The 72,089-nt window shown below is 46.8% G+C and overlaps 2 protein-coding genes and 1 non-coding gene across 3 annotated transcripts in view; 1 reads left to right on the top strand and 2 right to left on the bottom strand.

The window, feature by feature from the left end:
• Window positions 1-2,495, top strand: part of EEF1D (eukaryotic translation elongation factor 1 delta) — a 4,049-nt gene extending 1,554 nt beyond the window's left edge. The window contains exons 4-6 of the mRNA XM_044295353.1: window positions 548-769; window positions 853-1,047; window positions 2,416-2,495. Coding sequence (XP_044151288.1) covers window positions 548-769; window positions 853-1,047; window positions 2,416-2,454 — 456 coding nt within the window. The 3' untranslated portion in view covers window positions 2,455-2,495. The remainder of the gene's footprint in view (window positions 1-547; window positions 770-852; window positions 1,048-2,415) is intronic.
• A 13,003-nt stretch (window positions 2,496-15,498) lies between these two features.
• LOC122939714 lies at window positions 15,499-15,584 on the bottom strand. Its single transcript, XR_006390152.1, has one exon. It is a non-coding gene; the product is annotated as a small nucleolar RNA SNORD71 (small nucleolar RNA).
• An 11,600-nt stretch (window positions 15,585-27,184) lies between these two features.
• On the bottom strand, window positions 27,185-42,278 carry NAPRT (nicotinate phosphoribosyltransferase). Its single transcript, XM_044293981.1, has 13 exons — window positions 42,012-42,278; window positions 39,433-39,560; window positions 39,206-39,288; window positions 38,714-38,844; window positions 38,529-38,644; window positions 38,250-38,446; window positions 38,006-38,146; window positions 35,866-35,950; window positions 30,558-30,638; window positions 30,368-30,470; window positions 28,361-28,518; window positions 28,157-28,264; window positions 27,185-28,054 (listed from the first exon to the last, which is right to left on the bottom strand). Exons 1-13 carry the CDS (start codon window positions 42,235-42,237, stop codon window positions 27,986-27,988), a joined length of 1,626 nt encoding a protein of 541 aa, XP_044149916.1. The 5' UTR covers window positions 42,238-42,278; the 3' UTR covers window positions 27,185-27,985.
• Window positions 42,279-72,089: the final 29,811 nt, after the last annotated feature.

The raw sequence follows: 72,089 nt of genomic DNA, 5'->3' as shown, positions 1-72,089 counted from the left end.
CCTCATGATTGACAGGTTAGATAAAAGTTTTTTTAATCAAAACGAGCCTGCGGATTTTGCATATAACACCATTGTAATCACAGGGGCTCCATGGACAGAACTATAGTTTTAAAAGTGGGGGTTAGAAAGTGGTGACAGAGTCCCTTTAAAGGGAACCTGTCACCTGGATTTTGTGTATAGAGCTGAGGACATGGGTTGCTAGATGGCCGCTAGCACATCCGCAATACCCAGTCCCCATAGCTCTGTGTGCTTTTATTGTTTAAAAAAAACAATTTGATACATATGCAAATTAACCTGAGATGAGTCCTGCCCCCGACTCATCTCACATACAGGACTCATCTCAGGTTAATTTGCATATGTATCAAATAGTTTTTTTTTTTTTACACAATAAAAGCACACAGAGCTATTGGGACTGGGTATTGTATATGTGCTAGCCGCCATCTAGCAACCCATGTCCCCAGCTCTATACACAAAATACCGGTGACAGGTTCCCTTTAAAAGGAAGTCTGTCATATCCCAGGCTCCTCACGTTTCTGTTATCTTTCAGCTTCCGGCCCCTACCCCTGCACCTGCCTGCCCACCTGCTGCAGCCCCACAGCTAAAAGCAGAGGAGGATGACGACGACGACATTGACCTGTTCGGTAGCGATGAAGAGGAAGATGCAGAGGCCGCCAGGGTCAAAGAGGAGAGATTGCGTCAGTATGCAGAGAAGAAATCCAAGAAGCCTGGACTGATCGCCAAGTCCTCCATTTTGTTGGATGTGAAACCGGTAGGCGGTGTTTAATATTAAAGCCCTGGTTGGCACTTGGGGGGTTCTCTCAGATCACACTAACCCAGTTGTGTCCTCCGTAGTGGGATGACGAGACGGACATGGCAAAGCTGGAAGAATGCGTGCGCTCTGTGCAGATTGACGGGCTGCTGTGGGGCTCCTCCAAGCTGGTGCCCGTGGGCTACGGCATCAAGAAGCTGCAGATCCAGTGCGTGGTGGAGGACGACAAGGTTGGCACAGACATGCTGGAGGAGGAGATCACCAAATTCGAGGACTATGTAAGTGCAGCCTGGCAGGGGGGTCTTATCCTGAATTGTATAGAGGACATGGCTGCTGCAGAGGGATTCATCTTAGGCTCACGTATAAGCATTAAGGCTAGGGCAACATGACGACATTTGTCGCAGTAATGTTGTGCAACGTGAGTCGTGGCGTCGCGCTGTGATATGCTGTGCTGCGACACAAAGTTGGATTTTTGTGTGACTGTGGCGTTGCAGTGCGACACCATTGACTAGCATTACAAACAATGCTGCGTGACATGACGTCGCAGTGTGTTGTACCAGTCATGTAGCTGTACACCCTAAAGGGGTTGTGGAGTAACGCCTCGGGATAGGTCCTCAATATCGGATCCCCACCAATCCAATCCTGAGTCTAGGTCATCACTTTACTCCACTGCACAACCTTTCTTGTAAATGCTGGGATCCAATGTTAATCCCATCCAGAGCTGCATTCATACTTCTGCTGGTGTAACGGTGCATTGTGGGAGAGGTGACCTTTCACTGGACGGTTTCTGCATTGTACACTGGGCACCACAGTATAGAACACGCGTTTTATTTTGCTGCAATGAGTTGTGAAGCTTGAGTGACAATAGCATGCAGCTCTGGATGTGACTGGAGTATAAGATGTCCAATATCTGTGTTTGTCACAATGACGCAGCCGTCTGGATTACAAGTTCATTTATCTTGTGATGTATCTGTAAAGAATAAATCAAGGCAACTGGACGTCCTGTAGATTTCTTGAAAACGTTTCACTCGTTCTTCCAACGAGCTTTCTCAAGTCTGAGTGACTGTACAAGAATTCTGGGAATAAATGTGTAACTGAATCCACATCTGGTCATTATACCCAGCATTGGGTCAAAGGTGTTGATGCCATTATCCTAATTGGAGTCAGTAGGTGATAAAGACTTCCCAGAAAGAGGTGTCAAGACAGCATTGTATGTGGCAGACAATAGATGTCTAACCCCCCCCCCCCCCCCCCCCTCACCACCTCTATTCAAGCTTGGCTTCTCCATTTTTACGTAGATGGCCTCCGTCTATTGTCTGCCACATACAATGCTGTCTTGACACCTTTTTCTGGGAAGTCTTTATCACCTACGGACTCCAATCAGGATAATGGCATCAACACCTTTGACCCAATGCTGGGTATAATTACCAGATGTGGATTCGGTTACATATTTATTACCAGAATTTTTGTACAGTCACTCAGAATTGAGAAAGCTCGTTGGAAGAACGAGTGAAACGTTTTCAAGAAATCTACAGGACGTCCAGTTGCCTTGATTTATTCTTTACAGATATTTACCATGACCTGGATAAATGAGAACCTTCACAGACAGCTTGTGATGTATTTTTTTCCCCCTTTCTAATTCGCAGGTGCAGAGCGTGGACATTGCAGCTTTCAACAAGATCTAGTCCAAACCAGAGTGTGAATAAAGAGCAGCGTGTAACCGCCATGTCCAGTGTCTGCCTCCTTCTTGCATCATTTTATTTTTATTATGGGGTTGTCAGGCAGTTTAAAGAGCACCTGTCGGCACCCTTAAAGGGGTTGTCTCGCCTCCTGATTTCAGTGTTCCCTCGCTCCCAGCACACTCCCTATACTGGGGGCGGCACCTCTTGCTGTGTGCGCTCCCAAGGCTGCTAGTGATCAGAATCGCTAGCAGCTTCTGCTGAGCAGGCGCTGTACAGATCATGATAAATGGTTGCCACGATCTGTTTCCTAGTTCTCCATCTTCCCATAGATGTATAGAACATCTGGATTTGTTCATTACAAGTGGCCGGGGACCGGAGCTAATACACACGGAGGGCCTATGCGCACTTGTACCTGTAATTTGCAGTCACCAGAAAGGCTGGCTTACTCACTGGTTGTGCGCCTGCGCAGTCACTGCTGCTACATTGCTGAGCCGTTATTGACAATAAACATCTATTAGTAAGTTACCCACGGCGGCTTATACACAGGATAAATGCTACTGGCTGAGGTGAGACAACCCCTTCAAACCAGGCGTAGTGCCTGCTAGGGTTGATGCTGCTGAGATCTAGCTTTTCGAAATCTGTTGTAGCAATTTTTATTAATTATTCAAATGGGGGCTTCAGTGCACTGGGTGGGGGGGGGGGGGGGGGGCAGCGCTGTGCACAGGGGGGTTGCGGCCCGGCGCGCTGTGCTGTGCATCTCGGTGCACCTCAGCTTTCCATTTCTGGCCATAGTGCTTTGATGCCCTTGTTTATGTAAGGGAGAAGTACAGCTGGTTTCCACAAGATGGGTTTTATATTAATTGCTGGGATCGACCCTACCAGGTACCATATGGCTAAATGGAAAAAAAATGACATTTTTTTTTTTGGGTCACTTCACCTCCCAAATCTAATAAAAAGTTGTACACACCCCAAAATATAGAGAAGTACAAATCACCCCCCAAAAATTTAGAGGGGGTCAGAATATGGCAATATAGATTGTATTTTTCGCCCTATAAGACGCACCTAGGTTTTAGAGGGTGAAAATAGGGGAATTTTTTTTTGAACAAAGCTGTTAATGGTCAACATGGGGTTAAAGCATGAGGTGCATGAACAGTCCCTGGCTATTAATGTTATCGGCACAGTCTTCTGACTTCCATCGGTCCATGTGCCTCACATTAATGAGTGGCCTGTATTCTGTAACTCACGTTTAGGGAGCATTCACACGGCCGTGTTCTTCTTCCCTGTCCGTTCTGCAATTTTTGCGGACATTGCACGGGCCCATTTATTTCTATGGGTCCTCAAAAATTGCAGAATGCCTTTCATTGTCATCCGTGTGCGGTCCGTTCCGTGTGTCCGTTTCTTTTTAGAACATGTCCTATACTTGGCTGCAAATTGCGGTCTGTGGCCCCATAGACAGTCATTGGGTCTGTAAAAAACGGATAGCACACGGAAGCACCACGTCTGTATTATACAGACTTATGGAACGGTAACTGAAGACATACGGAACACACGGATCCGTGCTTTGTGGACTGCAAAACCAACACGGTCATGTGAATGCTCCCTAACCCCATGGTGCACACAATATAGAATAGAAGAGCCCTGCATCACACAGAGGATCGTGTTTGTGCCATTGCAAAACCTCAGATCGGACACTACATTCTAGCAATAGAGCTTTCCCATAGAGATGGGTGCAGTCTGTACGCGGCTCCTGGAGGCTGGGACAGGCCCTAGGAGGGTTGTGGTTGATGTCCTGCCATAGAAGGGCCAGGCCCTTCCTCAGTAGGTGCTGTACGTGCCAGGATCAATGTCCGGTACATTGCAGGCTGATGTCCTTATGCAGTACAGCCTGCGATGTATCCGCAACATGCAAAGCGCTGACCATTTATCCGCACCCCCCCCCCTTTCCCCACTGTATTTGTGCTAGAAGATGCATTATAATTTTCACCCCACTTTGGGGAGGGAGGGAGCCTCTTTAGGGCGAAAAATACTGTATATATTTTTTCGGTCTATTACATATATATTTTTTCAGTATTAAGATAAAAAAAACGGTGACCTTATACGGCTATGTGAATGAGAGAATAATAAAGTTATGGCTTTGGGAGGGCTGGGTTTAACCACCTCCCGTCCGCACGTTGACTATAAACGTCCGGGAGGTGGTTCTCCATTTCTGAATAGACGTTCCAGAGCGTCCGTTCAGAACCTGCAGCTGCTGATCGGGTTGTCAGTGCCAGCAGGGCAACCCTTAGAGAAGGCAGGGACAGTGCCCAGGTGTCCCTGCCTTCTGGATCGCTGCATACACAGCGCAGGAAGCGCTATGCTCGTCGGACCGGAGAGTGCAGGAGCTGTGAGGTCTTTCAGAGACCTCCATCTGCCCTGCACTGAGGCTGTACGGCCTCTCTGGGGGCTGCATGTCTCCTGTAACTGGGGTTACTATGTCAGCCCCAGTTACAGGAGAAATCAACAGAGAAAAAGTGAAGTAAATGTCCCCCAGACGTCTTGTATGACCTTATGGGGGATGACAGTGTAAAATAAAGTGTTAAAAAAATTAATAAAAAAGGTTTCACATGTAAAAGAAAAAAAATTCCCCAAGTAAAGAATGAATTATTTATTTTTTTAAATAGACATATTTGGTATTGCTGCGTCTGTGACGGTCGGCTCTATAAATATATCACATAATTGACCCAGTCCAATAAACACCATAAAAAAATTAAATAACTGTCAAAAAAAGCAATTTTTGTCACCTTACATCACAAAGTGCAATACTAAGTGATCAAAAAGGCGTATGTCACACAAAATGGTACCAATAAAACCATCACCTCATCCTGCAAAAAATGAGCCCCTACATAAGAAAATCTCTTAAAAAAAACTATAGCTCTTAGAACATGGAGACACTAAAACATCATTTTTGGGGTTTCAAAAAAATGCTATTACTGTGTTTAAAGTGAAAAAAAAAAAAAAGTATACATATTGGGTAAAAAACAGCTCTATAAAGGTATCACATGACTTAACCCCTCGGGTGTACACCGTAAAAAAAACAAAAACGGTCAAAACAAGAAATTTTTGTCACCTTAGGGCTCTTTCACACTTGTGTTGTCTGGATCCGGCATAGAGTTCCGTCGTCGGGGCTCTATGCCGGAAGAATCCTGATCAGTTTTATCCCCATGCATTCTGAATGGAGTGAAATCTGTTCAGGATGCATCAGGATGTCTTCAGTTCCGGACCGGAACTGAAGACATGCGCTTTTTGCTCCGGCCAAAAATCCTGAAGACTTGCCGCAAGGCCGGATCTGGAATTAATGCCCATTGAAAGGCATTGATCCGGATCCGGCCTTAAGCTAAACGTCGTTTCGGCGCATTGCCGGATCCGACGTTTAGCTTTTTCTGAATGGTTACCATGGCTGCCGGGACGCTAAAGTCCTTGCAGCCATGGTAAAGTGTAGTGGGGAGCAGTATACTTACCGTCCGTGCGGCTCCTGGGGCGCTCCAGAGTGACGTCAGGGCGCCCCAAGCGCATGGCACGTCATCCATGTGCATGGGGCGCTCTGACGTCACTCTGGAGCGCCCCGGGAGCCGCACGGACTAAGTATACCGCTCCCACTATGGCAACCAGGACTTTAATAGCGTCCTGGCTGCCATAGTAACACTGAAAGCATTTTGAAGACGGATCCGTCTTCAAATGCTTTCAGTACACTTGCGTTTTCACTTGGCGTGTAATTCCGGCAAGTGGAGTACATGCTGGATCCGGACAACGCAAGTGTGAAAGAGGCCTAACCTCACAAAAAGTGCAACACCAAGTGATCAAAAAGGCGTATGTCCCACAAAATGGTAATAAAACTGTCACCTCATCCCACAAAAAATGAGCCCCTACATAAGAAAATCTCTCAAAAAATAAAAAAACTATAGCTCAGAACATGGACACATAAAACAATTTTTTTGTTTCAAAAATCCTATTATTGTGTAAAACTTTAATAAATAAGAAAAAGTATTCATATTGGGTATTTACATGTCCGTAACAATCTGCTCTATAAAAATGTCACTTGACCTAATCCCTCAGGTGAACGCTGTAAAAAAAAAAACTGCTAAAACAACCAACCCATAAAGTGTTATAATAAATTATCAAAAAATCATATGTACCCAAAAATAGTACCAATAAAACTGGCACCTTATCCTCTGGTTTCCAAAATGGGGTCACTTCTTGCGAGTTTCTACTGTAAGGGTGCATCAGGGGGCTTCAAATGGGACATGGTATATAAAAACCATGTGGAGTTCCTTCTGCGCCCTGCCGTGTGCCCATACAGCGGTTTATGACCACATGTGGGGTGTTTCTGTAAACCGCAGAATCTGGGTAATAAATATTGAGTTTTGTTTGGCTGTTAACCATCGATGTGTTAAAGAAAAAATTGGATTAAAATGGAAAATCTGCCCAAAAAGTGAAATTAAAAAATTTGATCGCCATTTTCCTTTAATTCTTGTGGAACGCCTAAAGGGTTAACAAAGTTTGTAAAATCGGTTTTAAGTAACTTGAGGTTTGTAGTTTCTACAATGGGGTCATTTATGGGGGTATCCACTATGTAGGCCCCACAAAGTGACTTCAGACCTGAACTGGTCTTTAAAAAGTGTGTTGTGGCAATTTTCCTAAAAATTAGAAGAATTGCTTCTAAACTTCTAACGTCCTAATAAAATGACATTTCCAAAATGATGCCAACATAAAGTAGACATATGGGGAATGTTAAGTAATAAATATTTTATGAGGTATCACTTTCTGTTTAAAAAGCAGAGAAATTGAAATTGAGAAAATTGCGATTATTTATTTTTCTACATTTTTGGTAAATTTGGGATTTTTTTCATAAATAAAGGTGGAATATCGTAAATCGAATACAGCGGCTCACCCCTATCACGTATGGGTAGCTGCTCACCCTCTGGTCCTACCCTCAGGACCCCAAAAGATTCAAAAGGTAATAGGTGAAATGAGGGGGCACACACACCAGGGAAACAATTGATGGATGAATAATTACTATTTATTACTCTAAAAACACTCCCCTAAAAAGATATATATAAAACATACATAAAAGGTATTGATAGCAACCTATAATTCATGTGCAACTAAATCCACTGGTATAGATGATAATGTCCACTGTTCAGCTGCAGTGCTCTGGATACTGCTGTAGGTGCAATAAAATATAGTTCATCCAAATAATATCCCAGTTCGTACGGTGCTATAAAGATGTATAGTAGCACAAAATAGTACGGAGTATCCAGAAGATGGCACCAACGGGTGTATTCAATTCAAATGCGATGGAACAATACTGCTGACTAAATGGCAATGTCCAGTATTAAGAATAGCATATGTGAATATTTGCACAGATCCACAGATTACTCACAGTGTCCAGCCGCTTGCAGTCTCCCGGTCTCACCCCTCCTTGTTGCACGGCTGTAGCGCTGATTTTCCAGGTAGCCGAACACGGCCGTCTGTGGCGTCCCACGTGACCTGATGCTCTGGGGTTCCGGGCGGACGCTTAGATGACGTCACTGCTATGCGGCGGTAATTTCAAATCTGATAGCGGATCTCATGTGCTGGCGACTTGATATTCTGTTTCTTTATTCTTTTGCTTTCCTTGAATCCACGCTCACTCCACAATGCCAGATGCGTTTCGGGGTCTTACGCCCCTTCCTCAGTGGCCACCGAGTGAGTGGATTCTCACTCCTTATATATGGTGTATACCCTCCCACAATAGCACTTTCTTCTGCTTGTTTCAATATGTGGGATGGATTTAATTACTGCTGCTTTTCAATATTGAATTCAAGTTTAAAACATGGTTAAAAAAATACATATTTACTCCCCATTCATTAATTCATTATAAAACATATTTATAAACATATATATGAAATATGAGAATATAATTGTAAACATATATATATATAAAAGATTTTTATATAAAAATATAAAAAAATATAGAAATATTCTTGGTGTAGGACTGCAAGGTCAAAACTGTGTTTTTTAGAAAAACCGCATTGAAAACGCAGCAATGTAAATTGCGCTCTCCCTGCGGTTTCTGCATTCCTATGTTATATAAAGTCAGGCAATCTCCCCCAAACAAATTGGACCCGGATTCAGTCACTATAATCTAAATCCTATACATGGCTTCAACATTTACTGATTACATTTCATGTTACTAGGGTAGTTGATAGTCGTATATAAGAGGCGTCAGGCTGGGGACGGATCTGGTGCTGTGGCGGCGCTACATTGATGATATTTTGTTTATTTGGCGCGATACAGCGGAATCTCTTGATTTATTTCTCAGTAACATCAACAAAAATGATAAGAACCTTATATTTAGTCCAACTGTGAGCCAAGAAAAAGTGGAGTTCTTGGATCTGGAGATATGGATTAGGGGAGACCAGCTACAATGCAGCACGTTTTTCAAGCCTGTAGCCAAGAATAGCTTCATCAGATTTGCTAGCTGCCACCTTCCTCGGTGGCTGATCAACATACCAACCAGTCAGTTTCGCAGGCTCAAGCGAAACTGTACGGTTGATAGCAAGTTTGATGAAGAGGCTGCAGACTTGAAACAGCAATTGTTGGAGAGAGATTACCCCGCCCAGATAATAGATGAATCTTTGGAGAAAGTGAAAAAGATGGAACGAAAAGGCTTCTTCCAGATAGGCCCACCACAACCGTGAGACGAAACGCTGAGAATTATTCTCCCATTTAGCTCACAATACAAAATAGTGGAAAGAAGCATCCGAAAACATTGGGCACATTTGCTAAATGATAAACTAATTGGCCCGCTTCTGAGTGATGTACCAAAAATAACGTACACGAGGGCAAACAATTTGGCAGGCAAAATAGCCCCAACTATAAAAAGTAGGAAAGACAGTCAACAGCAACAAAAAAAGAACTGGCTGACAACTAATGGATTTTTTAAATGTGGTAGATGCACAAATTGTAAGATCACTAGTTTCCCCAAAAAAACAACAAGGGTGAAGTCCACAACAAATTCATTTAGCGTAGAAATACAGGAGTGCCTAACCTGTGATTCTACCGATGTGATATACCTATTGGAATGTGGATGTAGGAAACAATACATAGGCAGAACTAAAAGGACACTCAAAAAGAGGGTAGCCGAACATGTGGCGAATATTAAAAAAGGGTTAGAAACGCATACCCTATCAAGACACTTCAAAATTCAACACAACTGCGACCCAACTGGTTTAAAATTCACTGCCATAGAAAGAGTCAAAAAAATGTGGAGAGGAGGGAACCACATTGCCCACATGTCACGACAGGAGTCCCGCAGAATTTTTGAGTATGACACCATCATTCCGAAGGGTCTCAATGCTGAGATGGAGGTGTTCGGGTTCCTGTGAGTGCTGGGGGGGTTGTCCGGTGGAGATGAGATATCGCAGGAGGGTCAGTAATTGACACTGTGATTCTCCTCCCCACCGGATGACATATACGACTATCAACTACCCTAGTAACATGAAATGTAATCAGTAAATGTTGAAGCCATGTATAGGATTTAGATTATAGTGACTGAATCCGGGTCCAATTTGTTTGGGGGAGATCGCCTGACTTTATATAACATAGGAATGCAGAAACCGCAGGGAAAGCGCAATTTACATTGCTGCGTTTTCAATGCGGTTTTTCTAAAAAACGCAGTTTTGACCTTGCAGTCCTACACCAAGAATATTTCTATATTTTTTTATATTTTTATATAAAAATCTTTTATATATATATATATATATATATGTTTACAATTATATTCTCATATTTCATATATATGTTTATAAATATGTTTTATAATGAATTAATGAATGGGGAGTAAATATGTATTTTTTAACCATGTTTTAAACTTGAATTCAATATTGAAAAGCAGCAGTAATTAAATCCATCCCACATATTGAAACAAGCAGAAGAAAGTGCTATTGTGGGAGGGTACACACCATATATAAGGAGTGAGAATCCACTCACTCGGTGGCCACTGAGGAAGGGGCGTAAGACCCCGAAACGCGTCTGGCATTGTGGAGTGAGCGTGGATTCAAGGAAAGCAAAAGAATAAAGAAACAGAATATCAAGTCGCCAGCACATGAGATCCGCTATCAGATTTGAAATTACCGCCGCATAGCAGTGACGTCATCTAAGCGTCCGCCCGGAACCCCAGAGCATCAGGTCACGTGGGACGCCACAGACGGCCGTGTTCGGCTACCTGGAAAATCAGCGCTACAGCCGTGCAACAAGGAGGGGTGAGACCGGGTGAGACCGGGAGACTGCAAGCGGCTGGACACTGTGAGTAATCTGAGGATCTGTGCAAATATTCACATATGCTATTCTTAATACTGGACATTGCCTATTTAGTCAGCAGTATTGTTCCATCGCATTTGAATTGAATACACCCGTTGGTGCCATCTTCTGGATACTCCGTACTATTTTGTGCTATCTATACATCTTATAGCACCGTACGAACTGGGATATTATTTGGATGAACTTTATTTTATTGCACCCACAGCAGTATCCAGAGCACTGCAGCTGAACAGTGGACATTATCATCTATACCAGTGGATTTAGTTGCACATGAATTATAGGTTGCTATCAATACCTTTTATGTATGTTTTATATATATCTTTTTAGGGGAGTGTTTTTAGAGTAATAAATAGTAATTATTCATCCATCAATTGTTTCCCTGGTGTGTGTGCCCCCTCATTTCACCTATTACCTTTTAAAGGTGGAATATATTGACTCAAATTTATGACTATCGTGAAGTACAATGTGTCGCGAGAAAACAGTCTCTGAATGACTTGGATAAGTAAAGGCGTTCCAAAGTTATTACCACATAAAGTGAGGTATGTCAGATTTGCAAAATTAGGCCTGGCCAGGAAGGGGGCAAGTGGCCCAGATGGGAAGTGGTTAAAAAAGAAAATTATAATTTGGTCATTAAAGGGTTAAACTGTGTGAAAGCATCTTTAGAAATAAGGCAGGAATAATAATTTAAAAAAAGTAGTGCGTCCCCTTTAAAGGGTTCCTGTCTTTGGCTGCGGTGGTCATGTATGACGAATCACTGCAGGGACACCATCGCTGGGCGCAGCAGCCAGGTGTCATACATGCAACCATTACCTCTTATCTCTAGCTGTTCCCTTCTGGACCACCCCTCTAAATGATCATCTAGAAAGCCAAAGAAATCCAGTACTTCCTTCAACTACTTCAAGATTACAGATGTAACATAGGAACACCTCAAGGAAGCATGTACTGGCCGTTGCCCAACTTTCCCACATTAAATGGAGCCTGTCCGCTGTCTTATCCCTTCAGAACGTCTTACGGAGGTGGATCAGTCAGGTTCATGTTTCTATCATGACTGAGAAGTTTTATTGTCACAAGGGCTTTCTTCACTGAAGGCTTTTCATCCCTGACCCTGTAATGGTGGTGTCTGAGCAGGAGATGGCGATCCTAAGCCGCCACATAATGTGACCGCCTCCACGATACCAGAGCTTGTGGAGCCACGGGCAATAAAACGTCCTCTGCTGAAGCCGGAGAACCCTCTGATGACTAATAATACTTGGCCTTTGCCTGTCTACCTCTGTCAGCTGTTTGAGGGGTCAGAATAGTTTATAAGGGGTGTATGACACTGCCTGTGGCCCAGAGTTAGGGGACTGGGAATATTGACTGTCACTGGTGAGAGGTAGATGAGTGTCATGGGGCGGGAGCAGTCAGCAGCAGATGATACCAGAGAGCAAGCACCTGTGAAATTTGCCTGCAGTGGCGTTTAAAAGTTGCACAACCTGGTTTTCCAGTTCTTCGTCATGACAGCACCACAGGAGGCTGACCACTCCGCCTTCTTGGGACAGACCAGTCCTTATGGAGGACAGTGTAACGGATCTCCTGGCACCCTGGTCGATAGATGCTGCTAGTGCTTCCCGAGGACTCCACTTGACACCGTAAGCACTGCAGACCCCACGAACCGCCGAAGCTTGGTTGAGGTTTTGCCGTCTCCTACCCACCCTGGACCTACGACAAGGCTCCAGTGGGTGAACCTCTCCTAAATCCAGAGAGCAGGAACAATGAACAAGCACTTACAAGAGCTTATACTCAGGGGAGTATTGTGATATAGCAATCCCCAAGAATGTAGTTATCGCATTCCCCAAACATGAGCCAAAACTTCATTAAGGGGTAAAGCAGGAACTCTTTATTTGAACACACACCATTGATTTATACACATCTTCCAACGAGGTTACCACCCACAGGGTTTTGTAAAAAAACAGCCAATAACCACGTACAATACAATCCCACACAAAATCCTCCCCTCGGCCTGTGATACAATTACCTCACACTGGGTTGATGCAATCATCACAGGCAGGAGAATACACAATATCCTCTGTCCTGGAGACAACCGAGACGTAATTCAATTATCTCTCAGGACAAAGGGACATCACCACACCCTTTACAATACACAAACATTTAACATCCCAAAATGGCCCGAATTAGACCAGGGGTTCAAGTTAGTAAAAGTCCTTCGTAAACAAAGGAGGCCTGGCTGATGAGAGGGCCCATAATCCTGGGGCAAGAGGCTAGCAAACAGGCCCCTCCAAAACACTGGCGAAGTGGCTTTCGCCACAGACAGACCCAGAGAGGATCCCAGCTCCGAGGAGGAAGATTTTCTACAAGAGTCTTCTGCCTCTCCTTCCGGTTCATGAGTAGCAAGCACATGTCGAGGTGGAGGTCCCTTAGCTGCCCCCAGAACCCACCTGCTTCACACAGCTCCGTAGAATGAAAAATAAGGTTCTGGGTCTTGGGAGGTAGCGATGCAAAAACATCTTCATTTATTTAACCCCATAAGGACCTATGACGTACCGGTACGGCATGGTTCCTGAGTCCTTAACCCTTTCATGACCAAAGGTCATTGATGCCCCAGTGTCCAGGTCAAAATTTACAAATCTGACATGCGTCACTTTATGTGGTAATAGCTTTGGAACGCTTTCATTTATCCAAGCCATTCTGAGATTTTTTTTCTCGTGACACATTGTGCTTCATGACAGTCATAAATTTGAGTCAATATATATCACCTTTATTTATGAAAAAATCCCAAATTTACCCAAAAAAAAATAATTTGCTATTTCAATTTCTCTGCTTCTAAAACAGAAAGGGATACCTCATAAAATATTTAGTACTTAACATTCCCCATACGTTTACTTCATGTTGGCATCATTTTGGAAATGTCATTTTATTTTTTTAGGACGTTAGAAGTTTAGAAGCAATTCTTAAAATTTTTAAGACAATTTCCAAAACCCACTTTTTAAGGACCAGTTCAGGTCTGAAGTCACTTTGTGGGGCCTACATAGTGGATACCCCCCATAAATGTCCCCATTGTAGAAACTACACCCCTCAAGTTACTCAAAACTGATTTTACAAACTTTGTTAACCCTTTAGGTGTTCCACAATTAAAGGAAAATAGAGATGAAATTTCAAGATTTCACTTTATGGGTAGATTTTCAATTTTATAAAAAAAAAATTCTTTAACACATTGAGGATTAACAGCCAAACAAAGCTCAATATTTATTACCCAGATTCTGCGGTTTACAGAAACACCCCATATGTGGTTGTAAACTGCTGTACGGGCACACGGCAGGGCGCAGAAGGAAAGGAACTCCACATGGTTTTTGGAAGGCAGATTTTGCTGGACTGGTTTTTAGACACCATGTCCCATTTAAAGCCCCCCTGATGCACCCCTACAGTAGAAACTCCCAAAAAGTGACCCTATTTTGGAAACTAGGGGATAAGGTGACAGTTTTATTGGTACTATTTGGGGGTACATGATTTTTAATTGCTCTATATTATGTTTTTGTGAGGCAAGGTAACCAAAAAATTGCTGTTTTGGCACTGTTTTGTCATCTTTAATTTATTACAAGGTTCATCTGACAGGTTAGATCATGTGCTATTTTTATAGAGCAGGTTGTTACGGACGCAATGATATCAAATATGTCTACTTTTTTTGTTTGTTTGTTTCAGTTTTACATAATAAGGCATTTTTGAAAAAGTAATTATGTTCTTGTGTGTCCATTTTCTGAACGCCATATGTTTTTTATTTTTCTACCGATCGTCTTGTACAGGGGATCGTTTTTTTGCAGAAAGAGTAGAGGTTTTTATTGGTACCATTTTTGGGTACATATGATTTTTTGATCATTCATTATTACACTTCATAGGGCAAGGTGACCCAAAAATTGGCTGTTTTGGAACAGTTTTTTTTTTTTTACAGCGTTCATCTGAGGGGTTAGGTCATGTGACAGTTTTATAGAGCAGATCGTTACGGACGTGGCAATACCCAATATGTATACTTTTTCTTATTTATTTAAGTTTTACACAATAATAGCATTTCTGAAACCCCAAAAATTATGTTTTAGTGTCTCCATAGTCTGAGAGCCATAGCTTTTTTTTTTTTTGGCCGATTGTCTTAAATATGGGCTCATTTTTTGCGGGATGAGGTAACGGTTTGGTACTATTTTGGGGCTTATATGCCTTTTTGATCGCTTGGTGTTGCACTTTTTGTGATGTAAGGTGACAAAAATGGCTTTTTTTTTTACACAGTTTATATTTTTTACGGTGTTTATTGGACGGGGTTGATCATGTGATATATTTATAGAGATAGTCGTTACGGACGCGGTGATACCTAATATGTGTGGTTTTTGTTTTTTACATTTTTTATAGGAAAAGGCAATTTTTTTTTATTTACATTTTTATTTATTTATTTATTTTTACTTTTATTATTTTCACTTTTTTTTTTATCAGTTCCCTCTTGGATCTTGAAGATTCAGTGGGGCTGATGGTTTTACTATACTTTGCAATGCTCTTGCATTCCAAAGTATAATACTACCAGATGTCTTGTAGGTGGCAGCACCAGATGCCTTTGCAAAGCGTCTGGTTGCCATGGCAACCATCGGGCGCACCAATCCAGCGCAGCAGCCCCGATGGTTGAGAGAGGGAGCCCCCTCCCTCTATTAACCCCATGGATGCCGCTGCATCTATGGGGTTACAGCAGAGTGTCAGCATAGAGCTGACACTCTCAGCTGATGGCGGCAGCTCAGGAATGGAGCCGCCACCATCACACACAGCAGGGGGACTGCATCGGGGGCAGCATTCAGAAATTACAGATCGGGCAGGATAAATGTATTGGGCGGGGAGGGGGTGGACCGCATCAGGGGCAGGATACATGGATGGGGGCGGGGACCAATGGCAGAGGCAGGGCTCACGGTGGTGGTGGGGGGGTTGGAGGCACACAAGAAGGGGGCACAGATCGGGGGGCTTCATTATCTGCAGAGCGCAGATCAGAGCCTGAAACCTGCATTTTAACACTGCCGCGATCCGATTGGTTAGTCTGCACAGACTAACCAATCGGATCGATTGCCGGCAAGGGACCACTCTGATTGGTCCCTTGCCGGCATTACTGCACTGTATGCTGTCCGTGACAGCAGCAGTGCAGGGGCAGAAGCTTTAATCCAAGCGCTTTGCAGCGCTTGGATTAAAGAACTGCCAGAACGTTTATATACGTGGTAACTGCACGGGGTATGTGCAGCTATCACGTATATAAACGGATTGCAGTTGGGAAGGGGTTAAGGACCCATGACGTACCGGTACGTCATGTGTATTTCCGATCACCGGCGGCGGTCAATTCAGACCTGCGGTTTGCAGCTTTACCTTCGGTTTGCGGCAGCGTGTGGCGATACCATCGGGTCCCCATGCGGCTGTAGGGGGTACCCGATGGCATGGAAGGCAGCGCGATGTCTAAGGAAGGCATCGCGCTGCCTTCCAGTGACGAGCCTGTGAGACTGGCTCTATAAACATATCAGATGAACACCGTAAAAAATAAAAAAACTGTGCTAAATAAACAATTTTTTTGTCACCTTACATCACAAAAAGTACAACAGCAAGCGATCAAAAAGGCGTTTGCCCACCAAAATAGTACCAATCTAACCAGCACCTCATCCCGCAAAAAATGAGCCCCTACCTGAGACAATCGCCCAAAAAATAAAAAAAAACTATGGCTCAGAATATGGAGACACTAAAACATGATTTTTTTTTGTTTGTTTCAAAATGATATTATTGTGTAAAACTTACATAAATAAAAATAAAGTATACATATTATTAGGTATCGCCGCGTTCATATCGACCTGCTAAATAAACCATTTTTTGTCACCTTACATAACAAAAAGTGTAATAGCAAGCGATCAAAAAGTCATGTGCACCCCAAAATAGTGCCAATCAAACCGTCACCTCATCCCGCAAAAAATTAGACCCTACCTAAGATAATCGCCCAAAAACTGAAAAAACTATGGCTCGCAGACGGAAACACTAAAACATGATTTTTTTTTGTTTCAAAAATGATATTATTGTGTAAAACTTACATAAATAAAAAAAAGTATACATATTAGGTATCGCCGCGTCCGTATCGACCGGCTCTATAAAAATATCACATGATCTAACCCCTCAGATGAACACCGTAAAAAATTTAAAATAAAAACTGTGCTAAATAAACCATTTTTTGTCACCTTACATCACAAAAAGTGTAATAGCAAGCGATCAAAAAGTCACACGCACCCCAAAATAGTGCTAATAAAACAGTCATCTCATCCCACAAAAATCATACCCTACCCAAAGTAATCGCCCAAAAACTGAAAAAATTATGGCTCTCAGACTATGGAAACACTAAAACATGATTTTTTTTGCTTCAAAAAAGAAATCATTGTGTAAAACTTACATAAATAAAAGTATACATATTAGGTATCGCCGCGTCCGTGACAACCTGGTCTATAAAAATACCACATTATATAACCTGTCAGATGAATGTTGTAAATAACAAAATAAAAACGGTGCCAAAACAGCTATTTCTTGTTATCTTGCCTCACAAAAAGTGTAATAGAGAGCAACCAAAAATCATATGTACCCTAAACTAGTACCAACAAAACTGCCACTCTATTCCGTAGTTTCTAAAATGGGGTCACTTTTTTGGAGTTTCTACTCTAGGGGTGCATCAGGGGGGCTTCAAATGGGACATGTTGTCAAAAAAACCTGTCCAGCAAAAACTGCCTTCCAAAAACCGTATGGCGTTTCTTTCCTTCTGCGCCCTGGCGTGTGCCCGTACAGCGGTCTACGACCACATATGGGGTGTTTCTGTAAACTACAGAATTAGGGCCATAAATAATGAGTTTTGTTTGGCTGTTAACCCTTGCTTTGTAAAAGTAAAAAAAATATAAAAAAATTGAAAATCTGCCCAAAAAGTTAAATTTTGAAATTGTATCTCTATTTTCCATTAATTCTTGTGCAACACCTAAACGGTTAACGACGTTTGTAAAATCTGTTTTGAATACCTTGAGGGGTGTAGTTTCTTGGATGGGGTCACTTTTATGGAGTTTCTACTCTAGGGGTGCATCAGGGGGCTTCAAATGGGACATGGTGTAAAAAAAACAGTCCAGCAAAATCTGCCTTCCAAAAAACGTATGGCATTCCTTTCCTTCTGCGCCCTGCCGTGTGCCCGTACAGCAGTTTACGACCACATATGGGGTGTTTCTGTAAATGACAGAATTTGGGCCATAAATATTGAGTTTGGGTTGGCTGTTAACCCTTGCTTTGTAACTGGAAAAGAATTATTAAAATGGAAAATCTGCCAAAAAAGGCCTCATTGAAAGTCAATGGGTCCGCAGAAAATCACGAAAAACTGAACAACGGACACGGAATGAAACAACGGTCGTGTGCATGAGGCCTAAGTGAAATTTAGAAATTGTATCTCTATTTTCCATGAATTCTTCTGGAACATCTAAAGGGTTAACAAAGTTTGTAAAATCAGTTTTGAATACCTTGAGGGGTGTAGTTTATAGAATGGGGTCATTTTTGGGTGGTTTCTATTATGTAAGCCTCGCAAAGTGACTTCAGACCTGAACTGGTCCCTAAAAATTGGGTTTTTGAAAATTTCGGAAAAATTTCAAGATTTGCTTCTAAACCTTGTAACATCCCCAAAAAATAAAATATCTTTCCCAAAATGATCCAAACATGAAGTAGACGTATGGGGAATGTAAAGTAATAACTATTTTTGGAGGTATTACTATGTATTATAGAAGTAGAGAAATTGAAACTTGAAAATTTGCAATTTTTTTTTTACAAATTTTTGGTAAATTTGGTATTTTTTTATAAATAAAAATGAATTGTTTTTACTTTATTTTATCAGTGTCATGAAGTACAATATGTGACCAAAAAAAAAAACAATCTCAGAACGGCCTGGATAAGTCAATTTTTTTTAAAGTTATCACCGGGCAGATTTGCAAAAAATGCCCCGACCAAGGAAGTCATCGCGCAGGCGCGGGATCTCGCTGAGGGGGAGAGAAAACAGATGGGCGGGCAGAGGAAGAGGCTGGGCGGGGATAAGAGCCGAAGAGGCAGAGCTGCCTGGGCTCCAACGCGGTGGACGCCGCCCTGGGCACTTGCGAGCCCTCATTTACATATGCATCAAAGTTCGTTTTTGGGAGTTTTAAAAGTCCACAAAAGCATATAAAAGGTACCGTTTTAATCATCTGTGTTGCGGCTACAGCGCTATGGGAACTGTTAAAAAGGGGCAAATGTGCTGACAGACTCCCTTTAAGGTGAAATAGGGCTGAGTCCTTAACCACGCCAGGACCGCCGTATGCAGGATTGCGTCCTGGCGGCAGCCCTCTCGCGAGAGGCGAGATTTTCTGTGAACGCGCGCACACAGGATCGGAAGGTAAGTGAGTGGATCGTTCGCTGGCAGGCTGTAGATGCGATTTTTTTAACCCCTAACAGGTATATTAGACGCTGTTTTGATAACACCGTCTAATATACCTGCTACCTGGTCCCCTGGTGGTCCCTTTTGCTTGGATCGACCACCAGAGGACACAGGCAGCTCTGTAATAAGTAGCACCAAGCACTACACTACACCCCGCCCTGGTCACTTATTAACCCCTGATCACCCCATATAGACTCCCTGATCACCCCCCTGTCATTGATCACCCCCCTGTCATTGATCACCTCCCTGTAAGGCTCCATTCAGACGTTTTTTTGGCACAAGTTAGCGGAAATTATATATATATTTTTTTCTTATAAAGTCTCATATTTCACTAACTTGTGTCAAAAAATAAAATCTCACATGAACTCGCCATACCACTCACGGAATCCAAATGCGTGAAATTTTTTAGACATTTATATTCCAGACTTCTTACGCTTTAGTGCCCCTAAAATGCCAGGGCAGTATAAATACCCCACATGTGACCCCATTTCGGAAAGAAGACACCCCAAGGTATTCCGTGAGGGGCAATATTGAGTCCATGAAAGATTGAAATTTTTATCCAAAGTTAGCGGAAAGGGAGACTTTGTGAGGAAAAAAAAAAATATCTTGGTCAAATGCCAACTTTGTATAAAAAAATGGGAAAAGTTGTCTTTTGCCAATATATTTATCTCACCCAGCATGGGTATATGTAAAATGACACCCCAAAACACAGTCCCCAACTTCTCCTGAGTACGGCAATACCACATGTGTGACACTTTTTTGCAGCCTAGGTGGGCAAAGGGGCCCAAATTCCAAAGAGCACCTTTCGGATTTCGCAGGCCATTTTTTACAGATTTTGATTTCAAACTACTTTGCACGCATTTGGGCCCCTAAAATGCCAGGGCAGTATAACTACCCCACAAGTGACCCCATTTTGGAAAGAAGACACCCCAAGGTATTTCGTGATGGGCATAGTGAGTTCATGGAAGTTTTTATTTTTTGTCACAAGTTAATGGAATATGAGACTTTGTAAGAAAAAAAAAAAGAAAAATCATTTTCCGCTAACTTGTGACAAAAAATAAAAAATTCTAGGAACTCGCCATGCCCCTCAGGGAATACCTTGGGGTGTCTTCTTTCCAAAATGGGGTCACTTGTGGGGTAGTTATACTGCCCTGGCATTTTAGGGGCCCAAATGCATGCAAAGTAGTTTGAAATCAAAATGTGTAAAAAATGCCCTGTGAAATCCGAAAGGTGCTCTTTGGAATGTGGGCCCCTTTGCCCACCTAGGCGGCAAAAAAGTGTCACACATCTGGTATCGCCGTACTCAGGAGAAGTTGGGGAATGTGTTTTGGGGTGTCATTTTACATATACCCATGCTGGATGAGAGAAATATCTCAGCAAAAGACAACTTTTCCAATTTTTTTTTATACAAAGTTGGCATTTGACCGAGATATTTATCTCACCCAGCATGGGTATATGTAAAATGACACCCCAAAACACATTCCCCAACTTCTCCTGAGTACGGCGATACCACATGTGTGACACTTTTTTGCAGCCTAGGTGGGCAAAGGGGCCCAAATTCCAAAGAGCACCTTTCGGATTTTACCGGTCATTTTTTTACAGATTTTGATTTCAAACTACTTTGCACACATTAGGGCCCCTAAAATGCCAGGGCAGTATAACTACCCCACAAGTGACCCCATTTTGGAAAGAAGACACTTCAAGGTATTTCGTGATGGGCATAGTGAGTTCATGGAAGTTTTTATTTTTTGTCTCAAGTTAGTAGAATATGAGACTTTGTAAGGAAAAAAAAAATCATCATTTTCCGCTAACTTGTGACAAAAAATAAAAAGTTCTATGAACTCACTATGCCCATCAGTGAATACCTTAGGGCAGGGATGGCCAATCTGAGGCTCTCCAGCTGTTGCAAAACTACAACTCCCAGCATGCCCAGACTGCCTACAGGTATCAGCCTACAGCAAAGCATGGTGGGAGTTGTAGTTTTACAACAGCTGGAGAGCCACAGGTTGGCCAGCCCTGCCTTAGGGTGTCTACTTTCCGAAATGGGGTCATTTGTGGGGGTTTTCTACTGTCTGGGCATTGTAGAACCTCAGGAAACATGACAGGTGCTCAGAAAGTCAGAGCTGCTTCAAAAAGCGGAAATTCACATTTCTGTACCATAGTTTGTAAACGCTATAACTTTTACCCATTTTTTTTTTACCCAAACATTTTTTTTTATCAAAGACATGTAGAACAATAAATTTAGAGAAAAATTTATATATAGATGTCGTTTTAAAAAAAAAAGTAATTAACAACTGAAAGTGAAAAATTACATTTTTTTGCAAAAATTTCGGTAAATTTCGATTAATAACAAAAAAAGTAAAAATGTCAGCAGCAATGAAATACCACCAAATGAAAGCTCTATTAGTGAGAAGAAAAGGAGGTAAAATTCATTTGGGTGGTAAGTTGCATGACCGAGCAATAAACGGTGAAAGTAGTGTAGTGCAGAAGTGTAAAAAGTGGCCTGGTCATTAAGGGTGTTTAAGCTAGGGGAGCTGAGGTGGTTAAGGGGTTAAAAAAAAGTTTATGTCCACAGCCCCATGATTTCACCTCGCTTGCGGCTGGGTGCCTGCTGTGTATGGAGCGGGCTTATTACTTACAATTCCCTGCGCCTGATGCTGTACAGCATTATGTGTTAAGGGGTTAAAGAAGACCTGTCGCCACTAAACACAGCCTGAAAGCACCTCTGCTGAGCAGACTGATGTAGGGAAATATTCAGTATAACCTGTGAAGAGCCATCGGCACAGGAGGAGCATTGTGTGTGAATAAGAGACGGCTGTCGTCAGGGCTGTGGAGTCCGAGTCCAGGAGTCGGAGGCAACGTTGGGCACCTGGAGTCGGAGTCGGCAAAAATGATCCGACTCCGACTAAATTTAAATTGGAATAAAAAATAAAAAAAAGCAAGTTTAAATGTCCCAATTCACAAAAAGTTATAATTAAAGGGAATCTGTCACCTGCTTTTAGCATTCTAAGCTGTCTCCATCGCCATGTTCAGTAAAGTACCTTATTTCCTGCAGTCTTCTTCTTACTTTATTTCATTTTGTCATTTTGATAAAAAAATCTCTTTTTCTGATACGCTAATGAAGCTCCAAGGTGCCCAGAGGGGTGTTTTTTCCCCTCTCTGGAGCCCAGTGACGCCCCCCTGCAGTGCCCAGCCCTCACTGATAACCCCTCCCTCCTGTACCGATAGCTGTCAGGCACTGATAACCCCTCCCTCCTGTACCGATAGCGGTCAGTCACTGATAACCCCTCCCTCCTGTACCGATAGCTGGCAGTCACTGATAACCCCTCCCTCCTGTACCGATAGCTGTCAGTCACTGATAACCCCTCCCTCCTGTACCGATAGCTGTCAGTCACTGATAACCCCTCCCTCCTGTACCCATAGCTGTCAGTCACTGATAACCCCTCCCTCCTGTACCGATAGCTGTCAGTCACTGATAACCCCTCCCTCCTGTACCGATAGCGGTCAGTCACTGATAACCCCTCCCTCCTGTACCGATAGCGGTCAGTCACTGATAACCCCTCCCTCCTGAACCGATAGCGGTCAGTCACTGATAACTCCTCCCTCCTGTACCGATAGCGGTCAGTCACTGATAACCCCTCCCTCCTGTACCGATAGCTGTCAGTCACTGATAACCCCTCCCTCCTGTACCGATAGCTGTCAGTCACTGATAACCCCTCCTCCTGTACCGATAGCTGTCAGTCACTGATAACCCCTCCCTCCTGTACCGATAGCGGTCAGTCACTGATAACCCCTCCCTCCTGTACCGATAGCGGTCAGTCACTGATAACCCCTCCCTCCTGTACCGATAGCTGTCAGTCACTGATAACCCCTCCCTCCTGTACCGATAGCGGTCAGTCACTGATAACCCCTCCCTCCTGTACCCGATAGCTGTCAGTCACTGATAACCCCTCCCTCCTGTACCGATAGCTGTCAGTCACTGATAACCCCTCCCTCCTGTACCGATAGCGGTCAGTCACTGATAACCCCTCCCTCCTGTACCGATAGCGGTCAGTCACTGATAACCCCTCCCTCCTGTACCGATAGCGGTCAGTCACTGATAACCCCTCCCTCCTGTACCGATAGCGGTCAGTCACTGATAACCCCTCCCTCCTGTACCGATAGCTGGCAGTCACTGATAACCCCTCCCTCCTGTACCGATAGCTGTCAGTCACTGATAACCCCTCCCTCCTGTACCGATAGCTGTCAGTCACTGATAACCCCTCCCTCCTGTACCGATAGCTGTCAGTCACTGATAACTCCAACTTCCTGTACCGATAGCGGTCAGTCACTGATAACCCCTCCCTCCTGTACCGATAGCGGTCAGTCACTGATAACCCCTCCCTCCTGTACCGATAGCGGTCAGTCACTGATAACCCCTCCCTCCTGTACCGATAGCGGTCAGTCACTGATAACCCCTCCCTCCTGTACCGATAGCTGTCAGTCACTGATAACCCCTCCCTCCTGTACCGATAGCGGTCAGTCACTGATAACCCCTCCCTCCTGTACCGATAGCGGTCAGTCACTGATAACCTCTCCCTCCTGTACCGATAGCCGTCAGTCACTGATAACCCCTCCCTCCTGTACCGATAGCCGTCAGTCACTGATAACCCCTCCCTCCTGTACCGATAGCCGTCAGTCACTGATAACCCCTCCCTCCTGTACCCTTAGCTGTCAGTCACTGATAACTCCTCCCTCCTGTACCCATAGCTGTCAGTTACTGATAACCCCTCCCTCCTGTACCCATAGCTGTCAGTCACTGATAACCCCTCCCTCCTGTTCCCAAAGCTGTCAGTCACTGATAACCCCTCCCTCCTGTACCGATAGCTGTCATTCACTGAAAACCCCTCCCTCCTGTACCGATAGCTGTCATTCACTGATAACCCCTCCCTCCTGTACCGATAGCTGTCATTCACTGATAACCCCTCCCTCCTGTACCGATAGCGGTCAGTCACTGATAACCCCTCCCTCCTGTACCCATAGCTGTCAGTCACTGATAACCCCTCCCTCCTGTACCGACAGCTGTCAGTCACTGATAACCCCTCCCTCCTGTACCGACAGCTGTCATTCACTGATAACCCCTCCCTCCTGTACCCATAGCTGTCAGTCACTGATAACCCCTCCCTCCTGTACCGATAGCCGTCAGTCACTGATAACCCCTCCCTCCTGTACCCTTAGCTGTCAGTCACTGATAACTCCTCCCTCCTGTACCGATAGCGGTCAGTCACTGATAACCCCTCCCTCCTGTACCGATAGCGGTCAGTCACTGATAACCCCTCCCTCCTGTACCCATAGCTGTCAGTTACTGATAACCCCTCCCTCCTGTACCCATAGCTGTCAGTTACTGATAACCCCTCCCTCCTGTACCCATAGCTGTCAGTCACTGATAACCCCTCCCTCCTGTACCCATAGCTGTCAGTCACTGATAACCCCTCCCTCCTGTACCCATAGCTGTCAGTCACTGATAACCCCTCCTCCTGTACCGATAGGTGTTCACAGGAAGTGAAAAAGCAGAGAAATAAATGTGTTTTTACTGCATCTTTCCCCACAACCTGTATACTAATCCGCTCCTCCTGCTCTAGAACACGGGGCTGTCAGGTTGCATTGCGTTTTGTGGTCCTCTTTACGATTCTTACACCTCAGATTATCCAGACAGATACAGATGTAGTTTCAGGGTTCGGTGTCGCTCCTCTGCTGCTGTCATGAGAGAGGTGCTGGAAAAAGGTTATTGGACCTCCTGGTAATTCGGTTTCCAGGAATCCTGTGGATTTAGCGTACGAAGAATTCTCATGGTTACTATAAATCGGTGCAGTAATCCTGCACAGAGCCAGGGGGAGACAGTAGAGCCTCTAGGTGTAACGGCACCGCCCCTGTTGCTCTTAGATGCTCATTTGCATATATGAAGCCTTCATTTTTCTGAGTGATGCGGGCACATATGATCCTGGCACCAACACTGATGGCACAGGTCAGCCAGCGTCATAGGTACAAGTCACCTGACAGATGCCCTTCCATCAGTCGTGCGGACTCCTGGACATCCAATTGCTTTTTTGCAACTTTTCAAATGTCATTCTGTGCCAGCGCCTGCGCCATCTTCTGAAAGGGCCTGGCCTGGCACACAGTATGTACTAAACTGGCATAAATGACTGAAATCTACACCAAACTGGCACAGGCCCTACATAGGGCAAAATCCTTAATTTTAGGTGTTTAGGTGAAGTATTTTAACACTTTAATGACCAAAGACTTTGTGATTTAGCACAGCCCTTAGGTGTTTTTATTTTTTATATCTAGAACACAATAATAATGTTTGCAACATCTTTTTCTGTGACTCTCTGGGATTGTGATTCATTTAGATTTATTTTCTATCTGTTTTGATGTGTATATATATATATATATATATATATATAGTGTCACATGAACGGGGCGGCAATGGGTTTTTATTTTGTCTTATTTGTGTGTTAATTTTTTTTAAACCTATCTTTGGCGCGTGCCCCTCACAAGCTTTTAAATAAGTGTGGATGCTCCATGGACAGACGCCCTGACTGAGGCCCCCGCCGATAACGGCCACGTTTTATACAGAAGGAAGGAGTCGTCGTGTTATAATCAGAAAATGCCATTTATTTTATTCAGGTCTTAATCCTTTTTTGTCGCTGCACACATAGCCTTGCAAAAGTATTCACCCCCTTGACTTTTTTCGTATTTTGTTACATTACAGCCTCAAGTTCAATGTTTTGTTAATCTGACTTGTAAGTGATGATCAGAACACAATCGTCTAAGTTGTTGAAGTGAAATGAGAAAAATATATAAATAAAACTATTGTTTAGAAATAGAAAACAGAAAATTGTCCTGTGCGTATGTATTCACCCCCTTTGTTAGGAAGCCCATATAAAGCTCTGGTGCAACCAATTACCTTCAGAAGTCACATGATGTCACCTGAGTGCAATCTAAGTGTCACATGATCTGTCATTGCATATACACCCCAGAGGCTGCAACACCTAAGCAAGAGGCATCACTAACCAAACACTGCTATGAAGACCGAGGAGCTCTCCAAACAATTAAGGGACAATGTTGTGGAGAAGTACAAGTCAGGGACGGGTTATAAAAATATCCAAATCTGTGATGATCCCCCGGAGCACCATCAAATCTATCATAACCAAATGGAAAGAACATGGCACAACAGCAAACCTGCCAAAAGACGGCCGCCCACCAAAACTGACGGGCCGGGCAAGGAGGGCATTAATCAGAGAGGCAGCACAGAGACCTAAGGTAACCCTGGAAGAGCTGCAGAGTTCCACAGCAGAGACTGGAGGATCTGCACATAGGACGACAATCAGCCGTACGCTCCATAGAGTTGGGCTTTATGGCGGAGTGGCCAGAAGAAGCCATTACTGTCAGCTAAAAACAATAAGGCGTGTAGTGGGTTTGGGAGAAGGCCTGTGGGAGACTCCGAAAATGTATGGAGGACGGTGCTCTGGTCTGAGGAGACTCCCAAAATGTATGGAGGACGGGGCTCTGGTCTGAGGAGACTCCCAAAATGTATGGAGGAAGGGGCTCTGGTCTGAGGAGACTCCCAAAATGTATGGAGGAAGGGGCTCTGGTCTGAGGAGACTCCCAAAATGTATGGAGGAAGGGGCTCTGGTCTGAGGAGACTCCCAAAATGTATGGAGGAAGGGGCTCTGGTCTGAGGAGACTCCCAAAATGTATGGAGGAAGGGGCTCTGGTCTGAGGAGACTCCCAAAATGTATGGAGGAAGGGGCTCTGGTCTGAGGAGACTCCCAAAATGTATGGAGGAAGGGGCTCTGGTCTGAGGAGACTAAAATGTATGGAGGAAGGGGCTCTGGTTTGAGGAGACTAAAATTGAACTTTTCGGCCATCAAAACGCTATGTCTGGCGCAAACCCAACACATCACATCACCCAAAGACCACCATCCCCACAGTGAGACATGGTGGTGGCTCCATCATGCTGGGGGATGGGACTGGGAAACTGGTCAGAGCTGAGGGAAAGATGTATGGTGCCAAATACAGGGATATTTCTGAGCAGAACCTGCCCCACTGTGCGAGATCTGAGGCCAGGACGGAGGTTCACCTTCCAGCAGGACAATGACCCCAAACACACGGCTAAAGCAACACTTGAGGGGTTTAAGGGGAAACAAAAAAATAAAATAAAAATCACAGTATTGCCATTATCACACTGACCACGAGGTCACTAGACTATGTCCTGTTTGCTGGTCACCTGGGGTGAACCGACGCTGTAGCAGTAGGCAAAATGTGACCATTGTCCAAGGCAAGACCCGTCGACCCGGTCTCTGCCGCCGCCCATGGGGGTCACCTATAAAAGTCACTGTGCGTACGGTTCACTGCTCCGATGAAGGGGGTTTTATCAGCATCGCAGAATACGTCCACAGCACGAAGGTCTGCAGTATCTGTCTGTTCAGATGGGGGGGGGGGAATTCTACTTCCAGCAAGAGGTTTTCTTGGTGCCAAGGCCTCACTGAGGCATGTAACAGCAGAATGGGAGTAGTAGTCATCCAGCTTTTTTTTTTAAGTAGACAATGAAGGTGAAAGTATAAAGCCCTTCTCTGCACATCGGGCGCAGGTCCCGTTCTGTAGGGATCACAGATGGTTCATTATTGCTCAGCCGTCTAACGTTTCATCACCTGAAGGACCCCGAGGCTTCTATAGTCACTGCAAATGGCGGCTGCTCCCCCGCAGGCTAGAGAAGAGGCCGTGCAGCTGCTCGGTGACTGCAACCTAAATACAAGAAGAGAAGAAGCATTGTATGAGATCCGAAGCACCGCGGGGGCCGTCTACAGCGCCTGTACAGCGGGGAGGAGGCCTTGTGTTACTCCTTACCCGGTACGGCTGAGGGTCGTCCAGCTGCCGATGGTCGGGGCTGAGGCTGGTGAGGGACCTCTGGGCATAAGACCTGATTTCAGAGATTGTTGGAAGAGGCTGCGTCACCTAAAATCACAAAACATGGCTGACTGCAGGAAGAATGAGAAGAATCACAGCCCGGACAGGTGACCGAGTATAGAGATAATCTCCCCCATATCTCACCTGTCCTCGCTGGAAGTAGGTGCGATGCAGGGATTCCACTCTGGTCAGAGTCACACTCTCATGGTCTGCGTTTCTGCCCAATTTGTATACTTTCACCTGCTTTCCCAGCTCTGGTGGAGCCTCATCCTCCAGTGTCATGAGGTCCAGTAGTGGGTGGTCTGTCCACGAAACAGGTTTCAGAATGGTGCAGTGCAAAACGCAGTACATTACTGATCCCGAGTTACATCCTGCATTATACTCCAGAGCTGCACTCACTATTCTGCTGGTGCAGTCACTGTGTACACACATTACTGATCCTGTACTGATCCCGAGTTACATCCTGCATTATACTCCAGAGCTGCACTCACTATTCTGCTAGTGCAGTCACTGTGTACATACATTACTTATCCTGTACTGATCCTCAGTCACATCCTGTATTATACTCCAGAGCTGCACTCACTATTCTGCTGGTGGAGTCACTGTGTACATACATTACTTATCCTGTACTGATCCTGAGTTACATCCTGTATTATACTCCAGAGCTGCACTCACTATTCTGCTGGTGGAGTCACTGTGTATATACATTACTTATCCTGTACAGATCCTGAGTTGCATCCTGTATTATACTCCAGAGCTGCACTCACTATTCTGCCGGTGCAGTCACTGTGTACATACATTACTTATCCTGATCTGATCCTGAGTTACATCCTGTATTATACTGCAGAGCTGCACTCACTATTCTGCTGGTGCAGTCACTGTGTAGATACATTACTTATCCTGTACTGATCCTCAGTTACATTTTGTATTATACTCCAGAGCTGCACTCACTATTCTGCTGGTGCAGTCACTGTGCACATACATTACTTATCCTGTACTGATCCTGAGTTACATCCTGTATTATACTCCAGAGCTGCACTCACTATTCTGCTGGTGCAGTCACTGTGTACATACATTACTTATCCTGATCCTCAGTTACATCTTGTATTATACTCCAGAGCTGCACTCACTATTCTGCTGGTGCAGTCACTGTGTACATACATTACTTATCCTGTACTGATCCTGAGTTACATCCTGTATTATCCTCCAGAGCTGCACTCACTATTCTGCTGGTGCAGTCACTGTGTACATACATTACTTATCCTGTACTGATCCTCAGTCACATCCTGTATTATACTCCAGAGCTGCACTCACTATTCTGCTGGTGCAGTCACTGTGCACATACATTACTTATCCTGTACTGATCCTGAGTTACATCCTGTATTATACTCCAGAGCTGCACTCACTATTCTGCTGGTGCAGTCACTGTGTACATACATTACTTATCCTGTACTGATCCTGAGTTACATCCTGTATTATACTCCAGAGCTGCACTCACTATTCTGCTGGTGCAGTCACTGTGTACATACATTACTTATCCTGTACTGATCCCGAGTTGCATCCTGTATTATACTCCAGAGCTGCACTCACTATTCTGCTGGCGCAGTCACTGTGTACATACATTACTTATCCTGTACTGATCCTGAGTTACATCCTGTATTATACTCCAGAGCTGCACTCGCTATTCTGCTGGTGCAGTCACTGTGTACATACATTACTTATCCTGTACTGATCCTGAGTTGCATCCTGTATTATACTCCAGAGCTGCGCTCACTATTCTGCTGGTGCAGTCACTGTGTACATACATTACTTATCCTGTACTGATCCTGAGCTACATCCTGTATTATACTCCAGAGCTGCACTCGCTATTCTGCTGGTGCAGTCACTGTGTACATACATTACTTATCCTGTACTGATCCTGAGCTACATCCTGTATTATACTCCAGAGCTGCACTCACTATTCTGCCTGCTGTAGGTAGAACATTCAATGAGGTTGTGGGCAGACGTCTAACAGGTTATCTGAGCTCCCACAATCCAGGGGGCAGTAACTATATGAAGACAAAACTTTTCAAAATATAAATCACCAGAAGAAGCCCTGTGCAGACTCTGAACCAGCAGGGATGTGTGGTTGGTAGGTTGGTAAGTGCTCACCGGAGCAGTTGTACAGTCGGTACACAGCTTTGCTGCCCGGTATCGTGGTCTTCTCTTGATCTTCACTGATCTTTATTCGTGGTTGGTTGTTCACCTGCACCAACTGCAAGAACAAGAAGCAGATGTCACATGGCAGCAGTGATGTGACCGGCAGGGTCTCCCCACAATCCACACACAACAGTGATCTCACCTTATAGACACAGCCCAGAGATGGCTGCAGGGTGCAGGTGACCAGGTGGGTGCCAACACCGATCGCATCAATCTCATTCTCCTGTCAGTACAACAACACAGGATCAGTGTTCAGGTGTGGAAACATGGTGGTCACTGGCATACACCTCCTGAGCTCCCCCTAGTGGTGGCTGTATATATCTGTATGTAGTAATCTCCTGAGCTCCCTCTAGTGGAGGCTGTATATATCTGTATGCAGTAATCTCCTGAGCTCCCTCTAGTGGTGGCTGTATATATCTGTATGTAGTAATCTCCTGAGCTCCCTCTAGTGGAGGCTGTATATATCTGTATGCAGTAATCTCCTGAGCTCCCTCTAGTGGTGGCTGTATATATCTGTATGTAGTAATCTCCTGAGCTCCCTCTAGTGGTGGCTGTATATATCTGTATGCAGTAATCTCCTGAGCTCCCTCTAGTGGTGGCTGTATATATCTGTATGTAGTAATCTCCTGAGCTCCCTCTAGTGGAGGCTGTATATATCTGTATGCAGTAATCTCCTGAGCTCCCTCTAGTGGTGGCTGTATATATCTGTATGTAGTAATCTCCTGAGCTCCCTCTAGTGGTGGCTGTATATATCTGTATGTAGTAATCTCCTGAGCTCCCTCTAGTGGTGGCTGTATATATCTGTATGCGGTAATCTCCTGAGCTCCCTCTAGTGGTGGCTGTATATATCTGTATGCGGTAATCTCCTGAGCTCCCTCTAGTGGTGGCTGTATATACTGTATGTAGTAATCTCCTGAGCTCCCTCTAGTGGTGGCTGTATATATCTGTATGTAGTAATCTCCTGAGCTCCCTCTAGTGGTGGCTGTGTATATCTGTATGCGGTAATCTCCTGAGCTCCCTCTAGTGGTGGCTGTATATATCTGTATGCGGTAATCTCCTGAGCTCCGTCTAGTGGTGGCTGTGTATATCTGTATGCGGTAATCTCCTGAGCTCCCTCTAGTGGTGGCTGTGTATATCTGTATGCGGTAATCTCCTGAGCTCCCTCTAGTGGTGGCTGTATATATCTGTATGCGGTAATCTCCTGAGCTCCCTCTAGTGGTGGCTGTATATATCTGTATGCAGTAATATCCTGAGCTCCCTCTAGTGGTGGCTGTATATATCTGTATGTAGTAATCTCCTGAGCTCCCTCTAGTGGTGGCTGTATATATCTGTATGTAGTAATCTCCTGAGCTCCCTCTAGTGGTGGCTGTATATATCTGTATGTAGTCATCTCCTGAGCTCCCTCTAGTGGTGGCTGTATATATCTGTATGTAGTAATCTCCTGAGCTCCCTCTAGTGGTGGCTGTATATATCTGAATGTAGTAATCTCCTGAGCTCCCTCTAGTGGTGACTGTATATATCTGTATGTAGTAACCTCCTGAGCTCCCTCTAGTGGTGACTGTATACAGGGAGTGCAGAATTATTAGGCAAGTTGTATTTTTGAGGATTAATTTTATTTTTGAACAACCACCATGTTCTCAATGAACCCAAAAAACTCATTAATATCAAAGCTGAATATTTTTGGAAGTAGTTTTTAGTTTGTTTTTAGTTTTAGCTATTTTAGGGGGATATCTGTGTGTGCAGGTGACTATTACTGTGCATAATTATTAGGCAACTTAACAAAAAACAAATATATACCCATTTCAATTATTTATTTTTACCAGTGAAACCAATATAACATCTCAACATTCACAAATATACATTTCTGACATTCAAAAACAAATCAGTGACCAATATAGCCACCGTTCTTTGCAAGGACACTCAAAAGCCGCCATCCATGGATTCTGTCAGTGTTTTGATCTGTTCACCATCAACATTGCGTGCAGCAGCAACCACAGCCTCCCAGACACTGTTCAGAGAGGTGGACTGTTTTCCCTCCTTGTAAATCTCACATTTGATGATGGACCACAGGTTCTCAATGGGGTTCAGATCAGGTGAACAAGGAGGCCATGTCATTAGATTTTCTTCTTTTATACCCTTTCTTGCCAGCCACGTTGTGGAGTACTTGGACGCGTGTGATGGAGCATTGTCCTGCATGAAAATCATGTTTTTCTTGAAGGATGCAGACTTCTTCCTGTACCACTGCTTGAAGAAGGTGTCTTCCAGAAACTGGCAGTAGGACTGGGAGTTGAGCTTGACTCCATCCTCAACCCAAAAAGGCCCCACAAGCTCATCTTTGATGATACCAGCCCAAACCAGTACTCCACCTCCACCTTGCTGGCGTCTGAGTCGGACTGGAGCTCTCTGCCCTTTACCAATCCAGCCACGGGCCCATCAAGACTCACTCTCATTTCATCAGTCCATAAAACCTTAGAAAAATCAGCCTTGAGATATTTCTTGGCCCAGTCTTGACGTTTCAGCTTGTGTGTCTTGTTCAGTGGTGGTCGTCTTTCAGCCTTTCTTACCTTGGCCATGTCTCTGAGTATTGCACACCTTGTGCTTTTGGGCACTCCAGTGATGTTGCAGCTCTGAAATATGGCCAAACTGGTGGCAAGTGGCATCTTGGCAGCTGCACGCTTGACTTTTCTCAGTTCATGGGCAGTTATTTTGCGCCTTGGTTTTTCCACACGCTTCTTGCAACCCTGTTGACTATTTTGAATGAAACGCTTGATTGTTCGATGATCGTGCTTCAGAAGCTTTGCAATTTTAAGAGTGCTGCATCCCTCTGCAAGATATCTCACTATTTGTGACTTTTCTGAGCCTGTCAAGTCCTTCTTTTGACCCATTTTGCCAAAGGAAAGGAAGTTGCCTAATAATTATGCACACCTGATATAGGGTGTTGATGTCATTAGACCACACCCCTTCTCATTACAGAGATGCACATCACCTAATATGCTTAATTGGTAGTAGGCTTTCGAGCCTATACAGCTTGGAGTAAGACAACATGCATAAAGAGGATGATGTGGTCAAAATACTCATTTGCCTAATAATTCTGCACTCCCTGTATATCTGTATGTAGTAATCTCCTGAGCTCCCCTAGTGGTGGCTGTATATATCTGTATGTAGTAATCTCCTGAGCTCCCTCTAGTGGTGGCTGTATATCTGTATGTAGTAATCTCCTGAGCTCCCTCTAGTGGTGGCTGTATATATCTGTATGCAGTAATCTCCTGAGCTCCCTCTAGTGGTGGCTGTATATATCTGTATGTAGTAATCTCCTGAGCTCCCTCTAGTGGTGGCTGTATATATCTGTATGCAGTAATCTCCTGAGCTCCCTCTAGTGGTGGCTGTATATATCTGTATGCAGTAATCTCCTGAGCTCTCCCTAGTGGTGGCTGTATATATCTGTATGTAGTAATCTCCTGAGCTCCCCTAGTGGTGGCTGTATATATCTGTATGTAGTAATCTCCTGAGCTCCCCTAGTGGTGGCTGTATATATCTGTATGCAGTAATCTCCTGAGCTCCCCTAGTGGTGGCTGTATATATCTGTATGCAGTAATCTCCTGAGCTCCCTCTAGTGGTGGCTGTATATATCTGTATGTAGTAATCTCCTGAGCTCCCCTAGTGGTGGCTGTATATATCTGTATGTAGTAATCTCCTGAGCTCCCTCTAGTGGTGGCTGTATATATCTGTATGCAGTAATCTCCTGAGCTCCCTCTAGTGGTGGCTGTATATATCTGTATGCAGTAATCTCCTGAGCTCTCCCTAGTGGTGGCTGTATATATCTGTATGTAGTAATCTCCTGAGCTCCCCTAGTGGTGGCTGTATATATCTGTATGTAGTAATCTCCTGAGCTCCCTCTAGTGGTGGCTGTATATATCTGTATGCAGTAATCTCCTGAGCTCCCTCTAGTGGTGGCTGTATATATCTGTATGTAGTAGTCTCCTGAGCTCCCTCTAGTGGTGGCTGTATATATCTGTATGTAGTAATCTCCTGAGCTCCCTCTAGTGGTGGCTGTATATATCTGTATGTAGTAATCTCCTGAGCTCCCTCTAGTGGTGGCTGTATATATCTGTATGCAGTAATCTCCTGAGCTCCCTCTAGTGGTGGCTGTATATATCTGTATGCAGTAATCTCCTGAGCTCTCCCTAGTGGTGGCTGTATATATCTGTATGTAGTAATCTCCTGAGCTCCCCTAGTGGTGGCTGTATATATCTGTATGCAGTAATCTCCTGAGCTCCCCTAGTGGTGGCTGTATATATCTGTATGCAGTAATCTCCTGAGCTCCCTCTAGTGGTGGCTGTATATATCTGTATGTAGTAATCTCCTGAGCTCCCCTAGTGGTGGCTGTATATATCTGTATGTAGTAATCTCCTGAGCTCCCTCTAGTGGTGGCTGTATATATCTGTATGCAGTAATCTCCTGAGCTCCCTCTAGTGGTGGCTGTATATATCTGTATGCAGTAATCTCCTGAGCTCTCCCTAGTGGTGGCTGTATATATCTGTATGTAGTAATCTCCTGAGCTCCCCTAGTGGTGGCTGTATATATCTGTATGTAGTAATCTCCTGAGCTCCCCTAGTGGTGGCTGTATATATCTGTATGTAGTAATCTCCTGAGCTCCCCTAGTGGTGGCTGTATATATCTGTATGCAGTAATCTCCTGAGCTCCCTCTAGTGGTGGCTGTATATATCTGTATGTAGTAATCTCCTGAGCTCCCCTAGTGGTGGCTGTATATATCTGTATGTAGTAATCTCCTGAGCTCCCCTAGTGGTGGCTGTATATATCTGTATGCAGTAATCTCCTGAGCTCCGTCTAGTGGTGGCTGTATATATCTGTATGTAGTAATCTCCTGAGCTCCCTCTAGTGGTGGCTGTATATATCTGTATGCAGTAATCTCCTGAGCTCCCTCTAGTGGTGGCTGCATATATCTGTATGCAGTAATCTCCTGAGCTCCCTCTAGTGGTGTCTGTATATATCTGTATGTAGTAATCTCCTGAGCTCCCCTAGTGGTGTCTGTATATATCTGTATGTAGTAATCTCCTGAGCTCCCTCTAGTGGTGGCTGTATATATCTGTATGTAGTAATCTCCTGAGCTCCCTCTAGTGGTGGTTGTATATATCTGTATGTAGTAGTGTCCTGAGCTCCCTCTAGTGGTGGCTGCAGATAGTATTTTATAATGTAACCATGTCTATGCAGAGGATTTGCTGCTTTGTATCACAAAAATAAAATATATAGATGGAATTGAAATAAATCTGGATTAAAGCAAAAAATTAACAGCATTCAGAGTTTTGCTTTACAGCAGCCGCATGGATCACAAGAACCTATAGACTGCAGATGACTCATGGACTTCAACGTGAGAGTGTTTTGGGCCTGCTCCGTGACCTGTAGGGGGTGCAGGGTAATTGTGAGCTTACCTCTCGGGTCAGGAGCTTCAGACTCTTCTCACTGATGTTGTTACTGACAGTGATAGACAAAGTCCCGAAACACGGAGCCTCAAACCTGCAAGATGGAGGGGTCACATATATAAAGCAGGATGACCCATTCATCTACCAACGGGGGGGTAGTGAGGTGACAGCAACATACTGCAGTGGAGGACAGGTCCTAGGGGACAGGGCACTAGCGAGGGCGATAAGGTTCATCCCTGCAATTTACAAAGGAGGGACCATCCTTCTGATACATGTGCTCCACATCATACATCCTCCTTTGTGGCTGCATGACAGCCTGCACCGGACACTCGGCCCCCCCCCCCCCAGCCCGCACCGGACACTCGGGCCCCCCCCCCCCCCCTCCAGCGGACACTCGGGCCCCCCCCCTCCAGCCCGCTCGGCCCCCCCCCCCCCTCCAGCCCGCACCGGACACTCGGCGCCCCCCCCCTCCAGCCCGCATCGGACACTCGCCCCCCCCCCCTCTAGCCCACACCGGACACTCGCCCCCCCCCTCCAGCCCGCACCGGACACTAGGCCCCCCCCCTCCAGCCCGCACCGGACACTCAGGCCCCCCCCTCCAGCCCGCACCGGACACTCAGGCCCCCCCCTCCAGCCCGCACCGGACACTCAGGCCCCCCCCTCCAGCCCGCACCGGACACTCAGGCCCCCTCCAGCCCGCACCGGACACTCAGGCTCCCCCCCCCCTCCAGCCCGCACCGGACACTCGGCACCCCCCCCCTCCAGCCCGCACCGGACACTCGCCCCCCCCCCTCCAGCCCGCACCGGACACTCGGCCCCCCACCCTCCAGCCCGCACCGGACACTCGGCCCCCCACCCTCCAGCCCGCACCGGACACTCGGCGCCCCCCCCCTCCAGCCCGCTCGCCCCCCCCCCCTCCAGCCCGCACCGGACACTTGGCCCCCCCCCCCCCTCCAGCCCGCACCGGACACTTGGCCCCCCCCCCTCCAGCCCGCACCGGACACTTGGCCCCCCCCCCTCCAGCCCGCACCGGACACTTGCCCCCCCCCCTCCAGCCCGCACCGGACACTTGGCCCCCCCCCCCTCCAGCCCGCACCGGACACTTGGCCCCCCCCCCTCCAGCCCGCACCGGACACTCGGACCCCCCCCCCTCCAGCCCGCACCGGACACTTGGCCCCCCCCCCCCTCCAGCCCGCACCGGACACTTGGCCCCCCCCCCCTCCAGCCCGCACCGGACACTTGCCCCCCCCCCTCCAGCCCGCACCGGACACTTGGCCCCCCCCCCCTCCAGCCCGCACCGGACACTTGGCCCCCCCCCCTCCAGCCCGCACCGGACACTCGGGCCCCCCCCCCCCTCCAGCCCGCACCGGACACTCGGGCCCCCCCCCCCCCTCCAGCCCGCACCGGACACTTGGCCCCCCCCCCCCTCCAGCCCGCACCGGACACTTGGCCCCCCCCCCTCCAGCCCGCACCGGACACTTGGCCCCCCCCCTCCAGCCCGCACCGGACACTTGGCCCCCCCCTCCAGCCCGCACCGGACACCTCGGCCCCCCACCCTACCAGCCCGCACCGGACACTCGGCGCCCCCCCCCTCCAGCCCGCTCGCCCCCCCCTCCAGCCCGCACCGGACACTTGGCCCCCCCCCCCCTCCAGCCCGCAACGGACACTTGGCCCCCCCCCTCCCCTCCAGCCCGCACCGGACACTTGGCCCCCCCCTCCAGCCCGCACCGGACACTCGGCCCCCCACCCTCCAGCCCGCACCGGACACTCGGCCCCCCCCCCTCCAGCCCGCACCGGACACTCGGCGCCCCCCCCCTCCAGCCCGCACCGGACACTTGGCCCCCCCCCCTCCAGCCCGCACCGGACACTTGCCCCCCCCCCTCCAGCCCGCACCGGACACTCGGCGCCCCCCCCCCTCCAGCCCGCACCAGACACTCGGCCCCCCCCTCCCTCCAGCCCGCATCGGACACTCGGCCCCCCCCCTCCGGACACTCGGGCCCCCCCCTCCAGCCCGCACGCTCCCCCCCCCCCCCTCCAGCCCGCACCGGACACTCGGCGCCCCCCCCCCCCTCCAGCCCGCACCGGACACTCGGCCCCCCCCTCCGGACACTCGGGCCCCCCCCCCCTCCAGCCCGCACCGGACACTCACCTTTCAGCGCACAGCTTGAAAACCCTCCTGATCTCCACAGACTGTCTGGCCAGGTCTCCACTGTCCAGCCGCACGCCAACTGCTGTGTACCCCAGCTCCTGCAAGGCCAGGGCAACCGCGCAGAAATTGGGGATCCCGCTCCTGCCATGACAAAGGCAAATACTTTCAGTACAACACACAGAATATTTTAGCAAAGACGTCTGAGCGAATATTAATGGTGCCCCGGGGCCCATTCCCCTCTTACATCATCACACTATAGGTATCCACCACTACCAGGAAGTTTAGGGGGAAGGCGATGGCGTAGGACACGAACGCCGCCAGCTCCCCGGGATTTGTGCTCTGCGGAGGGATCTGCAGCAGGTGGCAAACTTTCCCCAGCCAGGATTGTGACAGTGACAGGAAGTCGGCGCCCCCCTCCCGACCGCTGGCAGGCGGCAAAGCCTGAAAGTGAAAAAGACAAAATAAAACCTGAATCTATATCTATACCTGCATTTCAACCTCCGGTGCAGGAGCCGCCTCTTACCCGATCCTGGAGTTCATCTGTGGAGGTAAACGATGCCACGTAGGAGTGAGCCACGGTGCCCGACACTGGGATGCCAAACCGCCTGCCTGCCAGCACGTTACTGGTGCAGTCAAAGCCTGGAGGGCGAAGGAAAGTCAGCGAGGGCTCATGTGACACATCCGCGGCAGGTTGTCACCCGCACTCACCCCCTATATAACAATATTTGGAGGCGGACAGCCCCCCGTCAGGCCCTTGCGCCCGCCTCAGACCCATCTCCAGCAGTCTCTTGTCCGGACCGGCCGCAAGGCGGAAACGAGCGGCATTTGTGGCGACCAGGCTGAAAGAAGAAATATAAGAAGTGGATTTAAAGGGCCGGTGTCGTGTGCCATGTTCTGCAGCTTCCTAATATACTGGGCGTTTTATCTCCTCGCATTCCCTGCTTGCTGTCAGTGAACGGAAAACTCCTCTTCTACCCAGAGCTTGTGTCAATGCACAGAATGTTATCTATAGTGATACTCCCCAGGACCAGGCGACCGCCGCCAATCACAGTTATGACCCTCGTCTCAGGGGTACTGTGGTCTAGAACTACCACTTACGCTCCTTCTCCTGTGTCAGTATTTACTGCATTTCCAGCATTCTATTCACCAACCAGGGGAGGCTCCCCCTGTGTGTTCGGGGGTGCGATGCCCACCACGTACCTGGCGTAATTCACTAAGCAGAGCAGAGTTGTCTCCAGAAGCTGAACCACCAGGAGGGGCCCCCGAACCTTCATCAGCGGCTCCTGCACGAGACGACACACATCAGACGACGCTGATCTTACAGAGAGTCACCCCCCCCGACCCCAAAACCAGGAGGCGTTACAGAAACACGTGCAGAGGACCGCATGCCAGCATGCCCGGGGGGAGGGGGTAGAAACCATACCTACTCTGGGAAAGACGATGGATCCTTCTGGGAAAGCCGCCAGCGTCACCTCTGAGGCATCGACAGTCTCCAGGTAGTCAAAGAAGCGGCGATCAACAGACGGCGGCAGGACGGATGCCAGGTACTGGAGATCTGCCAACACAGGAGAGATCAGAGCTGCTGCGCCAGGGGACAGAGAGGGGCACGGGGGCCGGCAGAGGGCGCAGAGAGAGGGGCACGGGGGCCGGCAGAGGGCGCAGAGAGAGGGGCACGGGGGCCGGCAGAGGGCGCAGAGAGAGGGGCACGGGGGCCGGCAGAGGGCGCAGAGAGAGGGGCACGGGGGCCGGCAGAGGGCGCAGAGAGAGGGGCACGGGGGCCGGCAGAGGGCGCAGAGAGAGGGGCACGGGGGCCGGCAGAGGGCGCAGAGAGAGGGGCACGGGGGCCGGCAGAGGGCTCAGAGAGAGGGGCACGGGGGCCGGCAGAGGGCTCAGAGAGAGGGGCACGGGGGCCGGCAGAGGGCTCAGAGAGAGGGGCACGGGGGCCGGCAGAGGGCTCAGAGAGAGGGGCACGGGGGCCGGCAGAGGGCTCAGAGAGAGGGGCACGGGGGCCGGCAGAGGGCTCAGAGAGAGGGGCACGGGGGCCGGCAGAGGGCTCAGAGAGAGGGGCACGGGGGCCGGCAGAGGGCTCAGAGAGAGGGGCACGGGGGCCGGCAGAGGGCTCAGAGAGAGGGGCACGGGGGCCGGCAGAGGGCGCAGACAGAGGGGCACGGGGGCCGGCAGAGGGCGCAGACAGAGGGGCACGGGGGCCGGCAGAGGGCGCAGAGAGGGCCATGCAGAGGAGGCAGAGCACAAGGAGGCAGAGCACAGAGAGGGACACAGGGGGGGACAGAGGGACACGGGGGCGGCAGAGGGCGCAGAGAGGGCCATGCAGAGGAGGCAGAGCACAAGGAGGCAGAGCACAGAGAGGGACACAGGGGGGGACAGAGGGACACGGGGGCGGCAGAGGGCGCAGAGAGGGCCATGCAGAGGAGGCAGAGCACAAGGAGGCAGAGCACAGAGAGGGACACGGGGACAGCAGAGGGCGCAGAGAAAGGGGCACGGGGGCCGGCAGAGGGCGCAGAGAAAGGGACACGGGGGACGGCAGAGGGCGCAGAGAGGGCCATGCAGGGGAGGCAGAGCACAAGAAGGCAGAGCACAGAGAGGGACACGGGGGCGGCAGAGGGCACAGAGATGGACACGGGGGCGGCAGAGGGCACAGAGATGGACACGGGGGCGGCAGAGGGCACAGAGATGGACACGGGGGCGGCAGAGGGCACAGAGATGGACACGGGGGCGGCAGAGGGCACAGAGATGGACACGGGGGCGGCAGAGGGCACAGAGATGGACACGGGGGCGGCAGAGGGCACAGAGATGGACACGGGGGCGGCAGAGGGCACAGAGATGGACACGGGGGCGGCAGAGGGCACAGAGATGGACACGGGGGCTGCAGAGGGCACAGAGATGGACACGGGGGCGGCAGAGGGCACAGAGATGGACACGGGGGCGGCAGAGGGCACAGAGATGGACACGGGGGCGGCAGAGGGCACAGAGATGGACACGGGGGCGGCAGAGGGCACAGAGATGGACACGGGGGCGGCAGAGGGCACAGAGATGGACACGGGGGCGGCAGAGGGCACAGAGATGGACACGGGGGCGGCAGAGGGCACAGAGATGGACACGGGGGCGGCAGAGGGCACAGAGATGGACACGGGGGTCGGCAGAGGGCACAGAGATGGACACGGGGTCGGCAGAGGGCACAGAGATGGACACGGGGTCGGCAGAGGGCACAGAGATGGACACGGGGTCGGCAGAGGGCACAGAGATGGACACGGGGCGGCAGAGGGCACAGAGATGGACACGGGTCGGCAGAGGGCACAGAGATGGACACGGGGGCGGCAGAGGGCACAGAGATGGACAAGGGGGCGGCAGAGGGCACAGAGATGGACACGGGGGCGGCAGAGGGCACAGAGATGGACACGGGGGCGGCAGAGGGCACAGAGATGGACACGGGGGCGGCAGAGGGCACAGAGATGGACACGGGGGCGGCAGAGGGCACAGAGATGGACACGGGGGCGGCAGAGGGCACAGAGATGGACACGGGGGCGGCAGAGGGCACAGAGATGGACACGGGGGCGGCAGAGGGCACAGAGATGGACACGGGGGCGGCAGAGGGCACAGAGATGGACACGGGGGCGGCAGAGGGCACAGAGATGGACACGGGGGCGGCAGAGGGCACAGAGATGGACACGGGGGCGGCAGAGGGCACAGAGATGGACACGGGGGCGGCAGAGGGCACAGAGATGGACACGGGGGCGGCAGAGGGCACAGGGGGCCATGCAGAGGGGGGCAGAGGGCACAGAGGGACACAGGGCACAGAGAGGGACAGGGGGGGCAGAGGGCACAGAGGGACACGGGGGGGGGGGGGGGGGGCAGAGGGACACGGGGGCGGCGGAGGGCACAGAGGGACATGGGGGCCGCGGAGGGCACAGAGGGGGCCATGCAGAGGGGGCAGCAGGGGGCGCACACCCGCACTGGTGAGACTATCACACGGCCCTGGAGTCCTCACCCTCCGAGGAGAAGCGAAAGTCCCGCAAGAACCGCAGCGTCTCCTCCAGACCACAGAACAGGGTGAAGCCGCCGTTGAACGGGGCCTCCCGGAAGAAGAGCTCGAACTCCGCGGCCTCCCGGTGCCGCCCGCTCCTCCAGTAGCCGTACGCCATGGTGAACTGGTACAAGTCGTTCAGCAGCGGAAGCTCCATGACACCCGGCACCGCTACCCTGTCACTATCCATGCGCCTCAAGGGCCGTCTGACGTCACAGCCTCACGTGACATTTAACGACTCAATTTCAGAACGACAATTTATACAGCGCGGGGGTGTGGACAGTGGACTGCGCCTCAGAACCACGTGACCCTGTGACGTCAGAGCATCCTGGTAAATCTCATATCATAAATAGATTCACCTGACAGGACACACCCTCACCTGTATATACAGTATACACAGCACCGAGCAGTACACCTGACAGGACACACCCTCACCTGTATATACAGTATACACAGCACTGAGCAGTACACCTGACAGGACACACCCTCACCTGTATATACAGTATATACGGCACTGAGCAGTACACCTGACAGGACACACCCTCACCTGTATATACAGTATACACAGCACTGAGCAGTACACCTGACAGGACACACCCTCACCTGTACATACAGTATACACGGCACTGAGCAGTACACCTGACAGGACAAACCCTCACCTGTACATACAGTATACACGGCACTGAGCAGTACACCTGACAGGACACACCCTCACCTGTATATACAGTATATACGGCACTGAGCAGTACACCTGACAGGACACACCCTCACCTGTATATACAGTATACACAGCACTGAGCAGTACACCTGACAGGACACACCCTCACCTGTACATACAGTATACACGGCACTGAGCAGTACACCTGACAGGACACACCCTCACCTGTACATACAGTATACACGGCACTGAGCAGTACACCTGACAGGACACACCCTCACCTGTATATACAGTATACACAGCACTGAGCAGTACACCTGACAGGACACACCCTCACCTGTACATACAGTATACACAGCACTGAGCAGTACACCTGACAGGACACACCCTCACCTGTATATACAGTATACACAGCACTGAGCAGTACACCTGACAGGACACACCCTCACCTGTACATACAGTATACACAGCACTGAGCAGTACACCTGACAGGACACACCCTCACCTGTACATACAGTATACTCGGCACTGAGCAGTACACCTGACAGGACACACCCTCACCTGTATATACAGTATACACAGCACTGAGCAGTACACCTGACAGGACACACCCTCACCTGTACATACAGTATACACAGCACTGAGCAGTACACCTGACAGGACACACCCTCACCTGTATATACAGTATACACAGCACTGAGCAGTACACCTGACAGGACACACCCTCACCTGTATATACAGTATACACAGCACTGAGCAGTACACCTGACAGGACACACCCTCACCTGTACATACAGTATACACAGCACTGAGCAGTACACCTGACAGGACACACCCTCACCTGTACATACAGTATACACAGCACTGAGCAGCACACCTGACAGGACACACCCTCACCTGTACATACAGTATACACGGCACTGAGCAGTACACCTGACAGGACACACCCTCACCTGTATATACAGTATACACAGCACTGAGCAGTACACCTGACAGGACACACCCTCACCTGTATATACAGTATACACAGCACTGAGCAGTACACCTGACAGGACACACCCTCACCTGTACATACAGTATACACAGCACTGAGCAGTACACCTGACAGGACACACCCTCACCTGTACATACAGTATACACAGCACTGAGCAGTACACCTGACAGGACACACCCTCACCTGTACATACAGTATACACGGCACTGAGCAGTACACCTGACAGGACACACCCTCACCTGTACATACAGTATACACGGCACTGAGCAGTACACCTGACAGGACACACCCTCACCTGTACATACAGTATACACAGCACTGAGCAGTACACCTGACAGGACACACCCTCACCTGTACATACAGTATACTCGGCACTGAGCAGTACACCTGACAGGACACACCCTCACCTGTACATACAGTATACACGGCACTGAGCAGTACACCTGACAGGACACACCCTCACCTGTATATACAGTATACACAGCACTGAGCAGTACACCTGACAGGACACACCCTCACCTGTACATACAGTATACACAGCACTGAGCAGTACACCTGACAGGACACACCCTCACCTGTACATACAGTATACTTGACACTGAGCAGTACACCTGACAGGACACACCCTCACCTGTATATACAGTATACACAGCACTGAGCAGTACACCTGACAGGACACACCCTCACCTGTACATACAGTATACACAGCACTGAGCAGTACACCTGACAGGACACACCCTCACCTGTACATACAGTATACACAGCACTGAGCAGTACACCTGACAGGACACACCCTCACCTGTATATACAGTATACACAGCACTGAGCAGTACACCTGACAGGACACACCCTCACCTGTACATACAGTATACACAGCACTGAGCAGTACACCTGACAGGACACACCCTCACCTGTACATACAGTATACTCGGCACTGAGCAGTACACCTGACAGGACACACCCTCACCTGTATATACAGTATACACAGCACTGAGCAGTACACCTGACAGGACACACCCTCACCTGTATATACAGTATACACAGCACTGAGCAGTACACCTGACAGGACACACCCTCACCTGTACATACAGTATACACAGCACTGAGCAGTACACCTGACAGGACACACCCTCACCTGTACATACAGTATACACAGCACTGAGCAGCACACCTGACAGGACACACCCTCACCTGTACATACAGTATACACGGCACTGAGCAGTACACCTGACAGGACACACCCTCACCTGTACATACAGTATACACGGCACTGAGCAGTACACCTGACAGGACACACCCTCACCTGTACATACAGTATACACGGCACTGAGCAGTACACCTGACAGGACACACCCTCACCTGTACATACAGTATACACAGCACTGAGCAGTACACCTGACAGGACACACCCTCACCTGTACATACAGTATACTCGGCACTGAGCAGTACACCTGACAGGACACACCCTCACCTGTACATACAGTATACACGGCACTGAGCAGTACACCTGACAGGACACACCCTCACCTGTATATACAGTATACACAGCACTGAGCAGTACACCTGACAGGACACACCCTCACCTGTACATACAGTATACACAGCACTGAGCAGTACACCTGACAGGACACACCCTCACCTGTACATACAGTATACTTGACACTGAGCAGTACACCTGACAGGACACACCCTCACCTGTATATACAGTATACACAGCACTGAGCAGTACACCTGACAGGACACACCCTCACCTGTACATACAGTATACACAGCACTGAGCAGTACACCTGACAGGACACACCCTCACCTGTACATACAGTATACACAGCACTGAGCAGCACACCTGACAGGACACACCCTCACCTGTATATACAGTATACACAGCACTGAGCAGTACACCTGACAGGACACACCCTCACCTGTACATACAGTATACACAGCACTGAGCAGTACACCTGACAGGACACACCCTCACCTGTACATACAGTATACTCGGCACTGAGCAGTACACCTGACAGGACACACCCTCACCTGTATATACAGTATACACAGCACTGAGCAGTACACCTGACAGGACACACCCTCACCTGTATATACAGTATACACAGCACTGAGCAGTACACCTGACAGGACACACCCTCACCTGTACATACAGTATACACAGCACTGAGCAGTACACCTGACAGGACACACCCTCACCTGTACATACAGTATACACAGCACTGAGCAGCACACCTGACAGGACACACCCTCACCTGTACATACAGTATACACGGCACTGAGCAGTACACCTGACAGGACACACCCTCACCTGTACATACAGTATACACGGCACTGAGCAGTACACCTGACAGGACACACCCTCACCTGTACATACAGTATACACGGCACTGAGCAGTACACCTGACAGGACACACCCTCACCTGTATATACAGTATACACAGCACTGAGCAGTACACCTGACAGGACACACCCTCACCTGTATATACAGTATACACAGCACTGAGCAGTACACCTGACAGGACACACCCTCACCTGTACATACAGTATACACAGCACTGAGCAGTACACCTGACAGGACACACCCTCACCTGTACATACAGTATACACAGCACTGAGCAGTACACCTGACAGGACACACCCTCACCTGTATATACAGTATACACAGCACCGAGCAGTACACCTGACAGGACACACCCTCACCTGTATATACAGTATACACAGCACTGAGCAGTACACCTGACAGTACACCCCCTCACCTGTATATACAGTATACATGGCATTGAGCAGTACACCTGACAGGACACACCCTCACCTGTACATACAGTATACACAGCACTGAGCAGTACACCTGACAGGACACCCCCTCACCTGTATATACAGTATACATGGCATTGAGCAGTACACCTGACAGGACACACCCTCACCTGTACATACAGTATACACGGCACTGAGCAGTACACCTGACAGGACACACCCTCACCTGTATATACAGTATACATGGCACTGAGCAGTACACCTGACAGGACACACCCTCACCTGTATATACAGTATACACAGCACCGAGCAGTACACCTGACAGGACACCCCCTCACCTGTACATACAGTATACACAGCACCGAGCAGTACACCTGACAGGACACGCCCTCACCTGTATATACAGTATACACGGCACTGAGCAGTACACCTGACAGGACACACCCTCACCTGTACATACAGTATACACAGCACTGAGCAGTACACCTGACAGGACACACCCTCACCTGTATATACAGTATACACAGCACCGAGCAGTACACCTGACAGGACACGCCCTCACCTGTATATACAGTATACACAGCACTGAGCAGTACACCTGACAGGACACACCCTCACCTGTATATACAGTATACACGGCACTGAGCAGTACACCTGACAGGACACACCCTCACCTGTATATACAGTATACACAGCACCGAGCAGTACACCTGACAGGACACGCCCTCACCTGTACATACAGTATACACAGCACTGAGCAGTACACCTGACAGGACACACAATCACCTGTATATACAGTATACACGGCACTGAGCAGTACACCTGACAGGACACACCCTCACCTGTATATACAGTATACACGGCACTGAGCAGTACACCTGACAGGACACACCCTCACCTGTATATACAGTATACACAGCACCGAGCAGTACACCTGACAGGACACGCCCTCACCTGTACATACAGTATACACAGCACTGAGCAGTACACCTGACAGGACACACCCTCACCTGTATATACAGTATACACGGCACTGAGCAGTACACCTGACAGGACACACCCTCACCTGTATATACAGTATACACAGCACTGAGCAGTACCCCTGACAGGACACGCCCTCACCTGTATATACAGTATACACAGCACTGAGCAGTACACCTGACAGGACACGCCCTCACCTGTATATACAGTATACACAGCACTGAGCAGTACACCTGACAGGACACACCCTCACCTGTATATACAGTATACACGGCACCGAGCAGTACACCTGACAGGACACACCCTCACCTGTATATACAGTATACACAGCACTGAGCAGTACACCTGACAGGACACGCCCTCACCTGTATATACAGTATACACAGCACTGAGCAGTACACCTGACAGGACACACCCTCACCTGTACATACAGTATACACAGCACTGAGCAGTACACCTGACAGGACACACCCTCACCTGTACATACAGTATACACAGCACTGAGCAGTACACCTGACAGGACACACCCTCACCTGTATATACAGTATACACAGCACTGAGCAGTACACCTGACAGGACACACCCTCACCTGTATATACAGTATACACAGCACTGAGCAGTACACCTGACAGGACACGCCCTCACCTGTATATACAGTATACACAGCACTGAGCAGTACACCTGACAGGACACACCCTCACCTGTACATACAGTATACACAGCACTGAGCAGTACACCTGACAGGACACACCCTCACCTGTACATACAGTATACACAGCACCGAGCAGTACACCTGACAGGACACACCCTCACCTGTACATACAGTATACACAGCACTGAGCAGTACACCTGACAGGACACACCCTCACCTGTATATACAGTATACACAGCACTGAGCAGTACACCTGACAGGACACACCCTCACCTGTATATACAGTATACACAGCACCGAGCAGTACACCTGACAGGACACGCCCTCACCTGTACATACAGTATACACAGCACTGAGCAGTACACCTGACAGGACACACCCTCACCTGTATATACAGTATACACGGCACTGAGCAGTACACCTGACAGGACACACCCTCACCTGTATATACAGTATACACAGCACTGAGCAGTACCCCTGACAGGACACGCCCTCACCTGTATATACAGTATACACAGCACTGAGCAGTACACCTGACAGGACACGCCCTCACCTGTATATACAGTATACACAGCACTGAGCAGTACACCTGACAGGACACACCCTCACCTGTATATACAGTATACACGGCACCGAGCAGTACACCTGACAGGACACACCCTCACCTGTATATACAGTATACACAGCACTGAGCAGTACACCTGACAGGACACGCCCTCACCTGTATATACAGTATACACAGCACTGAGCAGTACACCTGACAGGACACACCCTCACCTGTACATACAGTATACACAGCACTGAGCAGTACACCTGACAGGACACACCCTCACCTGTACATACAGTATACACAGCACTGAGCAGTACACCTGACAGGACACACCCTCACCTGTATATACAGTATACACAGCACTGAGCAGTACACCTGACAGGACACACCCTCACCTGTATATACTGTATACACAGCACTGAGCAGTACACCTGACAGGACACGCCCTCACCTGTATATACAGTATACACAGCACTGAGCAGTACACCTGACAGGACACACCCTCACCTGTACATACAGTATACACAGCACTGAGCAGTACACCTGACAGGACACACCCTCACCTGTACATACAGTATACACAGCACCGAGCAGTACACCTTATGAGAGTATTTATACTGCTCTGATTAATGGTCTATATTATTTATGTAAACATACTAGGATCTATAAGGCTACCTTCACACTTGTGGCAGCACGGATCCGACAGGCTGTTCACCATGTCGGATCCGTCCTGCGGCTATTTCGCCGTGCCCGCGGACCGCCGCTCCGTCCCCATTGACTATAATGGGGACGGGGGCGGAGCTCTGGCGCAGCACGTCGGTGCACGGAGAAAGGGCGCCGGACTAAAAAGCCTGACATGCAGTAATTTTAGTCCGGCGGCTTTCTCCGTGCACCGCCGTGCTGCGCCAGAGCTCCACCCCCGTCCCCATTATAGTCAATGGGGACGGAGCGGCGGTCCGCGGGCACGGCGAAATAGCCGCAGGACGGATCCGACATGGTGAACAGCCTGTGAGATCCGTGCTGCCGCAGGTGTGAAAGTAGCCTAATAGAGGAGATTCCAGTTTGTTCTCATAAACATCAATCTCTCCAGAGATCCGGATCTGCCTTGGACTGAAGACAAAATGATCCCAGTTGTAAACAAAATATATATTTATTAACCCCTTCTACCCCGGGCCAGTTTTCGCCCTCCTGCCCCGGCCATTTTTTACAAATCTGACACCTGTCACTTTATGTGGTAATAGCTTTCGAACACCTTTACCTATTCAAGCCATTCTGAGATTGTTTTCTCGTGACACATTGTTCTTTATAAATTTGAGTCAATATATTTCACCTTTATTTGTGGAAAAAATTCAAAATTTACCAAAATTTTTTAAAAATCTAAAAGTAAAAAAAAATTTTTTTCTCTACTTTTATAATAGATAGTAATACCTGATATAATAGTTAGTACTTTACATTTCCCCATATGTCTACTTCATGTTTGGATCATTTTGAAAATGACATTTTATTTTTCAGGGACGATAGAAGGCTTAGAAGTTTGCAAGCAAATTTCAAAATTTTTGGGAAAATTTCCTAAACCCACTTTTTAAGGACTAGTTCAGGTCTGAAGTCACTTTGCGAGGCTTACATAATAGAAACCACCCACAAATGACCCCATTCTAGAAACTACGCCCATCAAGGTATTTAAAACTGATTTTACAAACTTTGTTAACCCTTTAGGTGTTCCACAATAATTTATGGAAAATGGAGATGAAATTTCAGAATTTTAGAATTTTGGGGGGGCAGATTTTACATTTTAATCAATTTTTTCCTGTAGCAAAGCAAGGGTTAACAGCCAAACAAAACGCAATATTTATTACCCTGATTCTGCGGTTTACAGAAACAGCCCCTATGTGGTCGTAAACCTCTGTACGGGCACATGGCGGGGCGCAGGAGCGCCATATGGCTTTTGGAAGGCAGATTTAACTGAACTGGTTTTTCGATGCCATGTCCCATTTGAAGCCCCCCGATGCACCCTTACAGTAGAAACTCAAAAAACTGACCACATTCTGGAAACTACGGGACAAGGGGACAGTTTTTTTGGTACTATTTTGAGGTACATATGATTTTTAATTGCTCTATATTACGTTTTTTGTGAGGCAAGGTAACCCAAAAAATTGATGTTTTGGCACTGTTTATTTTCTATTTTTAACAACATTCAGGTTAGATCATGCGCTATTTTTATAGATCAGGTTGTTACGGACGCGATTATATCAACTATGTCTACTTTCTATGATGTTTGTTTCAGTTTTACATATTAAAGCATTTTTGAAAACAAAAATTTAGTTTTTTTTTTCTCCATTTTCTGTACGCCCTATTATTTTAAATTTTTCTGCCGATCGTCTTGTGCAGGGGCTCGTTTCTTGCAGGAAGAGTTGATGTTTTTATTGGTACCATTTTTGGGTACATATGATTTTTTTGATCATTCATTATTACACTTTATGGGGCAAGGTGACCAACAAATTGGTTGTTTTGGCACAGTTTTTATTTATTTTTACAGCGTTTACCTGAGGGATTAGGTCATGTGACTTTTTTTATACAGCAGATCGTTACGGACGTGGCAATACCTAATGCAGTTTGTCTACTTTTTCTTATTTATTTAAGTTTTATGTTTACTCGGTTTTTATTTGCACTAAGTAACAATAACATTGCAAAAGTCTCATTGAAAGTGAACAAGAAGCGCAGGACCTCGCAGGTCCTCATAATATATCCATCTATATCAGCAGAGAAAGTCAGCAATGTCACAAGATATAACAGGGTAAGACAGAGAGGGAAGGAAAGAGGATGAAGGAGAGACTGAACAGTCATAATGTCTTCTGTGATATCTCCAACGCCAGAACACTGACCGACAGACGGGCTATAGAACTACATAACATCTCCATCTTCCAATTCAAGTTGCGCAGAGAATTCAGGGGGAAGCAGGTAGTCAGAGAGAGACCGCCACCTACCAGCAAACCTATCACCTTCTTCATGAGAGAGCGCAATCAGCTCCTCCATTTTCAATAAATACCTAAGCTCTTTGGCCCATTCATGGAGAGAGGGTACACGATCCGATTTCCAGTGTCGTGGAATCGTCATACGAGCAGCCGTGAGAAAGAATCGCAACGCATTCTTCTTCACTTGTGCCAGAGAACCAGGCACGAGGAAAAGGAGGGTCATTTTAGACATCTCTTTCCCTGAGAACTTCCTGTAGACCCCCAGCACCTGATCCCACCAGATATGTAGTAAGGTACCTTCCTCTGTCTTATATCTCCAACATAAATTGGAGACAGAATACGTAATACAGTAGTGGATAGACTACCTCTTCCAAACGGAACTGGTGCTCTAGCCTGAAGACTGCTCACCCAATCAGTCAAAAGGTAATGTAGTGAATAAAAATATATAAGGCTGGCACTCAAATATGTGAAATCAATAGAAGTGGCAATTTATTAGATAAAAAACAATACAATGCACAATCAATTAATAAAATTTGTTAAACAACATATAAAATAGACAATGTAAAAAGACCGCAAAATATATATGCATACACTGTGGACTGCAATCTTGAGGGTATTATCGGGTATCCCCTAAGAAACTCGAGGTATATCTGTTGAGAAATGTGTATAGTAGTTTCTCTATGGTATGAAATATTATCCTCCTTGGAATGGTCTTCTAATTGAGATGCAAGCTGTTCCAGGAGCGGCACTATGGCCGGATAGAAAATGACAGTTCACGGAGAAATTCCGAATAATGCGGATATACCACAAAGTAAACGTTGGGCTGCAGGTGGGGAGTAAAGCGGGACCGGCTTATCTTACCCTTCTAGTTCGGGTCCGGTGGCTGGGAAGTCTCTTCCTCTTACCGCTACTCACCACGATGCGCCGGCTTCTGCTCACGCTGTTCGGCGTCCTCGCTCGAGATTGTCGTGTCACGTGATGATTATCTCGCGGAATTCGCCTGTTAGGTGGTTCAGTTTGTTTTCTCCTCCGGCTACTTTCAAATCAAATTTCTGTGGAGCGCTCCAACATCCGAGAGGTTTAAAAACTTGCTTGGTAACTCCGGATCATTCTTTATAGGGGTGAACTCGCCAAACGCGTTTCGGGGACGTCTCTCCCCTTCCTCAGTGGCTCTACCCCCATTATGATATCGCTTCCTTTTATAGTCCACTCAGTACCATCAAAAGTCCGGATCAAAAGTCCAGTTTTTGCTGTTTGCAGCATTAGTGCGGTTTTTGTGCGGTATTTCTGCGGCTTATACGTTTTTACTTGTAATCTCTCCTTTTTATTGTAATAATATGGTATAATAGAGGGGATATTTCCCCAACAATATTATCAACAGAGAATATCATAAAAATTAAAAGCATATAAAATAAATATATATCTAAATATGCATATTGCCATCTTCTTTCCATTATAGAAACAATATTGCTGCGGTCTATGTATCTAAATGACCAAAAAATATCTTAAAATATAAAACCATGTGAAAGAGAATATAAAATATGAGAAAGATAGTAGGGCCAATCAAGACTAACATGATATGGAGGAGGGGACACAATTCCTGGACTGCTCAGCAGAAAAAATGGCTTATGTCTTGAAACCCAATAAAAGTTCACCCCTTCATATCTTTTATTGTAGTGAAGTACGGTAATGAGAATGTTTTAAAACAGCTTAGAGAACATTGGGAGATGAGATCATTACGCCAATATCTGACACAGAACAAAATCCCCAAGGGTCTTAGATTATATAAAACTCCTGCTCAGGACTTGTGTGGAGAAGAATTCAACCTTGAATGGGAATTCCTCCTCCGCACACAGTCCCGTACTCTCATGGAACTCATCATTAAGAGAAGAACACAAATCCTGGGATCTCTAACAGAAAACATGACTCAAATGAAAATCAAAATAGAGAAATTACCTAGGGATGGTATATTTAATTTATGGCAAGAGCAAATTTGCAAGAGTCTTGACAAAACCGAATCCGAAATAATCTCAAAAAAGAGTAATAAACATACGAATTTAATAAAAACATATAATAGAAATGATAACCATTCAGAGAGAAAGGAGGTGTCTACTGAGATCCCCATAGAATATATGGGATCCAATATACCCATTAGAAATAGATTCGAAACTCTTGCACAGCAGCCTTTTTTAGACAGGACCCCCCCACACCACGAACCACGAACCAAGCACAGACAATCACGGTCCCCCAATCACAACAGGAGAGCACGAACCCCACAACGACACCCGTACAATTTGAGATACAACAACTCACAAATCAATCAAGAGACACACCAACAACACTCCCCCACACGGACACGCTCTTCAAGACAGGTGAATTACCCAACAACCCCATTAATACACAAGATGAGAGAAACTCAGAACACGTCATATCACAACCACCAAACAGGAATAAAAAGACACGAAGGGGAAGAAAGAAGAAGGAACCACCGATAACAACATCAGACACCGATCATGAAAACAATATTATTAATTTGAGTAATACAATTTTGACACCGTCCCAAATCTCCCTACTAAATAAAGGTTTGAAATTTGCTCCTTGGATAAATTTAGCACCTATATAGGTGTTCAAAAATTTATCAAAAATATCTGCCTTAGAAAATATTTTATCAAAAACCCAATAATGATGAACATCCAAGAAACAGATAAATTTAGACATACTACGTTAAAAAATAAGTCTAAAAAATTCCCACGGAATGAGATAGGTCCAGAAATTAGCAGTTTTCAGAAAAATTTTGAAACTGACCTTAGAAGAATAAAAGAAAAGACATTCTATAAGAAGAACCTATCAAATAAAGAGGTAGTGGCCATGAAAACATTACAGAAAAATGAGGAAATAACGATTCGCCCCGCGGACAAAGGCGGAGCAATCGTGATCTTAGAGACAGTGAAATACACAGAAGAATGTTTAAGACAGCTCTCCGATGCCTCAACATATAAAAAATTAAAATCTGATCCAACTTTGAAATTTTGCGAGAATCTACGCAAATATTGTGAAAAGGGGTCACAAATGGGGATCCTTTCCAACCAAGAAAGTAGCTTCATTATGGGGGCGCCCGGACGGCTCCCAGTCTTTTATTGCCTTCCTAAGGTACATAAGGATATGGAGAGCCCTCCGGGTCGCCCCATAGTATCCGGGATAGGCTCCCTGACAGCTAACCTTTCGAGATATATTGACACCTGGTTACAACCCTTGGTGAAAACAACATTGTCTTACCTGAAAGATACAACACAAATTATTGATATTTTAGAAGGTCTCAATGCAGAACCAGACTGGATTATGGCCACACTCGACATCCAGTCGTTGTATACGGTTATAAACCATGAACAAGGGGTCGATGCCATTAGTAGACAATTGCAAAAAAATAGCACAATGAAGTTGGCACAAATAGAATATATATTAGAAGGAATCAGACATATTTTACAGCACAATTATTTTTATTTTGAGAAAGAGTTTTATTTACAGATCAGAGGGACTGCCATGGGCACCAGGTTCGCCCCCAGCTACGCAAACCTGTTCCTAGCTCAATGGGAACAGGCTGCCATTGATCCATACCGCGGGGGCGACCTGGTGCTCCGGCAGCGATATATAGACGATGTGATTTTAATTTGGAAAGGAGATGAGGAAATGTTGCGTTCGTTCATAGCTACATTGAACGACAACGTTTTTAATCTAGTGTTTGCTGCCAAAATCGGATCGGAGGGGACAGAGTTCCTGGATCTGCTAATCACTAAGAGAGAAACATATCAAAAACCTTCAGCTAGAAATGCCTTTATCCTGCACTCGAGCTGTCATCTACCAAATTGGCTACTAAATGTACCATTCGGACAGTTCCGGCGATTAAAACGGAACTGTACCGAAGATTCCCAATTTGAAATAGAAGCATCAGATATGAGGAAGAAATTTGTCTCGAAAAACTATCCAAATACGATATTAGACGACGCATTGGAGAATGTTAGGAAAATACCTAGAAGCAGTCTTTTAACAAATAAATCTCCCCAAGAAGTTCAACAAGAATCTCAATTTCGTATAATACTCCCCTATACTGTACAATATCGAAAAATCAAAGAAATTATTAGAAAACACTGGCCTCATTTATTACAAGACAAAATTCTGGGTACACTGGTCCCAGTGAGACCACAAATTACTTTTACTAGGGCACCAAATCTGGGAATAAAAATAGCCCCGTCAGTGAAAAATAAATTGAAAAAATCTCCCAAATACTGAAAATTGGATGAGTGTAAAGGGGTTTTACAGATGCGGCCAATGTGCCGGCTGTAAAGTAACCAAAGCCCCAAAAAATATCAAAAAGATTGGCTCAACACAGAACAGTTTTGTATGGGAAATTAAAGATCCTCTGACTTGTAATACAACGAGTGTAATATATCTTGTTCAGTGTCCTTGCTCCAGGCAGTATATTGAGGATATCCGAGTAAGTGAGGATATCCGAACACGTTTCTAATATTAAAAAAGGATATCAGAAACACTCACTTTCAAAGCACTTCAAAGAAGCCCATAATCAAGATCCTAGGGGACTGACATTTATGGCCCTCGAAAAAATAGACACACACTGGAGAGGGGGTAAACATGTGGGACGAATGTCCCGGGCAGAATCACGACGTATATGCGATTTTGGTAGCCTGATTCCAGCAGGCCTCAACGCCGAACTTGAAATTTTCGGTTTCCTATAGATGTTGGTTTGTGTGCCTCTCGTCCAAGGGAGGGCCACATGTTTGGCCGTTTATCGGCACTGTGGCCCCCTCCTTGGAGACAGGCCCACATTCTTATTACTTCACTACAATAAAAGATATGAAGGGGTGAACTTTTATTGGGTTTCAAGACATAAGACATTTTTTCTGCTGAGCAGTCCAGGAATTGTGTCCCCTCCTCCATATCATGTTAGTCTTGATTGGCCCTACTATCTTTCTCATATTTTATATTCTCTTTCACATGGTTTTATATTTTAAGATATTTTTTGGTCGCAGAAATACCGCACAAAAACCGCACTAATGCTGCAAACAGCAAAAACTGGACTTTTGATGGTACTGAGTGGACTATAAAAGGAAGCGATATCATAATGGGGGTAGAGCCACTGAGGAAGGGGAGAGATGTCCCCGAAACGCGTTTGGCGAGTTCACCCCTATAAAGAATGATCCGGAGTTACCAAGCAAGTTTTTAAACCTCTCGGATGTTGGAGCGCTCCACAGAAATTTGATTTGAAAGTAGCCGGAGGAGAAAACAAACTGAACCACCTAACAGGCGAATCCCGCGAGATAATCATCACGTGACACGACAATCTCGAGCGAGGACGCCGAACAGCGTGAGCAGAAGCCGGCGCATCGTGGTGAGTAGCGGTAAGAGGAAGAGACTTCCCAGCCACCGGACCCGAACTAGAAGGGTAAGATAAGCCGGTCCCGCTTTACTCCCCACCTGCAGCCCAACGTTTACTTTGTGGCATATCCGCATTATTCGGAATTTCTCCGTGAACTGTCATTTTCTATCCGGCCATAGTGCCGCTCCTGGAACAGCTTGCATCTCAATTAGAAGACCATTCCAAGGAGGATAATATTTCATACCATAGAGAAACTACTATACACATTTCTCAACAGATATACCTCGAGTTTCTTAGGGGATACCCGATAATACCCTCAAGATTGCAGTCCACAGTGTATGCATATATATTTTGCGGTCTTTTTACATTGTCTATTTTATATGTTGTTTAACAAATTTTATTAATTGATTGTGCATTGTATTGTTTTTTATCTGATAAATTGCCACTTCTATTGATTTCACATATTTGAGTGCCAGCCTTATATATTTTTATTCATAAATTGGAGACAGTAGGAAACATTTTATGAAGGGCCGATGGACAATAATACCATCTAGACAGGATTTTAAAGTTTTTTTCCTGTGCCGAAGTTGCATTGGATAATCCATGAGAGAACGTACACATCTTGACCACCTCTTCAGGCGAGAAAGACATCTGTAAATCTGTTTCCCATTTCCAAAAAAAGGGTCATTATCAAAGAGTCATGTCACGAGGGTGTCAAGAGCCACGTCTGACTCCGTTATACCCGGGGTCAGGAAGTCGCAGCGGGTGGCTGCGCGCTCTATGTCTAAAGATCACGTTGTTTCTTAGTGATTGTTTTCTGTGTTTGCCTTGCAATCCTTTTTGTCTCACTCAGGGATCCGTAGCTTCTCCTCCTCAGCTGTTTCTTGTCTGCCACTCCCAACCTCCTTATATTCTCCTCTCTCACTTCTCTGGTTGCCAGTTATAGAGCTTCCTGCCTGGACTTCTATACTGACCCACTGGAGCTGTGAATCCTGGTTGTTGTTCCAGAGTGTTTCCCTCCGGATCCCTGTTGGGCTTTTTGTTGTCTCCTGTTGTCGCCCACCTGGGATTATATGTTTAGTCTGTATTGTCTGTCCTCCCCTTGGTGTTTTCCTCTTAGTGTCAGTGGTGCGGACTAGTGTTCCCACCGCCCTATTCACTATCTAGGGCTCATCTTAGGGAAAGCCAGGGTTTTAGGCACGTGATCAGCGTACGGGTGAGGAACCCGTCTAGGGACGTCAGGGCAGTCAGGTGCCAGCCTCAGGGTGAGATAGGGGTCACCACCTTTCCCTCTCCCTTGGACAGAGCCTTCCCTTTTCCCTCCCTTTGTGTCACGTATGTGATAGGCACGCCGGCCGTGATATTATATCTGGCCCTTATTTTTTGGGAAGGAGAAAAAAAAAAAATTTTTTTTTCCTCTCTCTATTTAGAATCCAGCATGGATCCTATTGCTGCTTTGGCAAAACAACTTCATGGCCTGTCTTTGGAGGTGGCAGGATTGAAGGCGTCGGTCCTCCAGCAACAGCAGCAAATGCAGCAGACCGCAAGCCCAGCGGTTGCTATGGGTAACCAGGTTGTTGCAGAACCCAAGGTTGTTCTTCCTGACAGATTTTCTGGGGGAAGGGACAAATTTTTTGGGGCCTTGGGTCTCATATATGATGACCCTGACCGAGTCGCCCTGGCTGAGTCGAAGTTACGGAGACTCCTACAGAGAGATCGGCCAGTAGAGGAGTATTGCTCTGACTTCCGTAGGTGGGCTACGGATACCCAATGGAACGACCCGGCTCTCAGGAGTCAGTTCTGCTCTGGGTTATCCGAAAGGGTTAAGGATGCGCTTGCGCTGTATGAGACCCCCCTTTCCCTTGATGCTGTTATGTCCCTCTCTATCAGAATAGATAGACGTCTTAGAGAGAGATTGAAAATTCCTGAGCAATCGGTAACCTCTCCCAAGCAGCAGTTAGTCTGTAGGGACTTAGATGAGCCTATGCAGCTAGGAGGAACCACTCGTCAGGTCCGTCCTCCTGAGGTTCGCCGTAGGTGGGGGGCTTGTTTTTTCTGTGGGGGGAGGGGTCATTTCATTAATGTCTGTCCCTCCTTTCTCAAAAACAAAAGACCGTCGGAACTACTAACCCCAGTCTGTGCGGAGGATGTCAGCCGGGGGGTATACGTTTCCTCCATACGTACATCGCAATTTGTGTTGCCAGCGGTTATTGTTTTTGGTGTTAAGACGGAGTCTATTTCTTTCTTTCTAGACAGTGGAGCAGGGGTAAATCTGATAGATGCCCATTTTGCCCGCACTATGGGTTTGTCTCTCTGTACGTTACAGAGACCTATTCCCATATTCGCTATTGATTCTGCTCCCCTGTCTCAGAGAAATCTCACCCACATTGTTCATAATTTACACCTTCGGGTAGGGGACCACCATAACGAGATGCTTTCATGTTACGTTCTGGAGGGCCTTCCCTCTCCTGTGGTATTGGGTCTTCCCTGGTTGGTAGCGCACAATCCTGTGGTGGATTGGCAGGCCAGGGAGATATCGGATGGAGTGAGCCGTGCAGAGAAAATTGCTTAAATAGCAATTGCTTAGTCGCCTCCATAGCTACGCTACCTACATTTATTTCGGACTTTGAGGACGTTTTTTCTGAAAAGGGTTGTCAGAAGTTACCACCTCACCGTCCTTATGATTGCCCGGTTAACCTGATTCCCGGCGCAAAATTACCCAAGACCAGGTTATATAATCTTTCGGGTCCGGAGAGACAAGCCATGAAAGATTATATCTCCGAGAGTTTGGCTAAGGGACACATCAGACCCTCTTCTTCACCCGTGGCTGCAGGGTTTTTCTTTGTTAAAAATAAAGATGGGGGTCTGCGTCCTTGCCTAGATTTCCGCGAGCTAAATCGGATAACCATCCAAGACCCATACCCTCTTCCTCTCATTCCTGACCTGTTTAACCAGATTGCGGATGCTAGGTGGTTCTCTTGATCTTAGGGGGGCCTACAATCTGATTCGTATTAAAGAGCGGGATGAGTGGAAGACAGCTTTTAACACCCCTGAGGGGCATTATGAAAATTTAGTCATGCCTTTCGGTCTGACCAATGCTCCTGCCGTCTTCCAACATTTCGTTAATGATATTTTTAGTCATCTTATCGGCAGGTTTGTGATGATATACCTAGATGATATCTTAATTTATTCGTCTGATCTGAAAACACATGAAGTACATGTCAGGCAAGTACTGCAGGTCCTACGGACGAATAAATTATATGCGAAAATTGAAAAATGTGTCTTCGCCGTTCAGGAAATACAGTTCCTGGGATATCTATTATCTGCTTCAGGTTTCCGTATGGATCCTAGGAAGGTCCAGGCAATTTTAGATTGGGATCTTTCTGAGAACCTTAAAGCTCTACAACGGTTTTTGGGTTTCGCAAATTTCTATAGAAAGTTCATTAAAAATTATTCAGTTATTGTAAAACCCCTTACTGGCATGACTAGGAAGGCGACTGATTTTTCTAAATGGTCTGACGCCGCTAAAAATGCTTTTTCCTCTCTAAAAGAGAGGTTTACCTCAGCACCTGTACTAGTCCAACCTGATGTCTCTCAGCCTTTTATTGTTGAAGTAGATGCGTCAGAGGTGGGAGTGGGGGCTGTATTGTCTCAGGGTCCGTCTCCTGGCAAATGGCGTCCTTGCGCTTTTTTTTCCAAAAAATTATCTACAGCAGAAAATAACTATGATATTGGAAATAGGGAACTGTTGGCGATTAAACTGGCGTTTGAAGAGTGGCGTCACTTCTTAGAGGGAGCAATCCACCCCGTCACGGTAATTACGGATCACAAAAACCTTCTGTACCTAGAATCGGCTAAGCGTCTCACCCCTAGACAAGCTAGGTGGTCGCTATTCTTTACCAGATTTAACTTTGTAATCACCTATCATCCTGGGGCAAAAAATACCAAGGCAGACGCATTATCTCGTAGTTTCCCTGGAGGGGGTAATGTTAGTGATCCGGTACCCATTCTACCAAGAGGAGTGGTTGTCTCTGCTGTACACTCTGCTCTGGAGGGGAAGGTGTTAGAGGCCTAGGGGGACGCCCCGGCCTCTTGCCCCTCAGAGAAATTGTTTGTACCATTAAACCTGCGTCTCGAATTATTAAAGGAACATCATAATTCGGCACTTGCTGGGCACCCGGGTAGTAAAGCAACCTTGGAGCTATTGTCTCGTCGTTTTTGGTGGCCAAGGTTGCGTCAGGATGTAATGGATTTTGTGTCTACTTGTGCACGCGCAAAAGTCTCTCATACACGTCCTGCAGGGTCTCTATTACCACTCGTCATTGCCAATAGACCATGGACACATCTGTCAATGGATTTCATCACTGACTTACCTTTGTCTGCGGGTAAAACAGTTATTTTGGTAGTAGTAGACAGGTTTAGCAAAATAGTACACTTTATTGCGTTACCCGCACTACCTAATGCTAAGACTCTTGCTCAGGTGTTTATCAGTGAAATCGTGAAGCTTCACGGGGTCCCTTCCGATGTTGTTTCGGATCGGGGTACCCAGGTTATTTCAAAGTTTTGGAAAGCTTTTTGTTCCCGTTTGGGGGTTCACTTGTCCTTTTCCTCAGCTTTCCATCCTCAGTCGAATGGACAGACTGAGCGTACCAACCAAAACCTGGAGACATATCTAAGATGTTTTGTGTCTGAAAACCAAGAGTTGTGGTCATCATATTTACCGTTAGCCGAGTTTGCCATAAATAATCGCCGTCAGGAATCCACTGGCAAGTCACCATTTCTTGGTGCATATGGTTTTCATCCCCAATTCTGTACTTTCAAAGAGGGGGGGTCTTCTGGGGTTCCCGAAGAGGAACGGTTTTTTGTCATCTCTTTCATCGGTATGGCAGAAGGTGCAAGCTAACTGGAAAAATATGGGAGGTAAATATAAATGCATGGCTGATAAGAGACGGTCGCCAGGTCCGGACCTAGGAGTGAATAACTATGTATGGTTGTCTACTAGGAATATTAAGTTGAAGGTTCCCTCTTGGAAACTGGGTCCTAGGTTCATTGGTCCTTATAAAATAGTAGCCGTCATTAACCCCGTGGCTTTTCGCCTGGAGCTACCTCAGACTTTTAAGATCCATAACGTCTTCCATAAGTCGTTACTCAAGAAGTATGTTCCACCTCTAGAACCATCACCGCTGCCACCTCCTCCTGTTATTATGGATCTGGAGTTTCAAATATCCAAAATTGTTGATTCTCGTCTGGTCCGCCGCTCTCTTCAGTATCTGGTGCATTGGAGAGGTTACGGTCCCGAGGAAAGAATGTGGGTTCCAGTGTCAGAGGTAAACGCCAACAAGTTAGTTCAGGCTTTTCATGCCTCTCATCCTGAGTGTCCAAAGGCCCCTCGTAGAGAGGGGGGTACTGTCACGAGGGTGTCAGGAGCCACGTCTGACTCCGTTGTACCCGGGGTCAGGAAGTCGCAGCGGGTGGCTGCGCGCTCTATGTCTAAAGATCACGTTGTTTCTTAATGATAGTTTTCTGTGTTTGCCTTACTATCCTTTTTGTCTCACTCAGGGATCCGTAGCTTCTTCTCCTCAGCTGTTCCTTGTCCAGCACTCCCAACCTCCTTATATTCTCCTCTCACACTTCTCTGGTTGCCAGTTATAGAGCTTCCTGCCTGGACTTCTATACTGACCCACTGGAGCTGTGAATCCTGGTTGTTGTTCCAGAGCGTTACCCTCCGGATCCCTGTTGGGATTTTTGTTGTCTTCTGTTGTCGCCCACCTGGGATTATATGTTTAGTCTGTATTGTCTGTCCTCTCCCTGGTGTTTTCCTCTTAGTGTCAGTGGTGCGGACTAGTGTTCCCACCGCCCTATTCACTATCTAGGGCTCATCTTAGGGTAAGCCAGGGTTTAGGCACGTGATCGCCGCACGGGTGAGGAACCCGTCTAGGGATGTCAGGGCAGTCAGGTGCCAGCCGCAAGGTGAGATAGGGGTCACCACCTTTCCCTCTCCCTTGGACAGAGCCTTCCCTTTTCCCTCCCTCTGTGTCACGTATGTGATAGGCACGCCGGCCGTGATAAGTCATCATTACATTGTTTCAGTAGAATTTTGTAAAGCTGTGAGAGCCGTTTATAATGAGTATCAGGTTTTAAGAAGAGCATGTCCAAATCTGTCACGTGCACCGTAAAAAGAGTCCATCTACAAATGCCTTCAACTGAGCGTGTTCAATCCAACTTCTCCCCTGTCTCACCGCCGTCGGTACCAGTGTATCAGAATGTGTCAGCTTAGAATTAGTCAAGACGTCCCTAATTCTCGGGAACTCAGGAAATTATTTACTTTACATCCCGGGACGAAAGCCGGGTTGTCTATGAGGGGTGTCATGGGGCCCGGTCTATGTGATAAATGGAATCTTTGGAGCCAGTAATCCCACTAGAAAGGGCCAATCCTCTATAGGGGGTCTATTTGCATCTCGCACCCAAGGCGCTATCCGCAAGTTCAAGGGGGAAAGGTCATATTCTATTTGCACCCAAAGTTTTGCCCCCGTTCAGGACCCTTAAGAGTATGGCCGATGCATGATAAAGTTTCAGATCGGGCAAGCCCATGCCGCCCCTGTGTTTGGCTTTAGACAATGTCCGAATACTGGTACCCCATATGAAGCGTGTGATAGCTTTAGTCAGGGAAGTAAAGGAACCTTGGAAGAATATCCATTTTGGGCGCACTCAGTCTACCAAACCACGATGGTGATGCTAAAGAGTATCCCCATATACCTGTTATTGTTCTGTTTTGGAGGGGTAGGTAATAAGGGGGTAGAGGAGATGAAGTTGTGCTGGGATCTGTAGACCTAAGTACCTAATGCTTGTAGTCTGCCATTTAAAGGAGAAATTAGACTGAACCAGTGAGGCCTCGCGATCCGGTAGCGTAATGTTTAACATTTCACTTTTATTGAGATTGATCTTAAAATGACTAAGACGTCCAAACGCTGACACTCGTGTAACGCGGCTGGGAGAGAACCACGGGGATTCGGGATGTACATCAGCAGATCGTCTGCATACAATACCAGTGTATGCTGATTGTATCTATCCCTACAGTATCCATGCTATTTCTCAGAGCATTAGCACGGTGTTCCATCACCAGGACGTAGAGTGATGGCGATAAGGGGCAGCCCGGTCTGGTACCATTCCGAATCTCGAAAGCCGGAGCAAGGATTCCATTAGCCCTAACCCCAGCGGAAGGATGTGAGTAAAGGGCGCAGATTTGTCGCAGGGAGGCAACCATAAAGCCCCAGTGAACCCGGTCAAACGCCTTTTCAGCATCAACCAACAGGCATGTCCAAAGTGCAGTCCTCCAGCTGTTGCAAAACTACAACTCCCAGCATGCCTGGATAGCTTACAGCTATTAGGGAATGCTGGGAGTTGTAGTTTTGCAACAGCTGGAGGGCCGCAGTTTGGACATGCCTGATCAACCGATAATAAGCATAAGGGAACTTTACGGCGTCTTGCTGATGCTATCAGGTCAATGGTTCTAATGGTATTGTCCCTGGCCTCCCTCCCAGGTATAAAGCCCACTTGATCTCTATGCACTATCCCCATGATCACAGTATTAAGGCGAGTCACAGTCATTTTGGAGTATAGTTTAATATCGCAATTAATTAATGAAATAGGGCGATAGTTACCACAAGCTGTCGTATCTTTGTTAGGTTTTGGAATCAGCACAAAGTCTGTGGGAGATGTACTACTAAAAACCTTCACCAAAAAAGGTACAAGACAATCTTTAAATGTCTTAAAAAATGATGCTGTAAAACCATCTGTCCCAGGGCTCTTCCCTCCCTTTAGCTGAGTTAAGGTTACCCCCATTTCAGTATCCGTAAACTCCTCCTCTAATGCAGTTGCTGCCTCAGCGGATATGGTTGGGAGTGCCGTATCTTGCACATATTGAGTGATCTGGTTAACAAGCTCAGTCGTTGGCATATCTGCCAATTGGTCTCTAATGTTACAGTTGCAAGAAAAAGTATGTGAAAACTTTGGAATGATCTGGATTTCTGCATAAATTGGTCACAACAATAGACAATCACAGTCGGCTTAAACTAATAACACAAAGAGTTAAATGTTACCATGTTTTTATTGAACACACCATGTAAACATTCACAGTGCAGGTGGAAAAAGTATGTGAACCCCTAGACTAATGACATCTCCAAGAGCTAATTGGAATTAGGCCATCTGTCCACCAGCTGAAGCTCCACAGACGATGGGTGTTGCAACAGGACAACGACCCAAAGCATAGAAGTAAATCAACAACAGAATGGCTTAAACAGAAGAAAATCCGCCTTCTGGAGAGGCCCAGTCCGAGTCCTGACCTCAACCCGATGGAGATGCTGTGGCAGGACCTCAAGAAAGTGATTCACACCAGACATCCCAAGAATATTGCTGAACTGAGACAGTTCTGTAAAGAGGAATGGTCAAGAATTACTCCTGACCGTTGTGCCCGTCTGATCTGCAACTACAGGGAACGTTTGGTTGAAGTTATTGCTGCCAAAGGAGGTTCAACCAGTTATTAAATACAAGGGTTCACATACTTTTTCCACCTGCACTGTGAATGTTTACATGGTGTGTTCAATAAAAACATGGTAACATTTAACTCTTTGTGTGTTATTAGTTTAACCACTTAAGGACCACAGGTTTATACCCCCTAATGACCAGGCCCATTTTTACAAATCAGCACTCCACAACTTTAGCGGTTTATCGCTCGGTCATAGAACTTACCACCCAAATGAATTTTACCTCCTTTTCTTCTCACTAATAGAGCTTTCATTTGGTGGTATTTTATTGCTGCTGACATTTTAACTTTTTTTGTTATTAATCGAAATTGACCGAAATTTTTGCAAAAAAATGACATTTTTCACTTTCGGTTGTAAATTTTTTAAAATAAAAATACATTTCTATATAATTTTTTCTCTAAATTTATTGTTCATCATGTCTTTGATAAAAAAAAATGCAATAAGTGTATATTTATTGGTTTGCGCAAAAGTTATAGTGTTTACAAACTATGGTACAAAAATGTGAATTTCCACATTTTGAAGCAGCTCTGACTTTCTGAGCACCTGTCATGTTTCTTGAGGTGCTAAAATGCCAGGGCAGTATAAATACCCCCCAAATGACCCCATTTTGGAAAGAAGACACCCCAAGGTATTCCGTGAGGGGCGAGTTCCTAGAATTTTTATTTTTTTGGCACAAGTTAGCGGAAAATTATGTATTTTATTTTGTTTATTTTTTTCTTACAAAGTCTCCTATTCCACTAACTTGTGTCAAAAAATATAAAATTTTACATAAACTCCCCATGCCCCTAACAAAATACCTTGGGGTGTCTTCTTTCCAAAATGGGGTCACATGTGGGGTTATTTATACTGCCCTGGCATTTTAGGGACCCTAAAGCGTGAGAAGAAGTCTGGAATATAAATGTCTAAAAAATCTTACGCATTTGGATTCCGTGAGGGGTATGGTGAGTTCATGTGAGATTTTATTTTTTTGTCACAAGTTAGTGGAATATTAGACTTTGTAAGAAAAAAAAAATCAATTTCCGCTAACTTGTGCCAAATTTTTTTCTGAATGGAGCCTTACAGGGGGGTGATCAATGACAGGGGGGTGATCAGGGAGTCTGTATGGGGTGATCACCCGCCTGTCATTGATCACCCCCCTGTAAGGCTCCATTCAGACGTCCGTATGTGTTTTGCGGATCCGATCCATGGATCCGCGGATCCGCAAAACACATACGGATGTCTGAATGGAGCCTTACAGGGGGGTGATCAATGACAGGGGGGTGATCAATGACAGGGGGTGATCAGGGAGTCTATATGGGCTATATGTCATTGATCACCCCCCTGTAAGGCTCCATTCAGACGTCCGTATGTGTTTTGCGGATCTGCGGATCCATGGATCGGATCCGAAAAACACATACGTCTCAATGGAGCCTTACAGGGGGGTGATCAATGGCAGGGAGGTGGTCAATGACAGGGGGGTGATCAGGGGTTAATAAGGGGTTAATAAGTGACAGGGGGGGGGTGTAGTGTAGTGTAGTGGTGCTTGGTGCTACTTTACAGAGCTACCTGTGTCCTCTGGTGGTCGATCCAAGCAAAAGGGACACCAGAGGACCAGGTAGCAGGTATATTAGACGCTGTTATCAAAACAGCGTCTAACATATCTTTTAGGGGTTAAAAAAAATCGCATCTACAGCCTACCAGCGAACGATCGCCGCTGGCAGGCTGTAGATCAGCTAGTTTATCTCTGGTTCCTGTAAACGCGTGCGACTGTGTGCGCACGATCATAAGGAAATCTCGCGTCTCGCGAGATGACGCCGATCAGCGTTAGTGTGACCTGGCGGCAGAGCCACAGCATTGACGCCGATCGGCGTTAGCGAGACGGGAGATGGTTAAGCAGACTGTGATTGTCTATTGTTGTGACTTAGTTGAAGATCAGATCACATTTTATGACCAATTTGTGCAGAAATCCAGATCATTCCAAAGGGTTCACATACTTTTTCTTGCAACTGTATAATATATATAAATATACATCCTAAATATCGTAATCCAATTCACCATTAATTATAACATACTATACATAGTGTATATAACTGCCCCGATCATTATAGGGGTTGACCCGGACATATCCCCATTTTCACCCCGGCAGCCCCGACTTCACGCTCCGATGCTCTCCTTTGCCCTGCACTGAATTCTTCTGGAGTTCCGGTGACGGACACATGCCTTCGACAGGAGTATAAACAGCATAGACCCTACACCGAAGCACTTCTAACAGACAGCTGTATTTTTAACTCTCCATCAATGGGCACTTTTTCTTTTGTGTTTTTTATTTTAGATAAAACACAAATAAAGGTTACGTTTTAAGAGTTTATTAATAAGTGGATCCCTAGTGGGATATTTTTTTGGGTCATTTGACCTTTGTGTACCTTAATAATTAATATTCCAAGGATCCGGCTCAAGGGATTCTTTATGTTCTGTGTTTAACTAAAATGTACTCCTTTCCTTATCTATGTGTTTACATTCCTCTGTGGACTGTGCCGAGGGATTATGATGGAATATTTCACAGAATTCAGTATCCGACAGGGTCCTCTCGAGTGGTCCGTGTCCTGCATGACAATCCCACCCCCTTTGTCAGCGCTACAGATTTTTCTTGTTTTTATGAACTACTTGTCCCTAGAGGATGCGGACACCCCTACAATGCATCAGCATTGGCCACATTGTGCTGTGAAAGGAAACAAAGCTAGCCTTTCTAGTGACCAGGATAGCAAGACAGAGCTCGCATAGTCTCCAGCGCATGCACATTAGCTCCCATTCCCAGTCCCCATAGTGATGCGCTCAGGCTCTTATTGTTCTGCTATTGAGCCATTAGTACCTCAGGGGCTTGGACGCACAGGGGAGGGAAGTACAGGATCCCAGTGCCACTGGCCTGTGCTGTCATCTTAGCGGGCACTACCCCCCTAGAGCACCTGAAGTCTGGACCTGCCGCCCTGAAGACAGGAGGTGAGACAACCCTTTATGGCCTGTGTGTATAGCAATAGGAAGTTGCTCGGAGCTGTTCAGGGTGCAGGGATCAGATGGATTTGGTGGTGTTGTCTAAAATTTAAAAATGTCTTTTCAAAGTGAGCTTCCTGATGTAAGCATTCAGATGAAGAAATACCTAGAACTCATTCATTCTAGACGAGGGGCATAGATGTATATCAATGGTAAAAGACTATATTATTAAACCAGTATTGTCAACTTTAGATATGATGGTCTTCAAAAGTATCTATATAGAGATTAGCAAAACTCGAAGCAAATCTGGCAGCTTCAAGATCCAAAGGAGTAGAAGGTTACAAAGGAGAACCTTTAGGGCTGGTATATGTGAGTGGGTAAGAGGACTCGGTGGGTGGGAAATTGAGAGGATCCCTTTCTGCCAAGATGACATTGAACACAGCTTGGACCTTGGGTGGCGTCACTTTACTGACACAGGTGATGGTACGAGGTTTGGAGTCCAAACCTGTGGTACGAGGTTTGGAGTAGGTGTTTAGAAGTCACTGGTTGGGTAGGAGAAATGACTTGCGTACTAGTGACAAAATGGAAGACTGGGATGCAGAGGTAATAGCGGCAGGAGTGGGTAGATTCTTGTACGTAAGCAAATGTGGAAGATGGGAAATGGTTGGGGGTCCATCTACTGCTATTTGTGTAGACCTGTCAGGATCAAGGGGCGCCTGGGGGGCGTCTATTGAGAATTTTAGATGAGCGAGGCCTATGAAAATGAATTGTGTTGTGTGGGACGAGGGTAGATGGTGGTTCTCTAATGGTGGAGTTACTCTGCAGATTATTGGGTATAGAGTAGATTTGGGCCAATATTTGATGTTATTGGTGGTGAAGTCTACCCTATCCGGGTCAGTTTGCCAGTTGTTTTATGGATAATTTTTTACTCATATGTCAAAACCCTAGAAGTGATCATTCAGTCAAACTTAGTAAACAATATATGGGATCTATATCGAGATAATTCAAGATAACGCTCATTTATTTCACTGTCAAGGCTGAGATGAATGGATTTTCTCTTTTCCTGAAGTCCAGTTATGAGACCTTCTGCACAGTGTAGTAGATACCAGTCCCATTCCTCACAGAATGCTAAACCATCTGTAGAAGAGTTCTCAGACCACAACCTGAGGGTCCAGGCACTAACTTCTCTTGTAAATAAACTTCAAGGAAGTAAAATGAAGAAAATCTGCAGGACTCTTCCAGTTCTTTGTATTAACGTAGTGGAAGGCCACAGCAGGAGCCTCCAACAAGCGCGTGTAGTCACAAAGTGGGGGAAGCAACGAACGTGCCGCTGGAACACACGCAAAGTTCCCGAAGTGATGTCATGGGCATGCCGAGAAAAACTGAAGTGACGTGCCGCGTCACCGGTAGCCAGGCAACCAAGGTAGCCCGAAACCAGAAGTGACGTGTCGCATCACCTGTTTCCAGGCAACCCAGAATATATCACCCAAAAAAGTATCAATGAAATATAAATATGTTTTAAAATGATGTATATGTTGTGGATTGTAGCCGCTAGATCGGGGGTGTTGCGAGGCCTGGGCCCCTGATGTTTTGTCCCAGGCCCCGAATGTCCTGCCTGTCAGATAGATACAACCGTATTACACTCCTAATACAATTTAATCGGTAGCGGCTAAATTCCATGCAGGAAGCGGACCACCTGATGTCACACTATCAGGTGACATCCCTAGGTCACGTGGGTCGGCAGCCGGCACGCTCTGCTATCCCAGGCACTGGCCGGCTGTTTGCAGATGAGGAATTACAAGCTGTTTCCGGAAGGACCACGTGGACACTAAGCAAGAACCAAAGCAGAACTCATTTATTATAGGAAGTTAAGCAGTTTTTATATCATCCGAGAGGGCGTTCCTCTACTGAGGCTCATGCCATTGTTTCATCGGCTAAAATACAAAAACAAGAAACGAGATAACACTTGGCATCTGCGCATTGTGCATTATTTTACAAACCTTGGCATGTAAACTATGTAAACATCTAGGTGCCAGTGCGATGGGCACCACCTCCTGGGGCCCTATTTGACATTGGACAGAGTCTCGCGATGCCGGTTGCAGCGTTCTCTGAGACCCAGGGCTCTCTTTTCAAAGCAATGGTGGTGGGTACCCAGATTTAGGAATGGCCGAGTGGTATAGGGTGGCTTACAATGTCTCTTTAAGTAATGTTGTGTCACGGTGCTCCTACCTGGATACGCTGAGCCCCAGGCGTTGGCTCCAAAGCAGAAAAAGGGGAAACGTTAACTTGGGGATGAAGAATAAATTGAGTCCAGACCTTGTGATGAAGTTGAAAAGCAGCTTTACTTTGCATGAAGTTTTTCCAAACAGTTTACAGACTTTATCTTGGTTCCAGCAGGCTTTGGCATAAAATAAAACTCTGGCAGGCAAATTCATCTCTGCTACATCTGTTTCTCTCTGGCTCTGCTGAACTGAAAGGCTTAAATAGAACCGTTGCTTCTTCTTTATGCTGCAACTTCTCTCTGTAGTCTGACTCTACATTATACCAGGGAACTTTTCCTCCTGGCTCCTGAGGCTCAAAGCTGTGGCCTCCATATCCAGCAAAGCTGAAGGTACTCTAGCTGGCTTGGCTTGGGCACGTCCAACAGTGACGTGCCCAGCACTTGCTTCCTTCCCCTAGCAGGGGGTAAGCTAGACTGCTTTTAGAAACTAGTCCCCATCCTTCCTGCAGGAAGTGGGACTCGCCCACTCCTCCACAGATGTTTTTTTTTTTTATGGAATGGAAAGCTCCATTCTACCTAAGTGTAGCTCTGCCATAATTGCTGCCACCTGCTGGTGAACCAGGCACATTACATTTGAACATAACAGTTGCAAAATAGGAAATGCACAGTGTTTGGACCTGGAATAAATACACATGATGACATGAGGTTAGCCAATAAAGACAGTAGCGAGGTGCAAAGGTAGTAATGCCACTCTGGGGCGTTATACCAGCGCCATATTGTAATGGCTTCACATTAATATCATGACAATATCATGACAATCCTCAACAGTCCCCCCTTTGAAGCCATTTCAATTGGCCGGACGCTGTCCCTAATCTAAGTAGCTTCTACAATCTGTCCCATTGTGCCTGTTGGTTGTTTCACCACTTTGGAGACAACCTATCCCCATTGGATAGGCTCCCTCGTAATGGACTTATTCAATGGGAAGTCAGATTCTCACCTATCCCTAATACTGAATATATGAGGGCGATGTTGAGAGGTGGATACTTAGTTGGGTTTCAGTCTTCAACTTCTCGATTATTGTGAAGATAAAAACTATTAGTACTGAGAATCTTTGGGCAATACTATCCATGGGTCACTGGGCCGGAAGTATCGGACTGTAACAGCTTTGTTCTTCCTTTTACACAACTTTTTCCCGGCCCAGAAACCTATTTTTACTATCTCATTTACAATCCATATTCTTGGAGTCAGGATCAGCAGCCACAAGGGGGGGACTAAGAAACACCATCCTTTCCAGTCTCCGGACTGAACACTTTCTTTCAATGACTGGTGTAGATCTAATTAGGCTTTCCTTTGAG

Source organism: Bufo gargarizans, chromosome 5 (assembly GCF_014858855.1).
Source record: "Bufo gargarizans isolate SCDJY-AF-19 chromosome 5, ASM1485885v1, whole genome shotgun sequence".
In the NCBI taxonomy this organism is placed as follows: Eukaryota; Metazoa; Chordata; class Amphibia; order Anura; family Bufonidae; genus Bufo; species Bufo gargarizans.
Note: the sequence above shows the minus strand (reverse complement) of the source record. Positions and strands in the feature narration are given on the sequence as shown.

What these genes read in the sequence shown, in the direction of transcription:
- NAPRT (XM_044293981.1), bottom strand. Translation starts at nt 42,237, where the DNA reads ATGGATAGTGACAGGGTAGCGGTGCCGGGTGTCATGGAGCTTCCGCTG. An exon ending in CAAATATTGTTATATAGGGG is followed by an intron (nt 38,645 to 38,713) that starts GTGAGTGCGGGT and finishes TTCGCCCTCCAG; the next exon opens with GCTTTGACTGCACCAGTAAC. An exon ending in CTCTGGGCTGTGTCTATAAG is followed by an intron (nt 30,471 to 30,557) that starts GTGAGATCACTG and finishes TTGTTCTTGCAG; the next exon opens with TTGGTGCAGGTGAACAACCA.